Source organism: Hyaena hyaena, unplaced genomic scaffold (assembly GCF_003009895.1).
Source record: "Hyaena hyaena isolate Hyena2069 unplaced genomic scaffold, ASM300989v1 scaffold_431, whole genome shotgun sequence".
Lineage (NCBI taxonomy): Eukaryota > Metazoa > Chordata > Mammalia > Carnivora > Hyaenidae > Hyaena > Hyaena hyaena.
Genome location: NW_024081055.1, coordinates 1,167,791 through 1,239,879, shown reverse-complemented (window position 1 = coordinate 1,239,879; position 72,089 = coordinate 1,167,791). Strand labels below are relative to the sequence as shown.

The window sequence follows — 72,089 nt, the reverse complement described above, 5'->3', positions numbered from 1 at the left end:
ATTATCAACAATCAAAAACAATGATCAACTATGCTAGAGGAAAGACTAAATTATCTTTATATTCCCTCTTTAGAAGATTATAAAATTTTATCATAAGAGGAAACCAAGAGCATGCAGAAACCATGGATGTTGGGGGAAAGTCGTATAAAAAAGTATGTCACTCACATAATAAAATATACTGTTCTTTTCCAGAATTTTCTAATATTTGTGGTATTTTCCAGTTTTAAATTAATAATCTGTCATCAGCTTTTTCATTCCAAGCACTTATGTCCATACCTACTTTTGTTTCATAATTTGATCTTTTTTCTTGCAGAGGTTTCCCCACCAAAAACACCATACAATAAAACCTTGGATTATGAGTAACTTGTTCTGCGAGTGTCCACAAGACAGGCAAACATTTATAATCAATTTCAACTTGATAAATGAGCGATGTCTTGCAATAGGAGTCATACGAGATGCTGAACATCATGTGGTCACAAGTGAGCCAATGGTTCTTGAGATTCACTTTGATATGCAAGTGCTTTGGATTACAGGCATGTTTCCAGAATGAATTATGCTTGCAGACCAAGGTTTTACTGTATAAGCTTCAGGTTCAGAAGACCTGCAACCATCTGTGAATTTAGGGAGTACAAGCCAGAAGGGACTATGTTCAAGACACAGTGGGAAGAACAAGAAAAACCACAGGTATAAAAAACTCTTCACTGGTGTGTTCTCGAAGAGAAGGGGTGGAAAATTTCCATCAAAGAAGTGAGTGAGAAATGATACGAGAGAATGTTTCACATACTTGTCCGCAGACCCTTGGCCACCCCACTGGTGGAATGCTCACAGTTAGGAGCTTGGAAGATACACCAAACGCCACTGAGCCTGTACTTCCTGAGTCTCTCCTGACGCCAGCCTTCCGCTCTGGTCTTGGGTGAGCAACAGGGATAAAGGGAGGTTTATATTTCAATTACCTATTTACCTGCACACTTCTTTATGGTCTTGCACCCATTTAACAACGGTACTTGTTTTTAAACCAGAAGAGGCTGGGGCGCCTTGGTGGCTCAGTCGGTTAAACGTTCGACTATTGCTTTCGGCTCAGGTCATGATATGGTTGGTGGGATGGAGCCCAGAGTCTGGCTCTGCACTGACAACATGGAGCCTGCTTGGGATTCTCTCTCTTTCCCCCTCTCTCTCAAAATAAGATTCAAGAATAAAAATAAGTAAAAATTTTAAAAATGAAAAATAAAGTAGAAGAGTCTGTTCAGTCAAAAACGTCATCCACTGGGTGTTATATGGCAACCAACTTGACAATAAACTATTTAAGAAAGAAAAAAACATCATCAGCACACCCAATATGTCTGTCAGAGATGAAAACAAACACACCAAGGAGCTTCCGGATGTGGTGTCTAGGAAGGACTGGCTTCCTGCTTCCTCAACAGCCACGTTCTTCCTGTGTCCCCACCTGAAGGAGAGAGGGAGCTCTGGGGGGGTCTCTTCAATAAAGGAGTTACAGTCATTCATGAAGGCTCTGCCCTCATTATCTATTCACCTCCCCAAGTCCCTACCTGATCAGCTAATACCATCACAGTGGGGGTGGGGGGTGGGATTTCAACTACGAATTGCGGGGTGGGGTCCACAGTCAGTCAGTCTAGAGCAACCTCTTTCATGCATCATGCCCTCCCACCTTAATGACATCATCATTCCCCTATGATTTTAATTTCCTGCCCTTCACATGTCTTTCCCCCCTGTCCAGAGATTTTCCCAGACCTCACCTCTGCCACTGGACTCCCATGGCCCAAGACTGACTTGTTCATGGAAGGCGCTCTTCTCTGCCATGAACCCATGAGGCTGACCTCCCAGAATGCTTTATTCCTGGTGATACCCTCAGTGCTGGGCACCTGCGGCTTAGCAGGGGCAAGGCGGACAGCGGTCATGCTGCAAAGATAGAAGAGCCCTCTGAAGGCTCTGGGAAGAGGAGGGATGAAGAAAACGTAGCGTGTCTGCAGTCTGTTCATGGACTTGCGGGGCCAAATCCACGTTCCACTGCCTGTTCCATGAAGAGGGAAAGGAAGCTGTGTTTTGGCTTTGCCAGCTGGCACAGTAATAAGCTTTGTCAGTAGAGGACGTGGGAGGGGAAGAGTTTTCTTCCCTGGCTCCTTTGTGCTCCTCAGCAACCTCCCAAACTATACACACCTGCCAGGACTCCGGGGGTGGGGTGGGGGGTGGGGGGGTGGTCAGGAGGCAGGCAGCTGGCACCCAGTGGCAGTTCCTTGTGACACCCGCTTTGGCCCCAAAGCCTGATACCTCACTCTGAACAGCTTCCCTCAGCATCCTAGAAGACCTATTTCTAGCAAGTTCCACCAATGTAGCAACCAATGTAGCACTTTAGAGATTTATTTCTCCACCATGGAGTGGGTCCCAGCTGCATCCTCTCCAGTGCGGTCTGGCTCTCAGCCCAGAGAACTGACAAAGGGGGTGTGGGGAGAGTCAGGGGTAGGGGTGGGGGGTGGGAAGTCTTTCAGATTCCCTCTCCCCTTAAGTGCTCTCTCAGACCTAGGGACTGCGGCTGTTTCCTAGAGTTGCTATTCCTGTATTCTTTAAACTTTTTAGTTCTTACTAGCCAAACTCCCTGGTACCTCAGTCCCTGGGGATGGTTAATACTTAATGCTTAACTTTTCCTTTTCAAATTCCCCTGTGGTTCTTGTCTCCTGGTTGGACCTGACTAATAGGACAGGTGGTCAGAGAAGGAACCATTTTTCAACACACTTGCCCTCCCTGATAACAAAACCTGGTCTGCCTTGTTTGCTGAATTCAAAAAGCTGAATCCAGTGGCGCCTGGCTGGCTCAGTCGGTTGAGCACCCAACTCTTGATTTCGGCTCAGGTCACGATCTCACAGTTCGTGTGTTTGAGCCCCACATTGGCCTCTGCCCTGAGCATGGAATCTGCTCGGGATTCTCTCTCCTCCCTCTCTCCCTCAAAATAAATAAATAAACTTAAAAAAAAATCTGAGTCCAGCATCCTGCCATTATATACAGAATTGGACACTCGCGATATTGAATACAAGGCACATAAAGAGTAATAAGAGTATCTTCCATGAAGGATAGAAGGTTCTATATCTTGGGGGCAAGATTCCCGCACTAGTCAAACACTTACCACAAATGTATAAAAAACAAAAAAACAAAAACAAAAAAACCCAAAAACCCTGTGAGTTGAAACTTGTCACTGAAATGAGCTACCACTAAAGGTGACACCATCTCCACCTTATCTTTACGTAAGATTACAGTCCCTGGAAACACCCACATTGGTTCTCTAACCCAAAAGGGCAAGTTACTGTTAATGGTAGGTTTCTATCACACCGCGTAACTATCATGAATTCTTCGGAGAACCCACAGATGAATCAAAAATCAGGCAATAACCTGACTCTTTGGTCGAAAGTATTCAACTGCGGTTTGAGCTGGGGAGTGTTCCTGGCTGGGCTACATTCTAGCACTAGAGGGCAGTATCCTCACTGAGAATCTACTTTCCACTTACACACACACACACACACACACACACACACAGAGTTGCTGCTGCTTTATTCCTCCCAATTACAACTGTCCAATTAAAGGAAAGAATCTGAAGAGTATATCCAAAAAAACAAAATGTTATTCGGAATTCATCTGGGGACTGCACAGGACCCAATCTCCAACTAGTCTGAAAACCCCCAAGGTGCCCCCACCTCCAATTTTCACACACACTGTTAGTACTTGTGATTTCCAGTGCACATGACTCTGTAAGCAAAACCCCAAAGTCCCCGTCAGCCCCAGCTGTCATTTGCTGATTGCCTAGCCAATCCAAAGAAAACTTTCTTTTTCCCCACCAGCAAATTTCACCCCGACACCATGAATTCAAAAGCAGGGAGGTAAAGTGAAATTTCTCCCAGACCTCCTTAAACAGGATCATCTGCCAGAAGAAGGAGAGAAGTCATGGAATTTGTGAATTAAGCTTCATGACAGGAGCCACAGGAAAGAGTCGACCCACTTCCCTCGTGGCTTGAGGAACATGTTCCCAGTTTTCAGAGCAGCAGGCCCTCCTTCACATCAAAAACTGCATAAAATATGGGTCACTCAGCGCCCTGCTGACCAAGGCAATGTTGCTTTTTAGGAAAGGTTTATCTTGGAAGAGTAATTATAAGGCTGATAGAAAAGGCAAAATTTGTGGTGTGGGGATCTATCCAATCCTCCATGAAAATTAACCTTATGGGGCACCTGGGTAGCTCCATTGGTTAAGTGTCCAACTTCAGCTCAGGTCATGATCTCACAGTTGTTGGCTTGAGCCCCACATCAGCCTCTGTGCTGACATCTCAGAGCCTGGAGCCTGCTTCGGATTCTGTCTCCCCCTCTCTCTCTCTTTGCCCTTCCCCTATGCTTGCTCACTCACTCTCTCTCAAAAATAAATAAACCTTAAAAAATTACTAACCTTATTTTCAGCGTTTATGTTTCTGCAAAATGTATTACCCATTTTACCAAACAGCAACCCTAAATTCCTGAAGGTCAAGGTCAAATTGAGTGAAGTGAATAGAACAGAGTATACATCAAAGCTCACATGTTCACCTCTACATTAGGCTCGCATCCAGATATCATAAGAGGCAGACAATGTTGGAAGAAGGGCTTTTAAGGGCATCATCATCCAGTCCAGGGAAATCCTGTCTTCAAATGAATTCTCCTAGACAATTTTGTATTTTAGAAACAGTTAGAAGGTATTTCGCTGGATGAAGTGAGGGAGGGACAGGCATGCAGCATGGCCGCTGGCCTCGTCACATCATGTCCTGCTAACTAAAGCACTTGGTTCTCACCTAGCAAGGTACATGAACATAGTTCCAGTTCAACTCCCATCTTATTTTATTTTTTTTTAATGTTTTATTTATTTCTGAGAGAAAGACAGTGTGAGCGGGGAGGGTCAGAGAGAGAGGGAGATACAGAATCTGAAACCTGCTCCAGGCTCTGAGCTGGCAGTCAGCACAGAACCTGATGCGGAGCTCGAACCCATGAACTGTGAGATCATGACCTGAGCCGAAGTTGGACGCTCAACCGACTGAGCCACCCAGGCGCCCCTCAACTCCCATTTTAAAGATGAGGAAACAGACGCAGAGAATTACTATTCACATCTTCCATATCCCGCTCAGAGACCAGAGCCACGGATCTGAAGGGGCCCAATACATCGCTCTCTCCAATAAAACTGTATTTTATTTTTTTATTTTTTAACAAATTTTTTATTTATTATTGAGAAACAGAGACAGAACGTGACAGTGTCCCTAAAACTGTATTTTAAAACACAAGAGGAAGGGCACCTGGCTGGCTCGGTCAGTAGAGGATGTGACTCTCTTGAAATAGGATTTTAAGTTCAAGCCCCATGTTGGGGGTATGGACTACTCAAAAAAATTTTGTTTTCATCTTTAAGAGGCACCTGGGTGGACCAGTCCATTAAGTGGCTGACTTCAACTCAGGCCATGATCTCATGGTTCCTGAATTTGAGCCCCGAATCTGGCTCTCTGGTGTCAGCTTGGAGCCCGCTTTGGATCCTCTGTCTCCCTGTCTGCCCCTCCCCTGCTTGCACACATGCACTCTATCTCTCTCCTGCTCTCAAAAATAAACAAAAAATTAATACGTTTAAAATAAAATTTTAAAGTAACATAAAACACAATAGGATTGACTGAAGAAGATTCCTCTAGGAGGCATAAGAAACTTCTCGAACTGGGACACCAAGAATCGAGCTCTATTTTCACCATGGGTGCTCAACGGATTTCTAGCCCTCAGTCCATCTTCTGAGCGGATAGGAATTTGGGGATCTGGATCATGCAGTCTCACTAAGCATTTATATATGCCAAGCACCAAGACTACAACGTTCTGCAAGTGATTTATAGAAGAGCAGCACCCAGCTCAAGGGCGTGAGGGGAGGCAGAACTCAGCCACTGAAGTGTACTTGAAATTCCATATTATTCTAGTTTTAGGTGTACGGCATTGTGATTCAACAGATATATACATGACATATTTCATTACCCACCAGGATATTCATTATGTTGCCACGTATAAAGTTGTTACAGCATTATTAACTATGTTCTCTGTGCTATACAACACATCCCCATGTCTTATTTTATGCTTAAAAGTTGGTACTTTTTAAAAAATATTTTTTAATGTTCTCATCCGGTCTCTTTTCAGTAGATTAACTTCATTTATTTTTTATTTTTTAACGTTTTTATTTATTGAGAGACAGAGAGAGACAGAGAATGAACATGGGAAGCGCAGAGAGAGAAAGGGATACATAGAATCCAAAGCAGGTTCCAGGATCTGAGCTGTCAGACGTGGGGCTCAAACTCACAATCAGCAAGATCATGACCTGAACTGAAGTCAGATGTTTAACCAACAGAGCCACCCAGGTGTCCCTAACTTAATTTTTTTTAAGTTTATTTATTTTGAGAGAGACAGAGACCATTTGTGGGGGAGGGGAGCAGAGAGAAGAGAGAGAGAACCCCAAGCAGGCTCCACACTGTCAGCACAGAGCCCAACACAGGGCTCAAACTCATCAACGGTGAGATCATGACCTGAGCCGAAACCCAAAGTGCCCCAGTTTGTAACTTCTAATCCCTCCCCCCATTTCACCCATCGCTGCTCCCCTGCCAGATGCCTTTTCCTTTTTTTTTTTTAAAGAAAGATTATTTTTTTTAATGTGATTTATTTCTGAGGGAAAAAGAGAGAGAGGAGAGGGAGACAGAAGACCCAAAGTGGGCTCTGCATCGACAACAAAGTGCCCGATGTGGGGTTTGAACTCACAAACTGTGAGATCAAAGTCAGAAGCCTAACCAACCCAGGCACCCCCTCCAGATGTATTTTCCTCATTGCTACAATGGCATCACTTGCTCACCAAGCATGTACCCCCCCAAGGCCGCGTCTGTGAAGAGGAGGGTGCCTTTTCTACCTCACCCAAAAGCATCACAAGCGGCTAGCTGAGTCCTGGCGGTCAACATTCATTACACATGGCTGATCTTGTTTAACCCCCTCATCTTCTCCAACCCTATGCAGTGGCCCCCGCGCTGCCCATTTCACAGCTGAGGAAACAGTCTACTTCTAGACTACCCTTATTACACAGCCAGTAAGGGGTCAAGGAGGAATCGAACTCAGGTCTGGGTGCCTAAGCCAGCACCAAGATGCCCTGGCTCAGACGAAAGAAGAGCTCTGTGGTTACTGGTGTCTGATCCCCCCATATTCACACACAGTTCCAGTCAGAGCAGTTCCCTTGTGACCTTCCCAAAGTCCCCACTTGTACCTTTCCTTCACCGATGCTCTGAAGTAAGTGTACAAAAACAAAACCAGGGGCACCTGGGTGGCTCAGTCAGCTAAGTGTCAGACTCTTGATCTCAGCTCGGGTCGTAATCTCACAGTTCATGGGTTCAAGCCCCACATCAGGCTCTCCTACTTGGGATTCTGTCTCTCCCTGTCTCTCTGCCCCATCGGCTGCTCATGCTCTCTCTGCCTCTCTCGCAAAATAAACTTAAAAAAAATGAAACCAAATAACTAGAAGTCTGTTACTTCAGCTATTTCACTGGGAAATGTTACATATAAGAAAGAAAGCACAGGGGCGCCGGGGTGGCTCAGTCGGTTAAGCATCTGATTCTTGATTTTTGCTCAGGGCATGACCTCACAGTTCATGGGTTCAAGCCCACTGTGGGGCTCTACGCTGACAGTGTGGAGCCTGCCTGGGATTCTCTCTCTCCTTCTCTGCCTCAAAATAAATAAATATACGGAAAGAAAGAAAAGAAAGAAGGAAAAGAAAGAAGGAAAAGAAAGAAGGAAAAGAAAGGGAAGGGAAAGGAAAGGGAAAGGAAAGGGAAAGGGAAAGGGAAAGGGAAAGGGAAAGGGAAAGGGAAAGGAAAGGAAAAGAAAGAACGAACATAAAACCAATGTATAGTTTAAGGAGTAAAAAGAGCAAATGCACATAAACCACCACCCAGGTCCAGAAGTTACTGGCCCTTCACAAGACCCCTCCCCATTCCTTCCTTCCTACTCATAACTTCTTCCCTGATCCCTACATGTAATCCTATCCTATCCTGGCTTTAAGGGTTATGGTTTCTCTTTATATTTTGACACCCACATAGATATGCCTCAACAAGTTGGTTAAGGTTATTCGATATTCACTGAGCAACTAATATTTGCCAGGCTCTCTTCCGAGCATTTGAAATACTAGTAATAAAGATTATTCCCCTCATGGGGGGATGTTCTAGTAAATTAAAAATTGTATCTGTTTTTGAACTTGATATAAAGGTCATTCAAGACATACAGTACTGTATTTCTTTTGTATAACACTGTGAGATTCGTTTGTTATATGTAGTTTTCTTCTTTTTAAAATTTTTTAATGTTTATTTATTTTTGAAAGAGACAGAGTATGAGCAGGGGAGGGGCAGAGACAGAGGGAGACATAGAATCTGAAGCAGTCTCCAAGCTCTGAGCTGTCAGCACAGAGCCTGAAGTGGGGCTCGAACTTACAAACTGTGAGGTCATGACCTGAGCAGAAGTCAGACGCTTAACCGACTGAGCCGCCCAGGCGCCCCTGTTGCCCTGTTGTATGTGGCTTTAATTTTTATTGTTTTCTGTAGTACTGCATTGTAAAAATGCTTCATTATTTATTCTATTACTGAGGTGTATCTGTGTTGTTTCCAGGTTGAAATGATAAACTTTTTTTTAAAACTGTTTATGTATTTTGACAAAAAGAGACAGAACACCAACAGAAGAGGGACAGAGGGAGAGACACACAAAATCCAAAGCAGGCTCCAGGCTCTGAGCTGTCAGCACAGAGCCCGGCGCAGGGCTCAAACCCACAAACCACAAGATCATGACCCAAGCCAAAGTCAGACACTCAATGGACTGAGCCACCCAGGCACCCCAAAGAGCTTACTTGTACATGTTTCCAGATGGACAGGAGCACAAAATCTCTAGGACATAGATGTTTGAGCAGAACTGCTAGGTCGTTGGGTATGCAAATCTTCAAATTTACTAGGCGATAAATTATCCAAAATTGCTCATACCAATTTACCCACCAGCTAGCAATGTACGAGTTCCTACCAATGCATAGCCTTGCAAATGCTTATTATTGTCAGACCTTACATTCTTAGTCTGATGAGTTAGTGACATCTCAGTGTAATCTTGTTTTCCCTATCTCCGAGCAGGTACTGGTCCTTTGGATTTCCTCTCTTATAAGGTGTCTTTTCAAGTCTTTTGCTCACTGACAACAGAGGGGTTAGGGGCACTAGTAGAAACACACATGCCACCCTGATGCTGAATATGTATCTGATACTTCTGGGGACTGCCCATCTACAAGTCATTATAATCTAGGGACACCTGAGTGACTCAGTCAGATAAGCGTCCTAATTCGGCTCAGAGCATGATCTCGCGGTCTCTGAGTTTGAGCTCTGCGTGGGGCTCTGTGCTGACAGCTCAGAGCCTGGAACCTGCTTGGGATTCTGTGTCTCTCTCTCAAGAATAAACATTAAAACTTTTTTTTTTAGCGTCATTATAATTTAGAGGTTGCTGCTGATGTGATAACAGCTGCAGCACAGTCTGATTGGATCTGGCATTTGCAGAGAACCCACTATGCCAGACACGAGAACAATCAAGCTACAGAGGCAACTCATCTCAAGAGGAAATTCCAAGGTAATTGTTCATAAAAGCAATACAGCAATCTAAGAGCAAATTTTCATCACCTAATCCCATACACTGGTCTAGCTCAAAAAATAAAATGGTTAGGGGCACCCGGCTGGCTAAACTGGTAGAGCACATAACTCTTGATCTTGGGGTCGTGAGTTAAAGCCTCATGTTGGGGGTAGAGTTTGCTTTAAAAAACAAAAAAATAAAAAAAATAAAAAAAATAAAAAAGCGGATTGTAAAAAAAGGAAATAAAAGACAAAGAAAGTAGTTAAATTATTAGGAAAAAATTCCCTTTTTTTCCTTCAAACACATTCTGTATTAGCAGCACAATTACCACCAGAGAACAGACAAAACAGAAGGAAGGGGAAAAAAATCTTATTGTCCCAATCTAACAAGATCAAAGATATGCTCATGTTATTATATAGAACCGAGATGTAAATTCCACTGGGTGACAGAACTATAAAGAAACTTCTAGAGAAATGGGGACTTGGTGAAGGTGAGAAGGAATTATTAACCTTCATTGAATACTTACACACTAGGCGTACATTACTTCAAAACCCTACAAGGCAGGTGTTTTTCCATTTTGAGATGAGGAAAGTGGCTCTGAGGGTTAGGAAACCTTGCCAAGGTCACCCCATAGGAGGGAGCAGGTCTGCCGTTTGAACTCCAGCCTCTCTCACTCTAGACCGAGTTCTTTATGTTGCCCTGGGATCCCCGGGCAGTAGATCCAAAAAGCATGCCACACAGAAATGCTGTTGGCAAAACTCCAGACAGCGACTAAGCCAGAATTTAAGTGGCATTGATCAGAGCTATGGAGAGTTTACCAGAGAACCCATCAGCCTTTATTTTATCTAGGACTTAATAGGCTTTCAGAAGGGGCATAGTGATTTGCTGACATTTTCTGGCGCATTGTGATAAGTGACTGAAGATTGGATTGAAGGTCGGAAGGACCTTCTAGATGGTCTCTGATGCACTGTTCTACCTTTTCAAAGATTAATTTTTTTTATTTAAAAATAATTTTAACACTTATTTGAGACAGAGACAGACACCGCATAAGCTGGGGAGGGGCAGAGAGAGAGAGGGAGACACAGAATCTGAAATAGGTTCCAGGCTCTGAGCTGTCAGCACAGAGCCTGATGCGAGGCTCAAACCCACGGACCTTGAGATCATGACCTGAGCCAAAGTAGGACGTCTAACTGACTGAGCCACCCAGGTGCCCCTAAAAGATTTTTAATAGCCCAAGTTTTAGTAAGAATTGCCTAGGTGGGAGAGCAAGGGTCAAGAGGCCTGGGAAATGGCACTTTATTTTTGAGGTACCACGGAGTCAGTGTCTACACCCAAATCCATGGGTTGGGGGGAAGGGGTTCCTCATACATCCAGGGAATTCTCTGGATACCAGCTGGGTGTCCTACGATTCAACTCCATTCTGTCACTACCTACCCAGAGATAGCATCATATTCTACAATTAGAGGGATTAAAACAAAACAAAACAAAACAAAACCCACAGGCCCAATATGGTGTCACTTGGATCCAAGTTCCCAAACCAGTGCTTAATACATAAATGAATTGCGGGGCACCTGGGTGGCTCAGTCGGTTAAGCTCCAACTCTTGGTATCAGCTCAGATCATGCCTTCACGGTTCATGAGATCAAGCCCCCTGCCCGGGCTCCAGGCTGACAGTGCAGAGCCTGCTTGGGATTCTCTCTTCTCTCTCTGCCTATTTCTTGCTCTCTATCAAAAATAAAGAGATGAACTTTAAAAAAAAAAAAAAAGAAGAAGAAGAAGAAGAAGTAAATACATAATTGAATTGCACTCTTGACCTCACCCAGAAGGGGGGGGCGAGGGGGAAGTCTGGAAATTTTCCAGTCAGCACCAATGAGTCTGCCACTTGGGCCCCCCTCCATCCTCCAAAGAAGGAGGAGGTCACCTGCGGGCTAAAAGCCCTTGCTATTCCTCCTAGAAAGCAGTGTCACCTAGAATAATCCTTTTCTTTCGCTAATGATCTCCTTGCCCCATACTCCTTCCATAAAAGTCTTCTGTTTTGTACAGCTCCTGAGATCTTCCTTCTGCTTGTTGGATGGGGTGCTGCTTGCTTTATCAGTCAATAAAGCTGATTAGATCTTCAAAGTTACTCCAATGAATTTTACTTAAAGACATGGGTCCTACAGGACCGCCTTCTCCCCATGTCAGATGTCAGTAGCAAGTCGTTTGTTTCCTGTGCTTCTGACCAACCGGCCATGAACCCTTGGGTTAGAAGAGTCTGCTCCAATGGCTCATAGAACTCAGAGGAACATTATACTCAGTGGATCACCAGTTCACTGTGAAAAGATGCAGCCGAGGAACAGCCCGATGGAAGAGAGGCATAAGGCAAGGGTGTAGAGCTTCCGAGCTCTCGTCACACACCAGTCTCCCCAAATTTCCATGTGTTCACCAACTCTGAAGATTTCCAAACCCCCTCCTTTTGGGTTTTTAGAAAACCTTCATTACATAGGCATGCTTGATTAAACCCCTGGCCACTGGTGATTTAACTCAATTTCCAGCTCCTCCTCACTCCGTAGAGGTGGGATGTGGCCGAGCTAAAAGTTCCAACTCTTGCTGGCTCCACCAGCAACCACCCTCGCATCCTTAGGTGCTATTTCAAAGTCATCTCCTTAGCTGAACAGAGGACATCTTTGTTGGACTCTTCACTTAAGAAGATCCAAAGTTTTGGGGCGCCTGGGTGTCTTAGTCGGTTGGGCGTCCGACTTTCGCTTAGGTCATGATCTTGCGGTTCGTGGGTTCGAGCCCCGCGTCGGGCTCTGTGCTGACTGCCAGCTCAGAGCCTGGAGCCTATTTCAGAGTCTGTGATTCCCTCTCTCTCTGATCCTCCCCTGCTCATGCTGTCTCTCTCTCTCTCTCCTAGAAATAAATAAAACATTAAAAAAAAATAAAAATAAAAAAATAAAAAAAGAAGATCCAAAGTTTTAGGAGCTCTGTGCCAAGAGGGATAAAGACCAACTATGTATTTATTATTAAACCATGATGTGACAGCATGGCCCGTTGGCAGTTGTATAAATGGGGTTGAGGCTCAGGGGTCTAGGCTGGAGATACACTGTGAAACCATGGCAAAGAGGCGGCTGCTGAAGTCATGGGCAAAGATGAGAACATCTGAGGGAGAGGGTGATATGAGGGAGAGCTCCATTATGTCGGAAATGTCAATTAACAGACTGGAATTGCAAAATCCTGAAACCCCAAAGGCAAATACAGATGGTCTAAAATTACTCAAACTTCTCTCCCAGAATGTCAGTATGATAAGAAAAAAATGCAATGATCTAGATTGTCTAACCTTTCTCTAAAGACTTGGCTCATCTGTGTGTAAGAGATCAGATGTGTGGGATGCCCGGGTGGCTCTGACGGTCAAGTGTCCAACTCCTGATTTCGGCTCAGGTCATGATCTCATGGTTTGGGGGATGGGGCCCCAATTTGGGCTCCATGCTGGACGTGGAGCCTGCTTGGGATTCTCTCTCTCCCTCCGTCCCTCCCCCACTCGTGTGTGTACTCTGTCTCCAAAAAAATAAAGGAAAGAGGTCCCATCTGTAACACATTCCCCTACCTTGGCAATCCAACCCAGGATAGGCAGCCTAATTTCAGTTACTATTTTTATAGCACATGTAAGGACCTAATGCTTCTGAGTTTGTTACTCTGGACCCACCTCTTCTATTAATTCAAGTGCAGATGCCCCCAGAGGTCTAGGTCCAAATTAATAGTCACCTGAGGGGCACCTGGGTGGCTCAGTCAGTTGAGCGTCGGACTCACGGTTTCAGCTCAGGTCATGATCTCACTGTTAGAGTTCAAACCCCGAGTGGGGCTCTGCACTGATGGCATGGAGTCTGCTTAGGATATTTTCGCTCTCCCTTTCTCTTTCTGCCCCTCTCCTGCCTCCAAATAAATAACTTAAAAAAAAATAGGGGCACCTGGGTGGCTCAGTCGGTTAAGCATCCGACTTTGGCTCAGGTCACAATCTCACATTTCGTGGGTTCGAGCCCCGCGTCTGGCTCTGTGCTCACAGCTAGATCAGAGCCTGGAGCCTGTTTCAGATTCTGTATCTCCCTCTCTCTCTCTGACCCTTCCCTACTCAGGCTGTCTGTCTGTCTGTCTCTCTCTCAGAAATAAATAAAACATTTAAAAAAATATTTAAAAAATAGCCACCTAAATGCCAAAGGTATCCTAATGTCATTTTATCACAGGGAACCTATAGAGGAAGGACCTGGAAATATCCTTAGAAAAATGGCCAGTTGAGAAAAAAGGGTCAGCCTCCTAGATCATCAAAATCTAAGTGTACTAAAGCCCATAAATTAAGTCTAGGTTAGCTACAGTCCTAGATTAAATGGGAACTGACATAATTGACTCAAATAATTGAACTTTATCTCCATCATCAAAATATTTTGGATTGGGGTGCCTAGCTGGCTTAGTCAGGAGAGCATGCAACTCTTGATCTCAGGGTTGTGAGTTCAAGCCCCATGTTGGGTATAGAGATTAGTTTACAATAAAATCTTTTTTAAAAAATTTGGAGGACAGGCGCACCTGGGTGGCTTAGATCACCATCTCACGGTTCATGAGATTAAGCCCTGCGCCTTGGGCTCTATGCTGACAGCTTAGAGCCTGCTTCAGATTCTCTGTCTTCCTCTCTCTCTGCCCTCCCCCCACTCTCTCTCAAAAATAAACAGTAAAAAAAAAAATGGGGGGGAATCATCTTCAATGTGATTTATTTCTCTACTGGCCCTGAATCAGATAGGAAGAGGTTAATATAGACTCTAAACCCTTCTAGTTTCCATAAATAACGTTTTCAAGTATCAAGTAACCTTAGTTGTCAAACTACATACGTATGAACTGTGGATAGGTTAAAACCTGGAGAGAAGTTATTGTGTCTCTTGGCTGAATCAAAATGAATGAAGCAAAATATTTTGGAGGGGGAGGAGGAGTTATCTCAAAGAGCTCAAATGAGACTACTTGAGGTAGGCGAGCTGAAGGGACTCCATTTTAAGACGGCTCCATCTCCACTGTTTTTCTGCCAAGCCCATTTGCTCACGATCCACATTTTGCCTCTGAATCATCCACAGAAGCTATGTTCCCAATTCAAGGGGGAAGCAAGAATGTTAATCATTTTGAGTTTTGTCCTAGGCCCCAAACACCTGATGACACCTCCGAAGAGCCAGATCCCGCACAGACTGCAGGACATAAGCTTCACACACCCCTTGGCTGACCCTGGCATCAAGACCTCTGCCTTTGGGGGGTGGCATCTAGGTGGCTCAGTTGGCAGAGCATCTGACTCTTGATTTTAGCTGAGGTCATGATCTCGCAGTTTGAGTTTGAGACCCACATCGGGCTCTGCGCTGACGGCGCAGAGCCTGCTTGGGATTCTGTGTGTGCGTCTCTCTCTCTCTGCCCCTGCCATCCTCATGCTGTCTCTCTCTCAAAATAAACTAAGAAAAAAAAAAAAGAGGGGGGCCCTACCTCCTACCTTTGGTAGTTATCGGAGTAACATCTATTGTCCACCTGATGCTCACCTCGGATCAGACCCCTGGATTCTTGACGGAACAGGTACCCTTAACCCTTCTCTACCATAAACCCCTAGCCCCAAGCAACAAGACCCTTCTCTCATTTCCGAGTCTCCCAGACATTCCATCTATTCTCTCTCACTCACGCTAGTCAATAAACTGTTTCCACTTTCTCTGGCTCACATTTGAGATCTATCCTGCCTGAAGCCAAGGACCCTCGCGGCTGGTCCTGTGGGAACCCTCCTCTGGGCTCTCAGACCCAGTCCACCTGCATCGTATTCACATGGGGCAATCTTTGTGAAAGAGGACTTCAACCACCTCCATTTTGACCTCAAACTTTCTAATAGATTAAGTTCTTCTTTCCAGCTCATCTCTTAACTCCGAAAGAAGACCCTGAGCGCAAAGCAGCCCCTGATGGGAAGGAAACTGCCCGCTCAGGCAATGAGGCAGCCAGCAACTCCCCTCGGGGATGGACTCCAAGACAATCATCGAAGTGACCTTCACTGCCCTCCTGATTGTACTTGACCTTTGTCCCACATTTTCCTTGTATGGACCTGGAAGTCTTTTCGGTGCCGTGGGGAAAGTCTTTCAGACACTAGTCCACGGTCTTCCCAGCGTTGGCTTCCCTGAAACAAATCCTTTCTAGTTTTACCACCCGTCGTCCCTCTGCCTTTAGATTTGTCAGCAACAAATGGCTGAACCTGGTCTGTTTGGGCCCCTGGAGCCTGGGTACACCCTGTGCTCTGGCTACATTCTCTTTGTTTCTTTTTAGGATAAGCTCTACACCCAACGTGGGGCTTGAAGTCGGAACCCCAAGATCAAGAGTCGCACGCTCTACCCACTGAGCCAGTCAGGTGCTCCCTGGCTCTAGCTTCTGAAGCAACTTACCTTTTAGGGTAAAGGGAAAACAACGAAGGTACTAGAGAATATAGATCAAGACAGATTTGGGGACATGGTCACCAAAGTACTCGCATCTCTGCTAATGACTGGACAAAATGCTACCTACAGTAGATAGAAATGTAGATCACTGAACTTCCCCTAGGTAAACTCTAATAACCCCAATCCACTTTAGAATTGATCATCTCTATCCGAAAATGGCCTGTATTTCTTACTGTTGCAGATTTTTTACCTCAATACCCAGGATCCGTTCTCGCACTTCGAAGAATGAAGAGGTGGACACAACATGGGCAGCAAGCCAAAGGTTTTGGAGTATAAGAAAGGAAGAATAGTAGGAAAGCTCTCTTTACAGAGAGGGGACATCTGAAAGTGAATTCCCACGACTATAGACAAGGGTCCTTGTTATAAAGTTCTAGTCAGGCCCCCCTTTTCCCTTCCCCTCATTTCTTCTCAGGTCCTACCCTTACTGGCTTGATGGCATTGGTGCTGGGCTGTCCATTCCTGTCATTTCCACTGTATGGGGACTGGTCTGTGGCCATATCCTTCCTTGTGGGTCAGAAGATTTATGGTCTACTACTTATTTTTAGTTAGGTCTTTACTCAAATTCCTAAGGAACCTGAAGGGGAGGAGGTGGCGTCTGTTACATTCTTAAGAGGGACCTTCGGCCGGAGGGGGTTTGCTGTGGTCAGAAGCTCCAAGCATGGTTACAAAATAGGTGTTTTTCCCCACCCAGGGACCTCAGGTTCTAACCTTTCCGTCCCTGCTACTGAATCCTATATTCTCCTCTCATATTACCACCGAAGTCCTCAACAAATCATTTGCATTACCAACTTGACCACGTTTCCTTGGAAAATAAAATAATTAGAGCGGAGTCTACTGAAAAGAGTGAAAAGACTGAGACTTTCTCGTCTTCCCAATTCACAATACATCCCTTTCAAAACTACCAGCGTGGGTGGCTCAGTTGGTAGTGCTTGTGCGGCCAACTTCAACTCATGTCGTGATCTCGCAGTCCATGAGTTCGAGCCCCACACGGGGCACGGGGCTGTCAGCACAGAGCGATCATCAGATCTTCTGTCCTCCTCTCTGCCCCTCCCCAGCTTGTGCTCTCCCAAAAATAAATATTCCAGTGGGGGGAGGGGGAAACTAGGAGCTTTGGGGCACCTGTCTGGCTCAACTGGCAGAATGTGTGACTCTTGATCTCAGGGTTGTGAGTTCAAGCCCCACATTAGGTATAGAGATTACTTTAAAGAACAAAAAAAACCCTCGTGAGCCGTGAAAAACTCAAAGGTTTCCAGAGGCGGGGCAAGTCACAATGGTGTGCAGTGACCCTGCCCAACAGCAGAAAAGCATTCAAGTTTCTGTTTTCTACAAGATTGATGTTTCCCACTTACAGACAAGGACCCAAAGCATATATAGACACATTCCTCCAAGAGAGGCCACTTTGAAATCCCTGTACCAAGAACACTCTTTGAATCATTTCTCCTAAGAGCAAAGATGAAAACACCTAACTATTCAACAGTGAAATTCTATGCGGTCATTAAAATCTTGTGTTGTAAGACTTAATGAAAAAACAGTATTTTCAAGTACCGTCATTCTCTCTGGCATACATGGCTCAATATTCAAGCGGGTTTAAAACCAAGGGTGGGTAAAACCAAGGTTCAGCATTTAGCCTTGTAAATGAATTTGGAGTTAAAATCCCAGCTCTACCCCTGAGCAGGTTACTTAATGTTTGATTCTGTTTCCTCACTTGTAAAATGGGTGAAATGTGCATTCAAAAAAAAAAAAGAAGCCACAGGTCTAAAACTGTGTCTAAAACCTACGTCCCAAGGGGCTTAATATCTTCTGTAAATACAGTATCAGCCTCCCCTAGAAAGGCCTTATGTAAGGCCAGGAATTTTTCTTTTTTAAAGACTTAAAAAAATTAATGTTTATTTATTTTTGAGAGACAGAAACAAAGTGAGAGCGGGGGAGGAGCTGAGAGAAAGGGAGACACAGAATCCAAAGCAGGCTCCAGGCTCTGAGCTGTCAGCACAGAGCCGGACATGGGGCTCAAACTCATGACCAGCAAGATCATGACCTAAGCCAAAGTCAGATACTTAACCTACTGAGCAACCCAGCCGCCCCAGGAGTTTTTTTAATCAATGGCTGTGAGTCTGACCGTTGGGGGCTCTCTCCCCACCAAAAGAAAGATGAGGTCATCTGCATGATAATCCCCCTTGTTTTAATTCTGATGGAAAAGCAGTCTTGCCAGGAAGAATCCTTTTCTTCTGCTAAGAACTTTCTTGCCCCGCCCTCCTTCTAGAAAAGCCTTCTATTTTATATCTCTCCCTCTGCTTCATCCAAGAATTGTTTGGAAAAGCCAATGATTCCCAAATGTCCTCAGTTGGATTCTGTTTTTTTAACAAATGATCCACTTTCCTCAGCAATGTTCTGAGAATTAACATAAGGTCTACACTAGGCAATTAGCATAGATTCCGGAACACAGCAGTCAACACATGGCCAATGTTTGAAATAACAAATCCTTATCTAGGCTGCTTGTGGGTTTGCAAGTGACACATTCTAGTATTATCAAGGACCACGGGTCAGGATCAAGCAAATTCTACTCAGGTTCTGAAAGATACACGTTGAGATGGGTTGGTTTGCTTTAAATGGCCGAAAACGCCCACGTTATTTTGGAAGCCTAAACTCCTATACCATATGACGCGGTATCTGGGGAATTTCAATTAAATGGTTGCCCACAGACCCAAGCTGCTTCAAAACTGTACTGAAAGAAAATTTGGGCCTTACCTGTACATCTCATGAGGTCTACCTCTCACTCCAGTTGAGCTTGCTTCATTTTCACGGCAGACTCATTGTGCTCTGGTGCCTTCTATCCCAGATTCCGTCCGGTTTGCTGAAGCCCAGCTAACGCCTACTGTGAGCCCACGATCACCAGCATTGGCTTCACCTGGAGCTGGTTAGCAATGCAGACGTTTCAGTCCCCACTCAGCCCTGCTCAATTAAAATCTGCATTTTAACAAGATCCCCAGGTGAGCTGCGTGTATTTAACACTCGCCTCGCTTAATTAACCAGTCCATCTGCAGGCTTCTGGAGCGTGGGAGAAATCCATGCTGAACTTAGTTTCCTGGAGAAGGTGATACTTGACACCAAGTCCTTTTCCTCCTCTTCACAGCGCTCACTCATTGTTATATAATAACAAAGAAACACCTGGGTCATGTTGTCTCTCAAAATCTAGATTTAATTCTTGTCTGTTTGAACTGTACCTCAAGTTATTCATGTACCTTTTCTGTCAGGCTCTGGGTATTATAAGCAAATAATAGCAGTTGAATACACTAGTACAACTCTGTACCTAAAAGATATTCTCATCATTCATAAAAGTTTTCTATAGAGTTAAATACTATTTTCAGAAAGGCTATTGAAGGGGCACCTAGGTGGCTCAGTCGTTTAAGCATCTAACTCTTGATCTCAGCTCAGCTCATGATCTCACAGTGAGTCTGAGTCCAGAGTGGAGCTCTGGGCTGACGGGGCGGAGCCTGCTTGGGATTCTGTCTGTCCTTCTCTCTGCCCCTCCCCTGCTTGTGCTTGCTCTCTCTCATTCTCTCTCTCTCAAACTAAATAAACCCTTTTTTTTTTTTTTTAAATGCTGTTAAAAAGCAGAATGTGTCTGTGAAGCCCCGATATCGTGGGTACTTGCTATACACCAGACCCTGTGTTAAATATTTTGTACACATGATCTGAATCACCTGACATATGTACCAGTAGAGATATTTTCCAGATAAGAGGAAGCTCACCATTAATCACTTGTCTCAAATCCCACAGCTATAAATGACAAACCTCAGGAATCCAAAGCAAAAACCCACACGAACCACTACTACTCTGTCCATGTGTTCCATAGAACCAAACAATTAGTAAAAACTGTGGGAATCACAACATACATTTTTAAAATGTTTTGAGGTTTCCCTATCAATAATTTTAGGGTATGTCAGGTCCACTTAAGAAGAATGCTGGGGGTGTCTGGGTGGCTCAGTTGGTTAAGCATCTGACTTCAGCTCAGGTCATGATCTCATGGTTTGTGGGTTCGAGCCCCGAGTCGGGCTCTGTGCTTACAGCTCAGAGCCTGGAGCCTGTTTCAGATTGTGTCTCCCTCTCTCTGCCCCTCCCATGCTCATGCTGTCTCACTCTCTCTCTCTCTCTCAGAAATAAATAAAACATTAAAAAATAAGAACAATTCTGATGTCACACGTTAGGGGCACTCGGTGTCTCAGTAGGAACAGACTCTTGATCTCAGGGTTGTGAGTTCAAGCCCCACGTTGGGTGCAGGGATCACTAAAAAAATAAAATCTTAAAACAAAACAAAACAAAACCAAAAAACAAACGTGACAGGTTAACGTTATGAGCAGAACTAGCAACCCAAGAAATTATACCACAAAAACCATTTCTGGGATACAAATATTGCCATATAGTCAGATGAGTTTTGTTTAAAAATGGGGAGGATCATTTAGGGCAAAAAGAGTCAAAAGGGGGGGAACAAATTAAGGTGTTACAAAGCCCCTTAAAACTCTCAAATTTTATCAAATATTGAATCCACTTGGCGTATACAATAAAAGTTCAACTTATAGGTGATTTTGCAAGAAAGTATCTTCTGCAAAGAATAAGGTACATATATGTACACATTATAACTCCATCATTAAAGTAAAAAACTTGTTTTGCTTAAGCGTCAAGGTGTTATAAAATGAAGAGCTGCCAAAGATACTAATTTTTATGGACACATCATTCCAAAAATAATAATTTTTCTAATTTCAAGTTGGCCAAGTCCTATCTGCCTCTTCCTCTTAAAACTATCCCCCCAAAAAGAAAATCACCCCAAAACAAAAATACACGGAAACGGAAAAGCCAACTCCAATTTCATTGCAATCAGGACACGTGTGTATACAGTTAACTATCATGACATGAGAGCAAATAAGGGAATGGCAAATAAATGACTCCGCAGAGAAGGTCAAATTTGAAAGCTTGCAGGGGAGAAGCCTGTGACCTGCGAGCCTAGTCGTCCACACAGATCCCCAGACGGGCTCTGGCACTGCAGACAGGTGCATGAGGCCTGAGAGAGTCATTGGGCTGGAAACCAGGGGATTTTCAAGGTGCTGGGATCCAGCAGTGATAAAAACTGGATACAGGGGTGCCTGGGTGGCTCAGTCGGTTAAGCGTCCTACTTCAGCTCAGGTCATGATCTCACAGTTCCTGAGTTCGAGCCCCACATCCGGCTCTGTGCTGACAGCTTGGAGCCTGCTTTGGATTCTGTGTCTCCCTCTCTCTGTGCCCCTACCCCACTCGCGTTCTGTCTTTCTGTCTCTCTCTCTCTCAAAATATATATTAAAAAAATTAAAGAGCTGTTAGGGTGACATTTGAAGAGACAGAGGTGAAGGACTGTGTGGATGTGTCTGGAACAGGCAAGAATTGGCCAAAAGCTCACGCTTATTTTGTAACTGAGAAAAAGTAACAATGGAAGGGCTGAGCTAGACATTATTAGCGCCTGCCCTAATCTGCTGGTTGCCCCGCCTGGGCACTTGGAGAAAACAATTCTCTCCCTCCAGTGACTGCTGGTTAGCACCACGCGCTTTGTTTTGCCTAATGAAACATGAACGCAAACGATGGGCTGGGGACATTGGTAGCTTTGGGGACTTTCCGGGCTCTTTTTCTAGAAACTGTATAAACTAGCAATGTTAGAAGCAATGGGTAGCAAGGTGGCATCATAAAGCACAGGGATCCCCGTCCCTCTACTGCTGGGGGAGGAAAGCCACTGCTGATGTACAAGATATTGTGGAAGAGCCAAAAGTGAATTTGGGTTAGCTACGGGGGTCCCAGGGTTTCTTAGAACTTAGCATCCGACTCATATGCGGCTGAAAAGGGAGGCCCGACAGGCAGTTATTATAGTGATCAGGTGGCGATGGGGGGGAGGGGGAGGAGGTGGGAAAAAGTGGACTATGGATAGATTCTCAAAGTTGGGCCGAAGGGAGTGTTTGAAGATTCGTGTAGGGAATAGTTCACCACCACCACCGCCCCCACCCACTTCCAGAAATGGGGGTGGAGCTTCTGAAGAAAACTGGAGAAGTAACGCAGGGACAGGAAGTACGTGGAGGAGACGTCCCAGGTACATGGCTTTCTAAGTTTTCATTTTTGTGTGTTTTATTATCCCAGAACAGTATAAATACCCTTACTTAAGTAATCGGCACAATGGCCAGTAGACTTTTTCTGCCCCAAATACACCCGGTTCCCTCCCATTTGCACCAGCTGCTCTCTATTTGAGTCACCCCCAGAACCACCACCTGTGGTCAATAGGCAGCACCAACAGAGCCAATGATGGGTATTTCTGACTCCCTCCCTGTCCTGGCGCCACGTCTCAGGGATCACTTCCCTGCCATGGGGAGCCCAACTCCCACCAAGCAACCCTTCCTTAATGTCTCACTCTCCCTGACATCTAGGAACATGATTTCCCATTGCCCTCCTTCCTTGCTCTGGAAGCAGTAATGGCTTCCGGCTGTCCCTCCCTAGTCTTCCCCGAGTCTCACCATTGCTTATTTCTTCAAGGTCACTCACATCTCTAAGTATCCCTCCCATTAACTTTCCAACTGAGCCATCTAGGGTGAATGCTGTTTTCTGCCAAATCTCTGAGGCAGGTCATTATCTCAAAGCCTTCTGTTGCTCCCTGTCCTCTCTACCTGGCATGCACTTCACTCAGTTCTTTGTACTTTGAGCTCCTTAGTAGTCAGGTGGCCATCTTCTGCTGACTCCTCCGAGGGGCTTCCCTGAACACCGAGTCTAGCAGAGCTTCCTCCTCAAAACTCTGGAGCTCCTTCCATTTTTATCAACTCCCCCTCCTGCAAACAGAGCTCCTAAGAGGAGGAACCTGGCTGGCTGGTCTTGTTCGCCTGAGACCCAGAACACAGCACGATATCTCAGAAACAACACAACTCAGGGTGCCGGGCGGCTCAGTGTGTTGAGCGTCTGACTTGGGCCCAGGTCATGATCTCATGGTTCCTGAGTTCAAGACCCACGTCCAACTCTGCAGACAGCTCAGAGCCTGAAGCCTGCTTCAGATTCTGTGTCTACCTCTCTCTCTCTCTGCCCTTCCTCTGCTCATGCTCTGTCTCTCAAAAATAAATAAACATTAAAAAAATAAAACACAACAACTTCTTGCCAATAAATAAAGTGGGTTCCAAATAAACTTACCCTTCAGGTGAAAATCTTCTAAACTGAATGCACATCTGGGGCACCTAGGTGGCTCAGTTTGTTGAGTGTCCAACACTTGATTTTGGCTCAGGTCATTATCTCAGGTTTTGTGAGTTCAAGCCCTGCATTGGGCTCTGCACTGGCATTGCAGAGCCTGCTTGGGATTCTCTCTCTCCTCTCTCTCTCTCTCCCTCCCTCCCCAGCCTGCTCTCTTGCAAAATAAATAAACTTTAAAAAAACTAAAAATGAAATGAAGACACATCCATCTGGTAGAAAATAATTTCTTAAAAGTATTCTTCGCTAGAACACTTAGTTCTCCATTTTCTGTAGCAACAGCACGATTGATTATATTCCCACACGGGACACACTCCCGGTGTCTGGTCAGATGATGGGCGGTGGCAAAAATTTCACAGACCCAGACTGTATTCAATGTCCAGGAGAGAGCACCGACTCCTACTACTTTCCCCAGAAGCAACGGTGAATATAAGACTAAGTTATGCAGTATCATGGCATAACCCGAAATTGACTTTTAAAAAATTAAGACCCATGAAGCACAAATAACAATTCACTGTGATGCATGACTGCCACAGCTGAGTGTGTGAATGGGAACGGAAAGAACACACTATTACAGATCATAAGAGGAACATGAGACAATATGACCAGTTTCCTGAAGAAAACTAGTTTCACATTCAATTTTTCTATGGATCACTTTCCTCAGGAATTAGGCTAGAAGTACATGCCCAAAATAACTTCATGTAAAACCTCAGGTCTAAAGCTAAGATACGCGGCCACACATGTCTTCGTGAACGGGCTGTTTCCATTTTCCACAGAAATATAACTGAGAATTCCCAGAATGCAGCTCAATAGTTACGCTTTTCATTTTTATTAAAAATGAAAGAAGTCCAGGAGAATGATTTCTATACAACTATACAATGTTTTAAGTGGCTTCCTTGTTCCTATTAAAGCTTTATATTTAAAATGTCGACATGATATGTGCTCACACAGGCGTGAGACTCGAACTTTACCACACACGTGACTCCAGCGGTATTACTGCACAGAGATCCACATAACACTGCGCATGCGTTTAGTTGAGCCTATATCATAAAGTGCTATTCATCGGAGGGAAGGTACAAGCCTACGAAACAATGAACTTCTCCGTGATATTTCCTACTGGGGGAGGGAGGGGCAATTTGATGCTACCAGCCTGAATAAGAGATTTCCACTTAAAAATATATCTTAAAAACAAACAAGGAAAGCAAATCAGGCCTCAGATTCTGGTGAGTCTAGTGGGAGGTCAAAAGCACTGCAAAATTATTAGCGCTACAATATAGAACAGTGCAGTTTCTGAACATTCTGACTTCTGAAAAATAAGCAGTTTAAATAAAAGCCCTTTCAGTAAAAGGCATCTTTCAAAAATGAATGTAACATTTCAATTAAAGTATTCATTCTTCAAATGAGAAGAACTTGTAAAAGGGTATGTGCATTCATTCTGAGTTTCATTATGATTCCTAAATAACTAGATTTCTATGTTTACTTACTTTTACAAATGCTTATTACCAAACAATGGGCCATAGAAAATATCACCCACTGACCAGTAAGTTACTCCACATTTTAGAACATATTTAATGACATTAAAAATATTTCATGAACCTGCCAAACATTGTAAACATAAACCAGGGCAATCTGATCTATATATAATATGGGTGCCAAAAAACGCAAATCACAGGACACAATAAGAGGGCAGGGAACAAATATGTCAAACATCAGTGTATCTTCTCTAATATTTGTGAAAAATAAGTTATTCAATAAAAACTCAGATCTTTTCAGAGTAAGAAAAACTGAAGACAAATTTTCTAAAAAAAAATTATATGAAGTGAAAGTTGCTTGTGCCAGCCAAGGACTTTGTGTTTCCTGCAAAAACAAAACAAAATAAAACAAAACAAAAAAACAAAAAAAAACAAGAAAACCCAGAAAACAAAAACAAACATGTTTTACTACACAACAGCTAAGGGAACTCTTAAAATTATCCTTAAAAATACAATTTGTAGTCTTAAAAGAAAAAAAAATGGTATTCATTTTCCAGGGAATATACTCTGAGTATTAGTTACACACCTCAAAATACATAATTTTCCATTTAAATACACTACCATTTCTCTGGCCTTTATATCTATCTATCTATACCTTTGTTTTCCTATGAAAAACATATGCAAGACACAATGCTACGTACTAATTTCTATCCATAAGGCATCTAAAAAATTGCTTCCCCTAAGACAAACGTGATACAAAATGAAAAACCAAACACAAAGGAAACATAATAATAAATACTTGTGCATCCCTTCCCCCTCAAAAAAGTGTATCAGCAACACTGACATAAATAAATTAGATTTCCTATTCATAAAAAAAAAAAAAAAAAAGACAATCCAGTTACAGAGTTTAACCACTTCAGAGTTAATCAGGAGAGAGTGCCTTCACTCCCAGGGTCTGTGAAAGGCAGGACGAAGACACCAGAGAGGCAAGACTGTTTAGGTTTTCCAACTTAAGAAGAAACACACACAAAGTACAAGTGTGGCCACAGACTACTAGATGATATGTAATTAGTTACGAAGGTTAACACCAAGGCATTATTTTGCTCCCCTTTTTCACCCTGAGTCACATCAGGTGCTTACACTACACATCCTCTTGGTATTCTAGATATTTTGCCGTGACAGGTTCCTCAAGTTGAATTCCTCCACTGCCCATTAATGCAAACGCTGGGTACATCGTGTGCGAACAGTCCACTTGGCGCTCATAAAGGCATTTCATGTGATCCATGTCATAGAAAGCCACTCTGCCTTTGTCGTGGTCAAGGAAAATCCCTATGCTGGTGGGCATCGGAAGAACTCTGTTCTCAGGTTCATTGGCAGAAGTGGCTGACTTGGGGATGAAAAACTTCTTCATGCCTATGGTGACTAACGTGAAGGGCTGGGAAGAATCAAAGCAGGCGTCCTCACTTCCGCTGTCATGGCCGCTGTCTTGCTCGTATCTAGAACACAGCACACAAACAGTCTTAGCTGTGGTGCCATCCACAGGCCAACTGTCCTCAAAATCTTTTCACGAGATATATGTTGCTTTATTTTTTTTTAGGTTCATATATTTTAAGATAGAGGCAGAGAGAGAGCACGAGCAGCAGAGGGGCAGAGAGGGAGAGAGAATCCTAAGCAGGCTCCGCACATAAGTGTAGTGTGGAGCCTGTCACAGGGCTTGAACTCACAAACCAAGAGATCACGACCTGGGCTGAAATCAAGAGTTGGACGCTTAACCGACTGAGCCACCCAAATGCCCCAATGTATACTGCTTTAAAATGAAGTTATATGGGGCACCTGGGCGGTTCAGTGGGTTAAGTGTCTGACCCTTGCTTTCAGCTCAAGTCATGATTTCACCATTTGTGGACTGAACCTCTCGTCAGGCTCTATGCTGACAGTGAGGAGCTTGCTTGGGATTCTTTCTCTCCCTCTCTGCACCACCCCCGCCACTCGCTCTCAGTCACTCTCTCTCAAAACAAATAAGCATTTAAAATGAAAATTAAAACATATGGGGAGCCTGGGTGGCTCAATCAGTTAAGTGTCTGACTTTGGTTCAGGTCATTATCTCACTGCTTATGAGTTCGAGCCCTACATCGGGCTCTGTGCTGAGAGCTCAGAACCTGGAGCCTGCTTTGGATTTTGTGTTTCCCTCTCTCTCTGGCCCTCCCCTGCTCATACTCTGTCTCTCCGTCTCTCAAAAATAAACATCAGAAATAAAAACTTACAAAAACAAATGAAATTGTATGTCAAAAGCTTTCTATTAAAATACAATCCATTAAACATGACGGCTACACACTGCCATTTAGAATTATACCAGAGACTTAGCCCCAAATTTGTCATGAAATATCATAAAACATCTATGTATATACACAGATGAGAAAAATAATAAAAAACTAAAAAATAGATCGGGACTTTGGCCCATCAAAAAAGAAGTGGGGGAGGGACCCCTGGCTGGCACGTGTGGATCTTGATCTCGGGGTTGTGAGTTTGAGCCCCATGCTGGGTGTAGACTTTACTTTAAAAAATAATAGTAATAAATAATAATAAGGTGGAGAAAGAAAACTGAAGGGACCTGCCACTGATTAAATTAAGTATTCACAGCTCACAATCCTATGTTAAAAAAAAAATATATAAAACCAATATGTGCGCCCTAACTCAAGGACTTACTAAAGTAAAACAGCAGGCACTGCGAAACCATGTGGGAGCCAAAGTTCACATCTCGTGGTCCTAAGAAACCCATCTGCAGATTGGGATTTGTATGCACATCTATGACGTAAGGAAGCATGAAGGTTTCTCCCCTCTAGTATAAAACAGCGGCTTGTATACATTTTTGATACAAAGGTCCTTCCTTTTTCTTCTGACACATGGTTCACTTTTTATAGATTTGTGATCATACTGTATTTGTTGCTTTTAATCAGGTCTTCTCACTGACATTTCTGATGCTACAAACCTTTTAAACATTATTAGTATCAATCTTCTATCGAGTGGACATGGCACCCTGTTTAATGAACCATTTCCCGAGTATGATGGTGACTGTTTTGGCAATTTCTCACCCTCGTGCGAAAAGCTTTGCCTACCACTCAGGTTATTAATTTGGGGTTCTGTTCACACAAGGGGTCATAAATTATTTACGTGGGCTAGTATACCTTCTGCCACATAAAACGACAAAACCACACAGCCCCCATTAAATAACCAATCTCCTTAGAAACTGGAATTCTTTGGTGTGGAAACCCGTTTACCAGGACCCAGGTTTGTAAAGTGCTTCCAGGCGAGTTTAAAGAAATTACGTCCCATTATAAATAGACCAACTTCATATCAACTCTAAAGTATGGCAGTTAGAAGCCTTTCACTATATGTGTGAGTGATTTTTATCACAAAATTGAGGAAATGGGTAAGAAAGACGTCCAAAATTTAAAACTGTGGGGCTCTTGGGTGGCTCAGTCAGTTGAACTTCTGACTCTTGATTTCGGATCAGTCATATCTCACCGTCGTGAGACCGAGCCCCCAGTCAGGCACTGTGCTGATAGTGTGGAGCCTGCTTGGGATTCCCCCGCCCCCTCTCTATACCTCTTCCACCCCTCCCGGCCCCACCACTCTCTCTCTAGTAGTAAAAAAGGTTTAAGAAAATTTTTAAATTAAAAAAAAAATTCTTTTAATGTTTGTTTATTTTTGAGAGAGAGACAGAGCGTGAGCGTGGGAGGGGCAGAGACACAGAATCTGAAGCAAGCTCCAGGCTCTGAGCTAGCTGTCAGCACAGAGCCTGACGTGGGGCTCAAACCCACAAGCCATGAGATCATGACCCGAGCCAAAGCTGAATGCTTAACCAACTGAGTCACCCAAGTGCCCCCCAAAATTTTTTCTACTTGCAAAGCTCCAGCACAGTCGAGAAGTATCCAAAACAGGCCTATTTCCAGCTTAGGGCAAGACCTCCTGACTCCTTTATGTAGCCAGCACACCTGAATCTAAGGAATGTACTCCAGATGGAATAGGCAAACCCAAGTCCATTTCCGGGCTGACCTGGCCACACAACGATGTTTACTTTTAAGAGGAGTATCAAGTTTAGATCGATAAAAAGAGCCTACCTTGGACTAACTGCATCCCGGGGAGAACGGAGCCATTCTTGTAGTTTATCACTGGAAGCGACTCCCACTTTCACCAGGTATGAATACGGTTCCACACGGAAGGCCCAGAAGTGCTTCCCCTTGGTAATTCCAACGTCTCCAATGATGTAGTCTAAGCTGGTGTAATAACCCACTTGGATCCGCTCCGCAGCAAGCAGAAGGTTAAACCCAGCTCGACTCTCGACTCGGTCTCTCTTCAAGTTCAGCAAGAGGCGTTCGTTATTATAGCCACATTTTTCATCGAAGAGGAAGTTGAAAACTGTAAAGAGAGCTTAAAATTAGTCTGATCATTATCGGTGAGTGTGTCTATCACTGACAGTCAAATACGATCCATTCTTGAACTAGAGATTAGTGAATACAGTCGTGAAGGGGAATGTTCCACACTACCCTAGACAAACTATTACAAACCACATCCCCAACCGGGAAATCACTTCCAGTAGATTCTCTATGCCTGAAAATCTCTAGAAATGTCAAATGGCAGAAAAAATTATTTCAAGGGTATGAGAGAAGTTAATGAACATGGTTCCTGGGCAAGAAATACAGCAGACCTCTTCTATTTTACACTATGGGATCTGTCCCTTTTCCTTTAAAAATAAGGGGATGTACATTTTCATAAGTATCTGTACAGTTTTCTACATATTTATTCTAAATATTAGCAATTTTAGTAGGGCCTTTTCCTTATCAATCAACATGGCAGACAGGAGAAACTGTACAGTAGTTAAAAAAAAAAAAAAGAAAAAAAGTAAAGGTTTTGGGTTTAGAGAGGCCAGAGTTTTAATACCTGCTGAGGCCTTTTTTATGTTTATTTTTGAGAGAGAGAGAGAGAAGGAGAGAGAGAGAACGTGCACGCATGCATTCATGGGAGGGACAGAGAGAGAGAGGGAGACACAGAATCCAAAGCAGGCTCCAGGATCTGAGCTGTCAGCACAGAGCCTGATGCGGGGCTCAAACCCATGAACTGCCAGATCATGTCCTGAGCCGAAATGGATGCTTAACCAACTGAGCCACCCAGGCATCCCGGCATTTATTTATTTTCTTAATGGTTTATTTATTGCAGGGGAGGGGCAGAGAGAGAAGAGGAAAGGGGATCTGAAGCGGACTCAGTGTTGGCAGCAGAGAGCCCAATGCAGGGCTTGGCTTGAACTCATGAACTCACAAACTCAGGAACCAAACCATGAGATCATGACCTGACCCTTAACCTACTGAGCCACCCAGGCGCCCTCATGCTGAGTCATTTAAATGGAGTTTAACTTAACCTTTGATTTCCTGACTACGGAATGGACAGACTACCACTCTCCTAAGTCTCTATCAACTCAGATGCATTAAGCAGAACATTGGCTGTAGCCCAACAGCAGAAAAGACCCAAATGGTCATCAACAGATGCATGGATAGAGAAAATGTGATCTCTCTATACAGTGGAATATCATTCACCCTAAATAAGCAAGGAAATTCTGGTACATGCTACATCATGGATGAAACCCCAAATGAGCCAGGCACAGGGTTATATACATCCACTTATATGAGGTACAGGCAATTCACAGGGGCAGAACGTAGAATCAAGTTTCCCAGGCTCTGTGGGGAGAGGGAGTTCGTGTTTAATGGGCACAGAGTTTCAGTCTGGAGACAATGAAAATGTTCTAGAAATGTGAGTGGTGGTGGTGGCACAACAACAGGAATGTACTTAATGCCACTGACCACTGATGAGTACACTTCAAAGTGGTTAACGTGGTAATTTTTTTTTTTAACGTTTTTTATTTATTTCTAGGAGAGAGAGAGAGAGACAGCGTGAGCAGGGGAGGGTCAGAGAGAGAGCGAGTCACAGACTCTGAAACAGGCTCCAGGCTCTGAGCTGGCAGTCAGCACAGAGCCCGACGCGGGGCTCAAACCCACAAACCGCGAGATCACGACCCAAGCGAAAGTCGGACGCTTAACCGACTAAGCCACCCAGGTGCCCCATAACGTGGTAATTTTTAACTATATGCCATGATTAAGAAGAAATTGCGTACGAGTGAGCTAAAGCCACTCTCCATATGCAGGCGGGCCATCCTTCCTGGTAAATCATCCTGGCATATCATCTTCCTGTCGATCTCAAAAGTCTCCCCGTTTGCAAAACAAAAACTTTAATGGTCATCCTGGTCCCCTTATTCCCAGAGAAAAGAAAGACAACTCTGGGGGCGCTTGGCTGGCCCAGTCGGTAGAGCGCACAACTCTTCATCTTGGGGCTGGGAGTTCAAGCCCCACATTGGGTGTACAGATTACTTAAAAATAAAATCTTAAAAAAAGAAAGTAAGAAAGTGTCCTTTCTTCCTTCCCCTTCCACCAAGTCACTGAAAACCCAGAAGCTACTTCCAGGTTTCTTTTTAATTCCACTTTCAGTCAGACAAGAAAAGAAAGGGGAAACTGCATAAAATGTACAAATATTTATTTCATACTTGCAAATCCATCTAAAACTATCGGATTTTATTCAAATTCAAGAAAACCAATTTTCGCCAGCCCTACTTATTTGTATTCTGATTTTCTTTTTTTCAAATCAGCCACAACGTGCATGAAAAACAAGTAGAGGATAGTACACTCTGGACAAAAAGGGAAGGAAGGGCAGAGTGCACAAAACGTGGGCACACAAGCCACCAAAAACCGGCAGGGACTGCAGGGTCTAAAAACCAACTGGAGACACCTCAAAGGCCATCAGCAAGCAGGACGAACACGGCGCTGGCTGTGAGCGGCCGGGTGTACGGGACATTGCAGGGAAACAGCCCACCTGCAGATGACTCTTATTCTACAGAAATCTACAGGTACCTTGTCAGTAGCAGCAGTGGTTTTGGATGGGGGGGTGGGGGGTGGGGGGTGGCTGGGCAAGAGGAGCTTTTAATATTGAGGGGGGAGGGGCAGCAATCCATGTGCCAGGAATCCCCGAGTTTGAGAGAACATCCAGACAGGTGAAAATGAGGTTACTCAAGATATTTCATATTACGTCAGTAATTTACATAATTCATATTTCATATTATACCAATAGTTTCATATTTCATATGCAATAGGAATATTTCATATTATACCATACTTCAGAATAAAAATATTTCATGGTATACCAATGATTTTTTAAACCTCCCTAAATACATGTTCTAGATATTTCTACAAACCTAACAAAAATACAGATTTATACCATTTACAAATTGTAAGGGAGCATTCACGCTATTTTTCATTTCATATTAACAGCCCTGCTCCCTCAGATGTCTTCACGGTTTTCTCCCTCTGCTGTCAGTCCACACTCTAATCCTGTCCCCAGCCCACATGGGCGAACCTCAAGGATTCCGTCTCTTTCCAAAACCTAGCTGGGGATGGAATCTATTTTCTAGAATTTTTTCTTTTAATCAATGAAAGCTGCTTTCAATGCTGATCTATACAAAAACGGTGCCTAATTTATTATTTTTTAAAGATTTTCTTTTATTTTGAGAGAGCGTGTAAAAGAGCAGGGGAGGGACAGAGAGGGGGAGAGAAGGAGAGAGACAGAGAGAGAGAGAGAGAGAGAGAGAGAGAGAGTGAGAACGCCAAGCAGAGGGCTCCACATGGTCAGCACAGAGCCCCACTTGGGGCTCGAACTCCTGAACAGTGAGGTCATGACCTGAGCCGAAATCAAGAGCCTGGCCCTTGACCGACTGAGCCACCCCGGCCGCCCCTAGTTTGTTTTTTACCGGGGTCTCTTCCAAGCCTACGGTTGCTTCATTCCCAGCCTTCCCAGTACCTGGAGCTGGAGGCGTATGAAGAATCAGCTCCCTGCTGCAAGGACTGCAGATAGAGCCCTTGTAGGCCCTCACTCTGAAAGCATAGTTACAATTGCTTTCCAGATCGGAGACGACTTTACTTGTGCCGCACACTTCTATCTCGTTCCAAGGCAGCATCTCTTCATCTCTGTTAACCTTCCGATACTCAAGGACGTAGCTATCAGCTTTGTCCTTTTCTGGATGGTGCCAGTTGATCAGAGCATTGTTATAAACTTTGCTCTGCTCCTCGTTGATCTCTGGCACATCTATGCCTAAGAGAATGAAGAAACCACACAGTGTTAAAATACTGTTTTTCCAGAACCTATACATTCCTCGATAAAAATCATGTACTGATAATACTTAAATTACTTCTAATTTTTTTTAGCACTTAGTCAGTTTTGAGAGAGAGACAGCATGAGCAGGGGAAGGGCAGAGAGAGAGGGAGACACAGAATCTGAAGCAGCCTCCAGGCTCAGAATGGTCAGCAGACAGCCTGATGCAGGGCCCGAACCCACGAACCGTGAGATCATGACCTGAGCTGAAGTCGGACACTTAGCTGAATAAGCCACCCAGGTGCCCCTTAAATCATTTCTGTACTGTCTAAGAGCTTTCTAAATTTGTAACACTACATATAAGAGAAAGAATAACTCCTATTAATAGACAACAACGTGGGTGGACCCTGTGGACATGCAAACTGAAATAAACCAGACACAGAAAGACAAATACTGATGCCAGATTCCACTTATGTGAGGAATCTAGGAAAGTCAAATTCACAGAATCAAAGACTGGAATTCCAGTTCCAGGGGCTGGGGGAGGGGACCCATGAGCAGTTATTAATCAAGAAGCATAAAGTATCAGTCACCTAAAGTATCAGTTAAGCAAGACGTATAAGCTCTAAAGACCTCAGTACAACCCTGTACCCAGAGGCAACACACTATTTCCATCCACACTCAGAATTTGTTAGAAGAACAGATCTCAAGGTAAGTGCTCTCACCACAAAACTTAAAATGAGAATGAGTAAGCTATGAAGACTTTCAAAGGTATATTTAGGTTTATAACTGAAAGGGAGAAGAAGAACAAAAAATAAGACACCAAAAAAAAAAAAAAGACTCAATTTTAGCCTTACATCCATATTAATTCTGAAACACTATAAATTAAAGTTTTGAACAGTATGCCTTTCAACTTCCACCTACTAAGTAACAATGCTGGGCTCAAAATATTTAATGTGTCCTCCTGTAATTATTTTAATAAATATTTGAAAATCCCAGGCGCCTGGGTGGCTCAGTTGGTTGAGTGTCCGACTCTTGATTTTGGCTCAGGTCATGAAATCGAGCCCCACGATCTTAAGCGTGCAGCCTTCTTAAGAGTCTCCCTCTCTCCTCACCCCCACCGCCTCTCTCCCCAACTCATGCTCAATTTTCTTTCATATTTTCTTTCACAGAGTTGAAAGGCAATTTAAATGAATTTTTCTTGGTATAAACATGATACCTGATATTTTCTGTAGAAAATCAGAAACTATACAAAACACACTTCAAGCAACTCAAAGATAATCACTACAGCATTTTGTTATAAATCCTGTAGTATTTTTCTCCCACTGGCATTTGACTACATGGCCATGTCAAAATTTAACTGTTGTCAGAAACAGGCTTCCAGATTCTCTTGAAAAATATAATACAAAAGTATCTCAGATAAATCTCTATGCATACACATAATCCTTTCCATAGGAGAAACTCCAATAAGCTTAAGTGCTTGGGGGTAAGCTATACAAGTCACACACACATAACACATTTACCAGAGAAGTATATGAATGGAAAATATAAGTCTCCCTCTTGTCCTTCCCCTCAGGAATACATAAGCAAAGTGTAAGCATGTCGTGTACAGTTATTTACACAACTGTATGTTCTACAGCCATAATGAGATATGGAAAGACATTTAAAATATATTGGGGGGGGGTGCTTGCGTGGCTGAGTCGGTTAAGTGTCTGACTTTGGCTCAGGTCATGATCTCATGGTTTGTGAGTTTGAGCCCTGCGTCGGGCTCTGTGCTGACAGCTCAGAGCCTGAAGCCTGCTTCGGATTCTGTGTCTCCCTCTCTCTTTCTGCCCCTCCTCTGCTCCTGCTCTCTCTCTCTGTCTCTCTCTCTCTCAAAAATAAATAAATATGAAAAGAAATTTAAAAAAAAATATATATATATTTGGGGGAGAAAAAAAGCTAGTTACAAAATACTATGACTAGTATACTCCACCCCTAACCCCCCTCTTTTCTTTTTTTAAGCCTGCGTGCAAGAAAAAATGAGGCCGTCCATCCACCAGGGGCTGGATAACTACTTTCCATTCTCACCCATCTGCTACACTGGTTCTTGAAGACACTGGTATAACCCAAGGTTACCAACTTTCAACCTTCTTTCCAAGGGCTATTTTGGGACCCCGCAGGGAAGAGAGGACCTTGTTCTCTGAACTAGCATGCATACGAAAAACAATACAAGTACACCTTTTAGGAAAAGGGGGGAGTATAGTTCATGAAGTAGAATCAGCATCTGAAACACAACAAACACAATCTGGAAAAAGAAGATCAACCTAATAAAGAAGATAAGCACATATCTAAAAGGAGATTCAGAGATAGATATGAAAGAAAGGAGGCTGCAGTAATAATCCTTCAGAGTAATTATTATTTAAAAAAATTTTTAATGTTTTCATTTATTTTTGAGAGAGAGAGAGAGAGAGAGAGAGCCGGGGAGTCACACAGAGAGAAAGGGAGACACAGAATCTGAAGCAGGCTCCAGGCTCCGAGCTGTCAGCACAGAGCCTGAGACGGGGCTTGAACCTGTGAACCGCAAGATCATGACCTGGGCCGAAGTCAGATGCTTAACTGACTGAGTCACCCAGGCACCCCCAAGGTAACTTTTAATAAGATCGATTTCCTCTGGATGAATGGACAAATCCACCCATCTGTACCTGTATGGTCATTAAACTGTAAGGACACCGTCCTATGGACTGTAAGTGTTCACCGACTAGAAGACAAATCGGAGAGAGATCTGAACAAGGTGTGAAGGGAAAAAGGAAGAGAAGATCCCTCCCCCATGGGGAAGCAGCAAAACACAACCTAAGCGGGTGTTATGGCCCCAGAATTCATACGCTGGAGCTCAAAGCCCCAGTACCTCAGAATGTGACTTTATTTGGAGAGTCTTTAAAGAGGTAATTAAGTTAAAATGAAGTCCTTAGGACGGCCCTGATCCAATATGACTAATAGGACTGATGTTCTTACTATGACGAAATTAAGATACAGACATGGGCAGAGGGAAGACACGGGAAGGTGGACATCTGGAAGCCAAGGAGAGAGGCCTCCGAAGAAGAAACTAACTCTGTCAACACCTTGATCTTGGACTTTTAGCCTCCGGGATTGTAAGAAAATACACTTGTGTTGTTTAAGGCGTGTAGTCTGTGGTATTTAGTCTCAGCAGTCCTGACAAACTAATTAATCCAGCAAAGCAAACCCTACAACATCTTGGGGTCAGCTGTAGCCTGGAGACCCCCCCTTCTGCCCTACACAAACTCACACGTGTGCACGAAGCACACTGATGAAGGCGTGCAACGCAGCACTGTCTACAGCGAGGGAAAAACAGAAACAAGTTGTCTCTCAGTAGGGAAATGATTTCTACAATGAAATACTATAAGCAGTTAAAATAGCTTTTTTAAAAAATGCTTATTTCTTGTGAGAGAGAGAGTGAGAGAGCGAGCAGGGGAGGGGCAGAGAGAGAGGGAGACAGAGAACCTCAAGCAGGCTCTACACTGCTAGCACGAAGTCTGACGTGGGGCTTGAACTCACGAACCAGGAGATTATAGCCCGAATTGAAATCAAGATTCAGACACTTAACTGACTGAGCCACCCAGGTGCCCCTAAAATACAGCTTTAACCCAGAACTTTGTGTAGTAACAAATCTCTTAAATTTCATTTTTTAATTTTTTAAATTTTTAAAAAAATTTTAATGTTTGTTTTTGAGAGAGAGACAGACAGAGCACAAGTGAGGGAGGGGCAGAGAGAGAGAGGGAGACACAGAATCTGAAGAAGGCTCCAGGCTCTGAGCTGTCAGCACAGAGCCCGACGCGGGGCTTGAACCCACGAACTGTGAGATCATGCCCTGAGCCGAAGTCAGATGCTTAACTGACTGGGCCACCCAGGTGCCCCATTAAATTTCATTTTTTTAAAACAGCAATTTACAAAAGATACATATACAATGTAATCCCATTTCTACAATGTTTAATTTTTCTTAATGTTTAGTTTTGAGTGAGAGAGAGAGAGAGAGAGAGACACCGAGTGGGAGTGGGGGAGGGGCGGCTAGAGAGGGAGACCCAGAATCCCAAGCAAGCTCTAAGGTCTGAACTATCAGTGCAGAGCCCCATGTGGGGCTTGATCTTATGAACGGTGAGATCATGACCTGAGCCGAAGTCGGACACTAATCTGAATGAGCCACCCAGACGCCCCTATTTATGTGTTTAAAAAACACACAAACCAGAGCACCTGGGTGGCTTGGTCGGTTGAGCGTCTGACTTCGTTCGGCTCATGTCATGATCTCACAGATGGTGGGTCTGAGCCCCACACAAGGCTCACTGCTGTCAGCGCGGAGCCTGCTTCGGATCCTCTGTCCCCCCACCCCTCTGCCCCTCTCTTGCTCACGCTGTCTCAAAAATGGATAAACATTTTTTTAAATCTTTATAAATAAATAAGCAAATAAACAAACAAAAACCACACAAACCAACAGAACATAAAAACAGACTTTTCACAACGGGAAACGAAGTATGTGTCTTTCCCATACCACGCTAATTCCCACTCCAAGAGTAATAAGGCTTTGCCGTCACTAAAACTTACCACTAGAGAAAAAGGACAATTCTCCAAGAAGTTCTGTTTGTTTAGTTGTATTAACAACATAGTCTTCAAAAGAAGTCTGAGCCGCGGGTCGAAAACTCTTCAAAGATTCCGTAGCTTTCTGTATTCTGTGGGCAGATGTTATTTTATGTAAAAACAGTTCTTTAAAAGGCCAATCAGGCTACATACCTGCCGCATGATTAAAAAGGAAAAACCTCCCCTCAACTTTCAGGGGAAGCATGTAGCAGCACGCTGCATAGAACACAGCACCAGAAAAGACTCGGAGCTCAAATTGAAAGGCACTGCTAAGGAGATTCTTTTTTTTTTTTTTTTAATGTTTTATTTATTTCTAGGAGAGAGAGAGAGACAGCGTGAGCAGGGGAGGGTCAGAGAGAGAGGGAGTTACAGACTCTGAAACAGGCTCCAGGCTCTGGGCTGGCAGTCAGCACAGAGCCCGACGCAGGGATCAAACCCACGAACCGCGAGATTACCCAAGCGCAAGTCGGACGCTTAACAGACTAAGCCACCAGGTGCCCCAAGGAGATTCTAAACTCAGAGCAACCTACCTGAGGTGGAGCTGTTTCGCCGTCTGTACAAAACAAGACTGATCCGTCTCCTTCAGCACTTCTTGGGCATAGCCCACGAGCCCATTGTTCTCTAGAAGCCCCTGGTATTCCTCCACTTGGCTCTGAAATTTGTCTAATCGTAGCTTCTTAGAAGTGTCAATTGCTTTCAAAACAGATGACTTCCTCTCTTCTAGAATGTCATAGAGCTTTTCAAAATGTGTGATTGCTTCCTCCTTAGCTCTCTCTCCATTACACTATTATAAAACAAGCAGAGCGTTACCTCATCTGCTAAATCCAAATGTCTTTTCTCAAAATAACCGAAATTCAATTTTGTCTGATGCTGACATTTTCAGAATAATAATCTGGCACTGCATACACTCAGCAAGGAATGATCGCCAACTTTTATGTAGATGTACTTTGTCATTTTATAATTCTGTGCTTTCCTTAAACTTCAATCTCCAAAGCTCAGGAATAAACAATAAAATAGGGAAACAACCTTCAACTTATATACAAAGGAACTGGGGGCAGAAATTAACTGATTCAAACCAAGGACACAGGATAATATAATCCTGGAACTATTTAAAAACATTTTTTTATTATTTATTTTTGAGAGAGAGAGAGAGAGATAGAGCCAGAGCATGAGGGAGGGTGAGGGGCAGAGAGAGGGAGACAAAGAATCCGAAGCAGGCTCCAGGCTCTGAGCTGTCAGTAAGAGCCTGACGCAGGGCTCAAACCCACAAACCACGAGATCGTGACCTGAGCCGAAGTTGGATGGTTAACCAACTGAGCCACCCAGGTGCCCCATTTTTTAAAAATAATTTTAATGTTTATTTATTTTTGAGAGAGACAGAGAGAGCATGATGGGGGAGGGTGGGGCAAGGTACAATCCTGTAGCTTTTGATTCATTTCAAATCTAGGCAACTTTTGACCCTTCTTATCCTATTCTAATTTTTTATGAGATATTAAACCACACCATGAAACTCAGGAAAGTGATGTCCTTTACTAAGACATTAGAATATAACTCTTCTCTTCAAATTAATATAATTTAATTAGAATGAAATCTTGTGTGACTTTATGCAAATTACTTAACTTCTGAACCCCTGTTTTTCTCTTCTGAAAACTGGGGATAGGAGAAACAATTTGGATTTTTTGAAGATGGAAAAAGATTATTTATATAAAATGGCCCCCCCACAATGGTACACAGTCTGTGCACACAGAGATGATGGTCCCTATACATGCAGCTCTTCTTCTACCTGGCCATAAAATGATCCTCTGTAGTGCTTACTGAACATTTCGAACGTCTGTAAGATCAGAGACAAATTGATTTTGAAAATAAGACCAGCAGAGCACAGGTATGCAGCCATCATTATAAACCCATAAGCAGCTGCCAAAAGAAAAAAATGTCTTCAAACACATTCTTAAAAGCTGACGATGTATGGAAGAAGCACATTGTGATTTCCCAGGGGCCTCTGGCAAACATTTCTAATGAAAGGAATTTTTTTCCAGATTCCCTTGTTTCCTAAACCCAATAGGCAACAATTTTTTTTTCAAGGATAGGCAGGAGGGAAGGAAGGAAAGGGGGACAGAGGGTAGTGACATTTTGGTAGTAGTTCAATGATACATCACAAGATTAAACTCAAAAGATCAATACACACAGGTAAAAAGGGGGATTTTTTTCCCCAGGTGTTAATTATAGAAAAAAAGACCATGTCACAATCTTCACTGAGTAAAAGTCAAGAATGCAGCCAAATTCTCCAATGGAGAAGACTTAAAAAAATTTTTTTTTAATGTTTGTTTATTTTTGAGAGAGAAAGACAAAATGCAAGCAGGGGAGGGGGAGAGAGGAAGACACAGAATCTGAAGCAGGTTCCAGGCTCTGAGCTGTCAGCACAGAGCCTGAGGTGGGGCTTGAACCAATGAACCACGAAATCATGACCTGAGCTGAAGTCAGGCGCTCAACCATCTGAGCCACCCAGGCACCCCTCCAACAGAGAAGACTGAGCTGACCAATGTAGCTTAGATCAAAGGTATAAGCAGCTAAGTAATTTCTCCAGGATCCCAAGGAATCAGCATCTGCATGAACAGCTGATGTGAGAGTTCCTCTATTTTCAGCCTAATGAATCACAAACTCAGCAATGGGTCCTGGGTCTCCCTTATTCCAGAATTAAGGGCCGGGGCGTGTGGGTGGCTCAGTCAGTTAAAGTGTCTGCCTGTTGGTTTCAGGTCAGGTCATGACCTCATGGTTCGTAGGATGAGGCCCCACGGCAGGCTCTGCGCTGACAACACAGAGCCTGCTTGAGATTCTCTCTCTCTCCGTCTCTTTCTGCTCTTCCTTCCCAAATGCGCATGCACTCTCTCTCAAAATAAATAAACATTGGAAAAAAAGAAGGGCAGCATGACTGAGGACCAGTAATACAACAAACCTCAAGTGACCAAAGGCATAATCCCTGAAGCAACCTACCAGGTAGCTGATAATTTAAGAGTTGGGGGATGATACAAAATGCAGAGAATGTGTCAAAATGCCAAAAAGAGAAGCAAAGATCACACTTTTCAAGTGCCTGGAAATCAGTTGAAAAAAATCACACTTTTCAACTTACTTATTAGGGTGGTGAATGCAATCAGTGAGTATCAGAAAAAATATATATATTAAAAACAAAGGCAGTGCTGGCGATAATGGTGTTAGTTTGCATAATTTCTCAGGTTTTTAGCCCATTTTGGAAAATGAAGTCTCAAGAAGTAACAGTCTCACACTAGCCAAGACACTGTTCTATTTAATCATAACTTCTACAGTGATCAGTATACTGATCAGATTGGCACTTCAGTTTACTTCAAATACAGAAAAGAAACACACATCAAGATCAGTGAATATTTGGAATTTTAAAACAACCCAGTGCTATATTAATTTTTTAAATGCTACCCATTTTCTTCTTTTTTTTTTTTTTTTTACTGATGTACATACAAAGAGAAAAGGGTTTATGTAAGCATGTGCAAACACGTCCACATAGCCCAGATGAAGAAACATTACCGGATCCCAGATAACATTCCTATAGCCTTTCCAGACACCCATCCTTCCCCTCCCCACCCTTGAGCAAGCCTATCCTGAATTCTAACAAGAGAATCCAGCTTCACCTCTGTAGGTGCTTTTTACACACGGAATCAGGGAGTGTGTCCTCCTTCCGTCGTCTGGCATCTTCCTTTCGATACTATTGCAAGATTCAACTACACTGTTGCACATAGCTGTAGATACTCATTCTACTGCTGTTTAAATTCCACTGTTGATGGATGTGTGGGCAGTTTCCACTTTGTGACTGTTACATACGAGGCGGTGATGGAATATTCTGGGACGCACCTTTTGGTGAACATATGTCAGGTATATACTTCGGGATGGCCTGCATTTTAAATCAACCTGGTCCCAAGCACACACAGCATGTATTTCAGATGCATTCTGTTCACTGTGTAAAATACCGGTAACTGGCAAAGCGATCAGTACCTCACGCAACTACCTCTGCCCTGTGCTTCACTATAATTTAATCACTGCCACTATCAGGCATGGATCACACATTAAAACTTCATTCTTAGACGTGTTTTCCTAATCCCAGAAAAGCAGGGGTGAAATCCAACAAGACCTTGTATGCCCAGCTCATCCGCCACCCTCATGGTTCTGTGAAGAAATACATTCTCTAGATGGGCACATAAAAACATGCAGACTGGCTTAGCACTTACCTCAGTTTCTTTCATTAACAAGTTGAGTTCAGAAATTTGACTCTTCACCTGGCTCTCCTTGCCGATAAGATAATCAATGTCCTTGGAAAGCTTCTCCTGTTAGAGCATATCAGACACACAAACAGGAACAGAAGTTTAACAAAGGCCACACAGGTTTTTCCTTTATTTTATACACGACACCCATCTTCGTTAGCCTATGTTGACACCTGGAGATGGTCGTTATTAATTCGGGGTAAACAGTTACAGGCCTTGAGCCCTGAGGCCCAAGGACATAGGAGAGATTAGAAGCAGGCTAGGTAAGAGAAGAAGGCAGTGATGCTCGGATTAGTCAAAAACCTGGAATATATAAATAATACATTTCTGTTGTCTCCTCCTCACTCCCAAAAGGTCTTCCTCCTCAGGCTTCTGAGTAAATGGAAGAATGGGAGTGTCTCCCATCAATGTTATCATTCATTCATTCATTCATTCATTCATTCATTCATTCTCTCTCTCCCTCCCTCTCTCTCTCTCTCTGCCCCTCCCCTTCAGCACGACAAAGAACTACCTGGTTAAAAACACTAACAACATATTATGAGAATATCACTGAGAGACCCTGTCCATTGTTAACTCATTTCAGTTGAACAAAACCACACGGCAAGCCATGATTTTATGAAGACAAAGTTAAAGGCGCAAAGTAAAACAAAGGCATAAAGACTCAGAACTGAGCTCCAAAGCGGCACAAATCCTACCTTTAAGGTCTTGTAGGCGCTGCTCATGGTGGTTACCCGGTGATTGGAATGATTACCGCCCAGCTTACAGAGGTGACAAACTGGCCTTCGACACAACTCACAGTACATGTTTATTCTCTCGGTTTCATGTTCTGGGCACATTAAAATCTAGTGAGTAAAGAATAAAAGTGCCATGAAGGGTCAGCACAGCTTGCAGGACACTCAAAGTCCCTGAGGTACAAAGATATGCTTTATTTACAAAATCACCAAATAAAGCCAAGGAAATACATACAAGTGTGTAAAAAGCAGCAGCGTAAGAGCATTTGGTATATCGTGTGAAAATTCTCTGTATTAGAATGACTACTTTTCTGTTTGAGAGTTCAAACGGTCACCTAAATATATAGATGTTATCGCCCTTAAACTTCGTGGTAAGAAGGTGACAATTCCATTCCTATCAGACTTACAGGCTTAACCAGGCCAGAAAGGCTCTCTGGCCACACTGACTAGGCAATTCTTAAGGACCATGACCCACAGTTTTGTAAGGTCCCATAGCAAATAACGGATGGGAACTCATGGCTTCACCATCCTCATAAGAAATCTGCCTGGCTGACTCAGTTGGCAGAGCAGGTGACTCCTGACCTCGGGGTTGTGGGTTCAAGCCCCACACTGGGTGTAAAGATTATATAAAAACAAAATTTAAAAAAAAAAGAAAGAAAGAAAGGTTACTAAGGAGTCTTGAACACTTTACGAGAAGAGCTTCCAGATATCTGCTTTTACATATTAATCATGCACACAACGACCGAACTTAGAACTCGTTTTCTTTTGTGTTTTAAGAACTGTGATTTTTCTGATTTAAGCTCCTACTTTCTTTACTCTGAAAACTATCATCATCAGCATGTTTGAAATTGCACATGAAGGAGATGCCTGTAAACTAGTGTGTCAGTGATATCAAATGTTATCCGTGGCCCTGATGGTTCACGTTTTGTGCCACTATAACTGGTTTGCTAACACTGACACAAAAAGAAAATGTCCAATGTGAAAATTGTTAGTTCCAATGTGCAGGTCCAGGAGAAAAATAGCTGAAAAAAAAAAAATCAAATTCTTCAGCAGGTCTGAGTGCCTACATTCTCAAAGCCATTACATGTATTTATTTATTCATTATCTTAATTTCAGCATAGCTAATATACAGCGTCATATTACTTTCCAGGGCCATTAAGCTTATTATTTTTATATTTTAAAGATTTTTCCAATTTGGAGCACCTGGGTGGCTCAGTCAGTTAGGCATCCGACTTCGGCTCAGGTCATGATCTTGCAGTTCATGGGTCCAAGCCCCGTGTCAGGCTCTGTGCCTCCCTCTCTCTCTGTGCCTCTCCTGCTTGCACTCTATCTGTCTCTCTCTCTCAAAAATAAACAAACATTAAAAAAATTTAAAATATTTTTTCAGTTTAATTTTAAGTAATCTCTATACCCAACGTGGGGCTCGAACCTACAACCCCAAGATCAAGAGTTACATGCTCTACCGTCTGAGCCAGCCAGGCCCCCCAAAAGCCATCATCTTTAAGGTATAAAATGTGACTTTCTCCAAGGAATGACGACAAGAAAAAGTTATTGGCAAGTATTCTACAAGGGACACCTTTGTAAAATTTCACGATTATGAGGAACAGTAACGACTTGAAGGGAAATAGTATCTTCCTCAATATATAACCTACTATTTCTTCAGCTCCTTCTCACCAAGCTTTCATTATATTTGTAAACAGAATTAAGTCTGCAACTTAGACTCTGAAAATGTTACTCAAGATTTCATGAATTCCTTACTCCTAAAAACATAAGCCTAATATAATTCAATTAATAATCACAGGTTATTTCATAATGGAACAGTATTAATCAATTTAATTAATCTTCTAAAACAGATACTGAAACATGAAGCTTACGGCACATTTATGTATTTATTAAGTAGGCTCCATGCCCAACATAGGGCTTGAACTCATGACCCCAAGATCCAGAGTTGTGTGCTCTACCAACTGAGCCACCAGGTGCCCATGAAGGAATAAATTTTTCTAAAAGTCTACAACCTGGAGCATTTAAAATGAGAGAAGGAACACAATAGGGGGTTAAAAATTCTTTGATAAATCTATTGCCACACTGACATAGTTGGAAAAAAAAGCACGGAAGTTTATAAAGCATGAAAGCACACTGTTTTTGCTGTAATCTACCAGTCCTGCACCACTTAACAGGATGTAAGGGGGGTGCCCAGCTGGCTCAGTCAGTAGAGCATGTGACTCAGGATCTCAGGGTCATTAGTTCAAGCCCCACACTGGGTATAGAGCTTACTTTAAAAAAAAAAAAAAAAAAAAAGACAAAATGATGGGGGCGCCTGGGTGGCTCTGACAGTTAAGCTAGTCTGACTTTGGCTCAGGTCATAATCTCGTGGTTCATGGGTTCAAGCCCCACATCAGGTTCTCCACTGTCAGAAGAGCCTACTTCGGACCCTCTGCCTCTGCTTGCATGCACACGCTCTTTCTCGCTCTCTCAAAAATAAATAAACATTTTTAAAAAACGATATAACAAATACTCAGCTCATAGTTTCAAGATAACTTTTGGGATTTTTTTTTCCATTTTTCGATTACAAATTAAAGAGAAAAGTTTTGAGCTCAAGATTGTAAATAGATTTTCGTACACAAGTGACTAAGTTGTAATCTGAGTAAGAACTCTAACCAAAGAATCAACTAGTTTTGTCATATCTATATAAATCAGAAAGCAGTATTAGTGAAGATATCCAAACATTCTGCCTGTCAGTCACAAAGCAGGGCAAAGAACTACCCAGCATGTGAATCCCACTTCAGATATTATATAAACATACCACAAAGTTCAAACTTTGAGGCTGTACTTATTCTTACTTACTTAGAGTACAACTGTAGCTAACTAAAAATGTCAGAAAACTGTTCCCCAATCAAATCTTTTAGACAACTGTGAGCCTAACACATTAAAGCACAAAAGCTTTTTAATGTTTTTTTTTTTAATTATTTTTTTAATAGTCATTTCAGCCTTGGAGAGAACTCAACCTTTCCCCTATTTGCACAGGTCGCCTTACGAAACTTCGCGAAGCTTCGCGTATTGTGTTGCGTTACCCTGTTGTAACACAGTGAACCAGAATATTGCCTTTAGGCTGTGGGGAGGTTTAGCAACAGACTAGTTTAGTCTTTGGAGTTAATTTAACTCCAAATACCAGGCCCTGATTTCTTGTACAGGCTTTTTTTTTTTTTTTAATGTTCTTAAACATCCACGTTTCTATGTGCATAGGCACCATCCATTTTATCTATGTATTTATTTTTAAACAAGCTCTATGCCCAACGTGTGGCTTGAACTCTAGACCCCGAGATCAGGAGTCATACACTCCACTGACTGAGCCAGCCAGGTGTCCCTCCTGTAAAGGCTTTTCAAGTTATTTCCATTCTTGTTGTCAAGTTCTTTTTTTTTTTTTTAACCTTTATTTATTTTGAGAGAAAGAAAGAGAAAGTACAAGCAGGGCAGGTGCAGAGAGAGGGAGAGAATCCAAGCAGGCTCTGCACTGTCAGCGCAGAGTTGGACGCGGGGCTCGAACTCATGAACCATGAGATCATAACCTGAGCCGAGATCAAGAGTCAGCCACTCAATTGACTGAGCCACCCAGGCACGCCTTGCTATCAAGTTCTAGTCTCATTATTAATTCCTTTTGTAGGGGCACCTGGGTGGCTCAGTTGGTTAATCGTCTGACTTTGGCTCAGGTCATGATCTCACCATTCATGGGTTCAAGCCCCGCATCGGGCTCTGTGCTGACAGCTCAGAGCCTGGAGCCTGCTTCGGATTCTGTATCTCTCTCTCTCTCTGACCCTCCTCCCCTGCTCACGCTGTCTCTCTCTCTCAGAAATAAATAAAAAACATTAAAAAAATAATTCCTTTTGTAATACTGATGCTTTCCCTAAATCAAAGCTTCTCTTACCTTGGGTCTGAAATTCGTGGTCGGGCCCACATACTCGTGCTGGGCTTTCACCGTACCCCATGGGTGGTAAATTTTGAAGCACTCGTTGCAATAGCTCGCGCTACAGTCCATGCAACTTTTTGTGGACTCCTGGGGTGGGGGCTTGCAAAGGTCACACATAATGGCGGTGGCTGCCCTGGCTGCCTGCCGGTACCTCTCGACAATGGTCTCCAAGGTGAAATTGCGAAACAGACCATTGATTCCTCGTTCTCCAAGATCCACATCATGCTCACAGCCCGGGCAAGGAAAAGTGGTGGTCCTAGGGGTCAGTGAGCTGCGCTTCCATCCTGTGTAATTGGAAGTCCTTGTTTAGTTATGTCAGTAGGAAAACAAACAGAAAGGAGAGAAAAAGGAGAGGTATTTTGGAAAGAGAGAGATCTACAGATATATCTCCACCCCCGAAATAATACTCAAAGCGGCTCCACTTGAACCAGTCTGTATTCTGAAAATGCTTCATGCTTGCTTTTCCTCAGGATGCAAAAGACAAGCCGAAATTACTAAATAGGTACTAAATCAAAGCGGAAAGGAAAATCCTCTAGAGTACACCCCACACAAAACCACATCAAATCAAACAGATATATGGAAAAAACATGTAATACAATACTACACAGGGCCAGGATTTTTTTGATATTATGAATTATATATAATTATTTCTATATATCATATCGGAAGTAATTTGGTTTTGATTTAAAAGAAGACACTCTTGGCAGAGGAATGGGAAATGAGTTCAGACATAAATGAACAGGAGTCGATAACCGGTGCTCCATGGATAGGCTCCAGAAAGCTCCAAATCATTGGGCTAACTCTTTGAAATTATATGCCAGATTTTGATACCTTTTGCTTATTTTCTGGTTCAACAATCCATAGCCATGATTGGATTCTCAAAGAAATACACAGCCACAAAACGGTTAAGGACCATTACAAGAGAGTTTCCCATGGTAGTATTGTTTTAGCTGGGTAGGCAAAATCATCAGTTAATTGAGTGCAATCTATAAAAGAGTGAAAAGCTCATCCATAGACCTAGAATCTAGTGACTTTAAGAGGGACCAACCATTTAGAATCTTCTTATGACCTGAAAAAAAGAATCATTAAAATTACTTAATTCAGTAGGCTGAAAGCTACCCCAAAAGTATTACAAATGATTTTCCAATCTATACATAATACACTGAATGACCTTAAATAGCACACTTTGGTTCAATATTATCCGGCTTTTAATAGATCAAGAAACCAAGACATGACCGTCCTTACCCACAGGTTCACGAGAATGCGGGGTTGTCTCTTTAACAAAGGCGTGTGCATACCATTAATTCCCCGCTCTCATTTATAAATCTGCCCATAGAGTATATAATCTTGGTTGCCCACAAAATCACCTAAATATAAACACAAACTTCTTAACCGGCAGGCTTCCTTCACTTTGCTGTGTATCCAGTATGGAAATGAATGATTAAACTCAGTAGATCTCATTTAGAAAAGGACTTTCTACAGCTACATTAATAATGCCTTGGCATATTACTATCATCAATGAAAAGACTGTCTTCAAATATGTCTGCCATAGTATCACTAAGTAAAATTTAGCCAGCAGCCCACAATACTCTCCATCGGAAGTGACTTTATAGCATGCTCAGAGTGCACTGGGTCCCCAAAACTACTTACGTAACAAACATGCAGAGTATTTGTATTCTCTTCATATAAGGATATTTTAACCTTTACACTTCTAAACACACACAAAGAACACATACTAGAAAAAAAAAGCTTCCCATTCCAATTTGAAAATTCTTAATATTATAATAATGTTCAAAACATGCAAGACAGTCCAAGATATTTCACAACACAGCAGCCATAGAACAAAATAAGCAGCAAAGCCACTTTTAAGACACATGCCAATGAAAATTTCAGTCAGTGACACAAAACAAGCCAAATCATTTTGGAAGTGATCTAGTGCAGTGGTCAAGTTGAAAGGAATGGAAAGTCACATTTAACTGCATGCTTCCACATGTGAACCAGGTGATAGAAATTAAAATGGAGACTCCCAACAGACGATGTTTAAAAGAAAATGGGTTATCCCTGGTTTTAGGAATTGAAGGTTGCGATCAGTTTAAGGCACAGGATCAAACCAAATTAAATCACGACCACAAAGTCATGCTTTAACCTGTATACTGGTGACACCCAGATTGTGGCCTTCATGTTCAGAAATTTCAAAAAAGATGTTGTGTCCCTTTTCTGTAAACCTCTTTTAAGTTTTTTTTTTAACAGTAAGGTGTCAAGCATCATACTAACTTTCATAAATCAGACAAAATATTGAGTCAATAAATCTTAGCTGTTTTCCTAAATAAATCTTTAAAAACTTCTCATACTTTTTGGCAAATGCTAAAGCATTTATATTTTATTTCACCTGTCTTGGACTTCTACCACTGTTTTCAAAAACAAACAACAGAACATAGGTTCAGGGAAATAAGGAAACAGATCTAAAGATATTCTGGGAAGTAAATCTATTGAAAAAGAAATCAAGACAGGGGAACTAAGAATAAAATGTAATAGAGTCAAATCTCTATTACATTTTTTTCCTCTCTAAAATTGTGCTGTCTACCATACTAACCATTTAACCAAACATCACTATTTAAATTTAAATCAAAGATTCAGTTCCTAGGGTATCTGGGTGGCTCAGTCTGAAACGTCTGACTTCAGCTCAGGCCATGATCTCACAGTTTGTGGGTTCAAGCCCCACATTGGCTCTGTGCTGACAGTTTAGAGCCTGGAGGCTGCTTCAGATTCTGTGTCTCCCTCTCTCTCTGGCCCTCCCCTGCTCACGCTGTCTCTCTCTCTCTCTCTCTCTCTAAAATAAATAAACATTAAACAAAAGAAAGGATTCAGTTCCTCGGGTATACTATCCACATTTCAAATTCTCAAGAGCCACATGTGACCACTGGCCCCCATACTGTTCAGTGCTGGGTCAAATGTACGTTCCCACGAACATAGAATGTTCCATTGGATAATACTCCTCAACAGCATGACATAATGAAAAAGAAAAAGTAATGATGGCTTTGAAAGGTACGAAAGCAATGCAGGCCAAGCAATGCAATTATATATGTCGAACTGTATTTATGGGGCCAATTGTATATGGGATTATCTGAACATGGTCACTTTGCAGAATCCATTCTTTCCCCCATATACCTTTCTTCAAAGACAGATTAAACAAGTATGAATCATGACACAGTTTTAAAATGAAGATTCAAAAAAAATCTTCAAATTGGCTTAGAGCAAATCTTCCCCCCAAATCAGCTTCCGGTAGTTAGGATTTATCATTTAAATATCAAAGAGAAAATGAAGTATTTCAAAACCGAGTCGATTCATTACAGGTTCAAAACGTCTGCTCGCTGCGTCCTGTCCCATATATTCTGGCTACAGACAACTTCCCCACTGTGACCTCCTAGCCTCCCACTAGGCTGGACATTCCTGCTGGGCTTCTAGATGCTTGGCAGCGGGCTGACGGACTGTAGTGCCCCCTTAATGTTTCTCGTTGCACATTCTGACCGTCTGATGCCCGCGCGGTACCATTACCCTTTGAGTATTAAGGGCATTTCAACCTGGAAAATCTTTTTTTCAATGGCTGCCTGAGTAAAAAACAGGAAATAAAGTGAACTTTTTTTTTTTAAGCCAACTGCTCCTGCCTTTCCTCCTATTTACTAAATCTCAGCACTTAAAACTCTCAGGGACTCACTAAAGCCTGTAAGAGAAAAGATTACATGTGGCTTTTAGAAGTAACTAGAAGGTCTGTAAATGGAAGCATGCAGACAGGAAGGAAAGGAAGACAGAAAAGGGATAACATTCCAGGTGTTTGTTTTCTCCAATAAAATATATGGTATCACCAGCATTCTGTTAGAAAAGTAGCCAATTTTACTTTAAAGGTCAACTGGAGTAAAAACACACGTCTTTTAATAAAGTGGGTTGGCCCGCCATTCATACGGAGTCAGATGCTCCGGAAAGCCTGAAACAGTAGTTTATGGGATTTACCCACAAATGGGTAAGACCTCAACAGTCAAACTCAAATACGTTGAAACATGAATAAAGGAAAGGCACCCTTTGCATAAAGGAAGCTAAGCCTGTATAATTAACTACAAAAAAATTACCCACACCTTTCCGGCAAATGTTTGAATACGAAAGGCAGCGCTGGCTGATTTAAGGTCCTCCCGGTGGTAACAAGGCCGGGAATGCGAGCTTTGTTCCATGAAATAAACCGAATGGAAAGGATTTTTAACGTGATCCATGAGGGCAGGTCATTTCCTTCCAAAGCATCTTGTCACACGGGCCGACAAAACCGAAGCGCCAAGAATCAGCGCTCTCTTTAAAAACACCAGACCTGGTGTGGAAATTTAGTCCTGTTGACCTTTAAGTCACTCAGCCCCAATTTGTTCACGTTCTACCCGATTTTGAGCACTTGACCACTGATGCTTAAAAACTTGACGTATACACGGTTACTCGATTTGAGTCTAACACTATACTGCCTGCGGCCACACAAGCAAGAAAAGCATTTTCTACCTCTCCACCCCAAAGATCTCCGTTGTGATGCTGTGAACAATGAACAGAAAGCTGGATTTAGGATTTAATTTCAAAGAGAAGATTCACAACTTGTCAACAAGAGATAAAGCAGCAACTGTGTCCCGCACATAACACAATTCTTGAGTTAGCAGTAAGAAAATGTGTTTCTCCTTGGCACACGTGGTATTTGTGAAATCATCATTGTACAAACATTCAGCAGAATTAAATCATTGTTGGTGCAACGCTTCAGAGGCCTGAACTTGATCTTACAGATTGGCGTTTTTAAGCAATCATATTTCTCGTAGCTGTTGAAAATACATAGCAATATCAAGCATCTTTTGTTTGATTTTTTTTAACTGATGTATTATCAACACTGCATATAAACATTGCTAAAGCTGATTTCATCTTCCTGACAAAAGGAAATACAAAAGGCAGGGAAAGCCTTGCATACATGTGACCCAAGATGTAGAGTAAAATTGCTATTTTTACATCGCTGAATGTGTTACTGTGTTATACACACAAACCTTACTCTCTTTTCAGGGCACTCTTTTATTTTAAAAAATCTGTCCAATCTCCAATGCAATGATATCCAAAAGGGGCATGTGAGCCCAAAAGCATCAGCCACATATGCCATTTAAAATTTTCTAGTGGCCAGGGGCTCCTGGGTGGCTCAGTCAGTTAAGCATCCGACTTCAGCTCAGGTCATGATCTCGTGGTTCGTGGGTTTAAGCCCCGCTCTGTGCTGACAGCTCAGAGCCTGGAGCCCGCTTCGGATTCTGTGTCTCCCTCTCTCTCTCTGCCCCTTCCCTACTCGCGCTGTCTCTCTCTCTGTCTCTCAAAAATAAATCATTCAAAAAAAAATTTTAATTTTCTGGTGGCCAGGGTCATTAAAAGGAAACAAGAGAAATTAATTTTAAGAACACATGTTATTTATTTCACCCAATATATCCCAAATACTATCTCAAAATGCAGAGATAAAAATCATTAGAGACATTTTGTACTTTTTCATTCTAAAGGTTTGACATTCAGAGTATATTTTGTACTTCTAGCACTCCTCAGTTCCGACAGGCACATTTCAAGCGCTCGACAGCCACATGTGGCTCGTGGCTACTGTACAGGACAGTCCTGGTCTAATCAATCCCTTTGTTAAACCAAGAGCAAAGCTAATTTTTAGAAATCTACTCCTCCCACACCAATTGCTCAGAATAGGATTTCCTCCCCGAGTATCTCTAAATGATGAAAAAATTTCTAAAACCCTGCCAGAAGGGAACAGGGGGGGAGGGGTACATTACTTTCCTATGAATTTCTCTTTCGGTCTCTCCCAAGAGAAATTAGAGGCAAAGGCCCCATAAATGGAGGGTAGCATTATATTTGTAATAGAGTGACTTCTATTCATTTAAAACCGGTATCATGAAAGGGGGGGCAATCCTAAAATCTGCATTCATTTGAGGAATGATTACTACGCTCGGACCTCCCCACCCTCTGAGTGCTCCATCTGTATTTCTTAATTCGCTTTGTATGCTCTTTGTGATGGAGGGCTGTGTTCTAACCATGAAGCTCTGTACGATGCTGGACTATCTGCTTCTTAAGGAGGAGGGACGGATCTATCTTGTTCATGTCTCTTCAGCATTTGGCCATGTCTGGCAACCAGCAGGTAAATTAAGTACTTGTTGACGGAATGAATGAAATGCAGAAGTTCTCTGCCTTGCCTTGACATACAACTGGCTGCTGATGTATGAAACTGGCTCGATCCACCACCCAAGGCAGAAACCGCCTCTACGGTACGTACACATGGTGGTCACTCATCCAGTGTTGAAAACAAAGACTCCAAGCACTGATAGCCCACACGCTGGATGGGTCACGGTCAAAGATGTGTGTTGGCTGCCCTATCCTGTTGAGTTGGCATGGTTTTTAACTGAACTAACTGCTAACACGTAAAAGATAGATCACACGTCACACCCACTATCGGGCTCTTGTACGGGGGGTGGGGTGAGGGGACCACTAGTGCCAAGCGACTACCGCCCCGTTAGACAAGGCGTCCATTCTAGTCTACAGTCCCAAACCACATGCCACTGTCTCTAGCAGGGGAGGCCTGGAAGACCGCTGGCTCCGCTTACCTAGGCTGCTGGATTTCTTACGGTAGCCAAGGGAACAGGAAAATGAAATCTTGACTATCTCCGCATCAAGTAAAACGAAAGAGGTTCCTGTATTTATGATGCCCGGGGCCTGCCTCGCTAATGTGTTTACTGGGCTGCCACAGCATCTAAATCTGACCCCTCATTTGAACACTTCAGTGACAGGGTTGTGACAACCTCATCTCTGGGAAAGCCTGCAGTGGGTGTTTTCAAGCGCCCTGAGCAGAAATCTGCACTCCTATTTCACCGCTCACTGATGGGGAACCTGTGTGCGAAGACACCCAGGTTACTATTCTCTTCCGCAAGATCATCATATCCTGTGGTCTCTCCCTCCGAGTTAAATCCTCTGATTTCCAGGAACTGCTTTCCACAGAAGGGTTTTCTCGCTTCCTCCCTCCACTCCCTCCCTGAGACATGATCCAACCTTTAGGTTCTCCCTAAAGAGGGAGGAACATCTCATTAAGTCTATTTCTCATCTGGACAGTATCAAGTATGGTGGAATGGGTATCTTGTTCTGGGAGAAAAATGCCACTATTACTGAATAAAAGCCATAATGGCATGCTTTGTAGAAATCCTTCAGCAGAGAAGTCTGTCATTCGACAGCCAGTCTACAAGTATACTAAACATCCACCAAGTACTCTGTCAGGTGAGCTCCTAAAAACAATTAGCCATTTCTCATCTAGTTACATACTTCATCTGTACTTCATTCATTCTCCGTATGAATCACCTATAAAAAGCCACCAAGTGTTCACATGAAAAGCCCACAGAAGGGGCGCCTGGGTGGCTCAGTTGGTTAAGCGTCTGACTTTGGCACAGGTCATGATCTCACGGTCTGTGGGTTCGAGCCCTGCGTCAGGCTCTGTGCTGACAGCTCAGAACCTGGAGCCTGCTTCGGATTCTGCGTCTCCCTCTCTCTCTCTCTCTGCCTCTCCCAGCTCGTGTTCTGTCTCTCTCTCTCGCAAAAATAAATAAACATTAAAATTTTTTTTTAAATAATAAAAAAGTAAAATTAAACAAAAGCCCGAAGATGCAGGATTGTGTAAACTATTTACGTTAGCTCAATCTAATTAGAGAAATATTAGTACATGACTAAAATTCCTTTGAATGGCATCTGCTAAATATTAATGTACAAAAAGTGAATTTCCCTTGGTCAGTCAGTCAGGGATCCCTAATGAGCCAATGAGGATCTACCAACAGAATATCTCCATTTTATCTGGTGGGTAATTTCAAGCTGCTGAAATCTGTCTCTCCTCCCTCCTCCGTGTGACAGCAGGGAGGGCAACACAAGTGATGACTTCACAATAGGCATTACCCTCTCTGACCTCATACTCTCTGCGTTCCCACTTACTTACTGCTCCTTGTTTCATATAGGCTTCTAATTTTTTTATATGTGCAAAACAATCTTCCAAGGAATTTGAGATTACCATTTAAAGCAAAATACATGTTTTAAAAACAGCCTTATATGACTCTTAGAACAGACAGCATTCGCTAAATGCAAAACAGGAGGAGATTGTCTTCTGATATTTTTTTTATGTATATGTAAGATTAAAAAATTATTTCTACACTACAAGAGGGAGAAATAAACACCGTGGCCTAAAGGATCAAAGTTCAAACCTCAAAGCCCAAATTGGGCAGAACTGCAGCCAACAGTCTGAAGCCCACTGCCACTCAAGGACTCTCCTCTAAAGAAAGGGCGAGGGGCGTCGGGGTGGCTCAGTCGGTTAAGCATCCGACTTTGGCTCAGGTCACGATCTCACGAGCCCCCTGTAGGGCTCTGTGCTGACAGCTAGCTCAGAGCCTGGAGCCTCCTTCAGATTCTGGGTCTCCCTCTCTCTCTGATCCTGCCCTGCTCACACTGTCTGTCTCTCTCTCTCAGAAATAAACAAAACATTAAAAAAATTAAAAAAAAAAAAAAAAAAGAAAGGGCAAGCCCAATGTGACACTGCAGTATTTCTACCTGAAGCTCTGCCTCCCCTCGGTCTTTACTCACTGCCAATTTTGGCCCTGAAATTCTCAGTGGCCCTGTTCCCAGGGATTTCAAATTAATTTTAATCTACCTGAATCCTTCAACGGATGTCCAGAAGAAAGAAACATCATCCCAACAGGAAACGATTTACACTCTGGCGGTATAAGGGCTCTGGAGCTATAGATGTGCCACACATCTAGATCTACTTCTATCGTTACTACAGAATTCCGCCACTATTTGGCTGATATTCAATATCCTTCTTTTAAAAATATGGATTCAAAATGGCTGAAGAAGAGAGAACCCTCAGGTAGAACAAAACGATATCAAATAATCCATCTAAAAATCCTTTTAGGAGTGGTCATTAAGGAGTCTCATCCCTTTATGTGGCATATTTATTTACACATTACCAGACACAGATGTTTCCCTAGTAAGCACCCCTGTGGTCCATTACTCCATCTCTCATATAAAGGACACCACAGGGTGAGAACATGCCTTAAAATGCAGTTAATAAGGGTTCTAACACAACCCGACTTTCAGTGCGTACCAGGACAGAGAGGAGTTCCTGTTGACATCTTCAAAGCAGGAAGGGTTCCTTTGCAACTAGTTTTAATTTATTCACCCTGGAAAGATCAACCCTCAAAGTGGCAAAAACAACTTCCCTTCGACAGACACAGAGCAAACTCCCGGCCCCCAAGCTTCCGCCACGTACCTGGTCGACTAATTCTGTCAATTTTGTCCATGCTAGGAGAGGGGAGCCGGAGTCGAGGACTGCTCTGATTAGAGTTGTCCGATCCCACATCATTGAAGGAATCATCAAGCGTCAGCAGGAGCTCTTTCACACACTTATGACAGATACTGTGTTGGCAAGGGAGAATCAACGGGTGGGTAAACAGCTCCTTGCATGCGGGGCAAATGAGCTCTCTTTCGATATTCTTAATGGTAACCTTGAGTTGGGGAAAAGAAATCAGAATCAAGGTAAGTACGTGTGTTTACCCTTCCAAAAGGATTAAGGATTCAGGTTTTCAATCTGAAGCTCCTTTTTGGCAACGGCATTCCATACCATCAACCCCACCCGACCCCCAACACCCATAGCCTAGAACAGAAGGGGCAATGACATGGTTAAAACCAAAGTATGAGAAAAATCAGCACAAAAAGTGAGGGGACCATAATACTCCAGTTTTACAAATCATCACGAATTCACTGATGGGGGGGCCTGAGAAATCCTACACGTAGATCTCTACAGTAAAAGGGAAGAACACGGTACACTGAGAATGAAACCGTGTTCCTGACCGAGCACGGCTAACTCTGCAAATAATGGGGGCCGGCAAAAGCTGGGTTCGCCAGCAATGTTTGTGGAAGCTTCCTCGAAGTCTATTTACAAACTGAACCATCAGCAATTTTCTACATTAAATGTGACCAATTTTCACAGGCTGTAACTATAATGTAGCTAAAATGCTTCATCTCCTGGTGCTGGGTATCCAAGTGGTCCACTTAAAAGCACTTTATGAATATCGAAAGGGTGGGGAGAACTAGAAAGCACCATTATTAAGTGCTGGCCATACTACGGGCATGCGTTATCTTCCATGAGAAACAGTCTCTTGATCACAGCTAGAAGGGTTAGATGACCTCATGTCAGTTTTCCCAACCCTCTATATGTAGTTCCCGCGTGTGCACATGCGCGCGCGCGCGCGCGCGCGCGCACACACACACACACACACACACTTCCCAAACTGCAGGTGCTATGAATGTATATCCAGCCTCCCTGCCATTTTACAGTCAAATCTGAAAGTATTCCTAGACCTTGTACAATCATTTCAACCACTGCAAACACACAGAACATCAACATCGAGTTAACTCACTTATTTTCACCAAATACAAATGTACTCCCCCCACACAAAGTGACACTGAGGGCTTTAACAGTCCGTGACAACAGCACTACATCCAACTGGCTTTATCACGGTGGGTGATGGGTCTTTGAAGTGTTTCTTGCTGCATCATTCAATAAATATTTAATACAAGCCCACATCATGTCACGATTTTCTCAAATTTGGAAGACAGTCGCACTTCACTGCAAAGAAACAGAATATCCACATCCGATTTCATTTCCCCAAGAACGTGACACTCAACTCAAAGGAAAATACTGTTCTGAGTGTCCAAAATAGATTCAAAGGGAAATATTATTCTGAGTGTCCAAAATAGATCCCATTTGATGGGAGGGGTACCTCCCAGCGGAAGGTCTAAAATCATTTCCACCTTTCTTGTCCATAAAGCGGCACATAAGCTTTTCACCCACGACAGATATAAAGTAATTCTCACCAAAAGAAAAAAATGAGTTTTTCGTTTTTACATCCATTGAGGGAGACGACCCGATTAAGAGAAATGGGATGTGGCGGCTCCCACAATGAAGCTGTCTGAAAATCAATGGGGGTGGGGGGGCTCGACGGGAAACTAACAAGTTGCAAAGAACTGCCGATCCGACCCTTTCAAACAAAAACACTTTGCACCCCGACAGCTGCCAGGGCGAGCCCGCCTCCCGCGCGCGAGCCGGCGGAGCCGGGGAGGAGCCTCCCCTCTCTCGGCGCCCGCGGGCCTGGTGGGCCGCGCCCGCGGGGGTCCGAGCCCCGGCGCCGCGACGCTCCGGGACAAAGGGCGGCCGGACACGCGCGGGGCACGCGACTCCTGGAGGCGAATCAAGCCTACAGCCAGGACCCCATTAAAGAGCCCCGCCCGGATCCCCCGAGGTGCTCAGGTGGGCGATGGCCCCACCCGAGCGGCGCCCCCTCGCGGGCCCAGAAGACCCGGGGTCCAACCCTCCAAGATGTAGGAGGGGGGCGCCTCGGATTGCGGAACTGGGGCGCGGAAGGCGAAGAGGAAGCGGGGCCACCACACGCCCGCCCTCGCTCCTCGTGAGGAGAGGCTCCCTCCGGCTCAGGGCGGAGGAGACTGACCCGGAGGTCCCGACGAGCCGGCAGGGAAGCATGGGGCGGCGGCCCCCGTCACCCACTCACCAGCGTTTCGGAACCATCCCCTTCCATAGTAGCCTTCTGCCAGGTGTCATCAACGGCAGGGTCCAAAGAGGCACAGGCGGCCCCGGCACGGTCTGGTGGGCGGGTCCCTGCGGCGGCCCTGGAGCTTGGGTTCGGAGCCAGAGGGCGAGCTGGTGAGCCGGACCCGGCCAGCGGACCGACGCGGCGAGGAGCGGGGCGGGCGAAAGCACAGGCGCGGAGAGCCGAGCTGCGCTCCCTGCGACGGCCCCGGAATCCCGCCCCGCGGCCGGCTGCGGCGGCGGCTCCTGCGGACTGCGGCTGGGCGGGCGGCCGCGCGGAGAACCCGGCGCGGACGCCGCCGAGGGGCGGGGCCGGGGCGGGGCGGCGCCGTCGCCCGGGCAACAGCGCCCACCGCACAAAGGGGGCGGGACCGCGGGCGGCAGGGGGTCGGGGGGGCGGCGCGCGCCGGGGTGCGGGCTCCCGCAGCCGTCGCCACCGCCCGGGCCCTGTCCCCTCGGCCGCTAGCCCCCTCCCGGGCGGCCGCCGCCGTCGCCGCCAGCCGCGGTAGGAAGCCTCGGAGGGGCGGAAGTGAGGGGCGAGGGAGGCGGAGGGAGGCGCCGGGGCGGGGCCGGGGTGGAGTGTCTGCCGAGTCGCGACGGACTGCAGCGCTGGCGGCTGGCCGGGCACGGTCCCCTCCGCCCTTCATATTCCTTTCCCTGCGCTTTGGTGAAGCGCGGTGTGAGGCATCACCTACAAGCCGCGTGTCCCGACTCTGGACGGCCGGCGGGGGCGAGGGCGGGCCCGGGCCGCCGAAGAGAGCGCCGGGGGAGATGACCGCAGCGAGACCCTCCCGCCCCACCCCTTCTCGGGCCCGGGGTTCCCCTAGCTGCTCCCCATCCCCACCCAGCTTTTCCTCCTTCTCTTCCGGCCCAATTCGTCGGGTGAACTTCACATCCCCTAACTGGTCACGAACCACTCATATTCTCCTTCTGCTTTGGCACCCCAAGGGCGCAGCGCTGGCACGCACAACACGTGTCTCCAAGTGGCGCGGGGTAGGGGTCCAGAGCCGGCGACGCGGGAGCGCCCCTCCCCCGTCGGGACAGCCGCCCTGCGGCTCCCCCTTGGGGACGGAGGGCGCGGGGCAAGGGGAGTCGCAGGTCCTGGGCCGCTCCGGCACCTGCGCGCCCTCGCGGTGCTTCGCCTGCTCAGGGACCAGCAGTGTAGGATTCACCTGCCTCGGCTCTCAAGGGCGTTTCTTCCGTCTCGTTTCACCGCGAACGAAAAACAGATTAATCTACGATGGTTGGAAGCCGTGTTGCTGGATCAATCACGCCACCGCCTTCCCAGCTGGCTATTTCCATCCTTACGTAGAAACAGGGGAAACGGGCGCTCTAAACAGCTGGGTGAAGGGACCTCAGAGCTGCAACAGAGGAATCCCGTTTAGGTTTTGAAATGCTTCCCACTTGTATTTTCTATTTGGGAGAAGTCTCTCCGTGTGAAAAGTTCCTCCGTCTTCCCACAGGACGATCAGCAGCGTAGTCTCTTCTCTAACCCGGAGATTAAATACCGGCGTAGCTGTGTAGACTTAGGAACAGCAAGGGACCATAGCAATTGTATTTAATGGAAAACCCTCAGGTCACAGATGAGGAGGTGTAGAGAGGATGAATGCCTTGCCAAGCAGTGCCTGGACTAGTCTGATCCGGGTTAATGCCTGCTCTGTGGCCCCACGTGCTGGAGTTGAGGCTGCTTCTTTCCCCCAGGTTCTGCAGCGTCCTAATCAGGAGGGAAATGAGGAAAATAACAAATACCCGCACAATTTGGTTACCCATATCATGTACCACACCATGTACCCATATACTTTTAAAAGACGCAGCCATTAAAAAGCATAAATCCGTGTTTGTTTTTCATACTGTTCTTTGGGTTAAATTATTCCCCTCTGGCTGTAAACTCACATCAGCCCACTTGAATAGCACTTTGGTCCAAAATGAACTAGTTAACTGAGTAAAAGAGATTAGAAGACTTCATTAACATGAGCTATGGATTAAACTTGTATAGACAATACTTGGCCGAAAATAAATTTGAAAGCCGCCCTTCCATTATGCAAAATCAGACTTCAATGTGATAGCATTTTCCACCTGATTCTCAAAGTTCAAATACAATCTTAATACACTTGGCAAGAATGTGGGGAACTAGGCACATTCAAGTTTTTTTTGTGATGCTGTAGATTGGGATGGCGTATTGGAAGGGAAATATTGCAAATCCTATCAAAAATGTTAAATGTGTATACCTTTGACTAAGCAATTCCACTTTTAAGAATTTTCCTATGGTGGAGGGGGTTGCCTGGGTGGCTCAGCCAATTGAACATTCAGCTCTTGGACTCTTGATTTCGGCTCAGGTTATGATCTGAAGGTTGATGGGATTGAGCCGGAGTCTCAGGCACACAACCTGCTTGGGATTCTCTCTCTCCCTCTCTCTTTCTGTCCCTCCCCCAGTTGTGCATGCTCTCTCTCTCTCTCAAAATAAACTTAAAAAAAATTCCTACTGAAAGACTTGCAGGTGTGCACAAAAACATGTACAAAGTCCTTGTTCAGACCTTATTTAAAGAAATATCTATATTATCTGTCATCCATGATGTACAACCATACCATGTGCAGCAGTTGAAATGACCGTACTGATGAGGAAGGATTCCTAAAACATTGTATTAAAAAAGTAAAAAGCCCAGGGTCTGGGTGGCTCAGTTGGTGGCTCAGTTGAAGTCATCCGACTTTGGCTCGGTTCATGATCTCACGGTTCATGGGTTCGAGCCCAGCTTCTGGCTCTGTGCTGACAGCTCAGAGCCTGAAGCCTGCTTTGGTTTCTGTCTCCCTCACACTCTCTGCCCGTCCCTGTTCATGCTCTCTCTCTCTCAAAAATAAACATTTAAAAAATTTGTTTTAAAACGTAAAAGCCGGGGTGCCTGGGTGGGTTAGTCAGTTTAGCGTCCGACTTTTGCTTAGGTCATGATCTCGCGGTTTGTGGGTTCGAGCCCCACGTCGGGCTCTGTGCTGACTGCCAGCTCAGAGCCTGGAGCCTGTTTCAGTCTGTGACTCCCACTCTCTCTGACCCTTCCCTGCTCACGCTGTCTCTCTCTCTCCCCTAGAAATAAATAAAACATTAAAAAAAATAAAACGTAAAAGCCATATGAGTTCTGTACGTTACCACTTTAGCCAAAAAAGATGAGACAAGGCTTATAAGCTTACATAGGTAAAGAAATAGGTCTCTGAAATAGAGCACAAAAAATAGCAAAAGGATTGTGGAGACGTAAGGGGATGGAGTCAGGTGTAGAGGACACTTTTCTCTCACATTGTATTTTATTGTTTGCACTTTATAGTGTGCATGTTTTACTTCCGGAAACTTTTTTAAATGTTTATTTATTTTTGAGAGAGAGACAGAGTGTGAGCAGGGTAGGGGCAGAGAGAGAGGGAGACACAGGATCTGTAGCAGGCTCCAAGCTCTGAGCTCTCAGCACAGAACCTGACGCGGGGCTCGAACCCACGAGCTGTGAGCTCATGACCTGAGCCAAAGTCAGATGCCCAACCGACTGAGCCACCCAGGCTCCCTTAGTTCTGGAAACTTTTTAATGCAGTTTACATAATCCATAGAGGTTTTAATCCATATTCATTTAAACCATTAACCCATAAATTTTGAAAAGCTTAAAGGGGGAAGGGGTAGGAGGATAGCCAAATATGAAACCACCATTCTAAACCATTCTGCCCACGTTTCTAGTCATTTGTACCCTCCTCCCCCTCCCCGGCCTTGGTCCATACATTCTAGCTTCCCGGTTACCAAACATACCAAGATCCCTCCCAGTTCCTCAAGTGAAAATCCTGTGGGTGGGTTTGTTTGTTGTTGTTGTTGTTGTTTAAGTCTCCTCCGTCCTTCTCCTGTACCTCTGGTCAGCTTTCAAATCTTCTTGTTTCTTCTCAGATCCTGTCCTTTCTCATCCTTACAGTCAAATTCCCCTGCCCACCCTGAGCCTCTGTTCCCAGTGCCTAGAATACAGACTGAGCCTATCAATTAAGTATTTGCAGATGACTTTTCATAAGGGTCTCTCTGTCCTTATACCTCCATTTGCGACAGGGAGAGTAAAGCTGTGGTCCTAGACCACAAGGATGTAGTGTGGAACCACAACTGGGGGTGGGGGGGGGGATATGTGCATGTGAATGGATTTGAATGTTGTGTGTTGGGGGCCAAGGGTTACGGGCTGGCAAACTTGTGATAATACATAAGGAGTCTAGTATAGCTGGAATGCCATGCTTCTTTTCTGCAGACTTCAGGAAGCTTTTGAAGGCTTTTAGGTGGGACTGACATGAGTGATCTGTATTGTTTGGTTTTTTTTAATCATTATTCTCCCAATCTACGTCGCGCATGCCATCCCTTGGGTATCTACCGCTTCCTAGCTTGGAGTACCCTAGCACCTCCTTTTCGAATACTTCCTTTTATTATCTTTTTAAATTAATGTATTTATTTTTGAGAGAGAATATGAGTGTAGGAGAGGCCAAGGGCTAGGGTTGGAGAGAGAATCCCAAGCAGGCTCCACTCAGTCAGCACAGAGCCCAGTGCAGGGCTTAAACTCACGAACTAGTGAGATCGTGACCTGAGCTGAAACAAAGAGTCAGGAACTCAACACCTCCAATACTTTCTTTTAAAATACAGGTCAGGGGTGCCTGGGTGTCTCAGTCTGTTAAGCAACCGACTCCAGGTTTCTTGTCAGGTCAGGATCCCACAGTTGGTGGGATGGAGCCCCTCCTTGGGCTCAGCACTGACAGCGCAGAGCCTGCTTGGGATTCTCTCTTTCCCTCTCTCTCTCTGTCTCTCCTCCAACTCTCTCTCTCTCTCTCTCAAAGTAAATAAACGTTAAAATAAAAGAAAATAAAATGCAGGTCAAAGTTCAACACAAGGAAGCCTACTCCACACCTATCCCCGCCTCCACCAAGTCCACAGACCTTCGGCACTCTCACCTACATTATCTCATCTGCTGTTACTTAATAGCTCTTGTTTCACAGAGGCATGAGCCATCTTGCATCTATATATTTCATCACGCCCAAAAGGTCAGGGAAGGATGTTGTCAATTTTCCCCTAGTTCACCTACCAATAATTGCCACTCCCCAAACACACACACATACCACCACCACCACCATTCAGGTTTGGTAAAGGAGGGAGGCTCAGTAAGTGTTTAGTTCCTGACATTTAAAATGTAAACCTGTTACCATTTAGGCTATCCACTCTACTCGCTACACTTGACCTGGTTGGTCTCTTTCCATACCGATGCCTGATACCCAACAGGAGATTAAGTTCCTGGCAGAGTCGGGTCCTAATGACCATGGTGCATATTTCAGTCAGTGCCGTGCAACACCACCGGCTTTTAATCTATTTGGTCTGAGATCAAACAGCTAGGGTGCCATTCCATTAGCGTGTCCGGAACAAGCGGCAACATGGCGATAGGGCCACATCCTCCTATACTGTTGCCCCCTGTTGGGGACTCTGAAGTCAATGGACAGCCTGTGTACAAAGTGAAGAGAGCCCTGGGAACAAGAGAGCAATGAAATAAATCACAGGGGTCCCAGGAGGCTGGCCCATGCGCGGTCTACACCGCTGGGCACCAAGAGGTTGCAGGTAAAGGACAATGAATGGCAGTCATCAATTATTGACCCAAGCCCGTGACAGGCCAAGCTTACCTGTCATAAAGTGTCTCTATGGGAACAACCTCAGGGGAGAGGAGCCAGGGAGGCCGGAAGTTCAGATGTCCTTTGCCTAGCCAACTCCTACTCATCTTTCAGGCTGCAGATCTAGAGCCTTCTCCCTCATTGGTCTCGTTTTCATTGATCAGCTCCCCTGACTCTGAACTCCTTTGGCACTTACAGTCTTTCCGCTCAGTTTAACACGATTACATACTCTCATTTCGTACATGAATGTTTGATGTCTTGGAAGCCTATTCTTCCCAAACTTTTAAGCTTTTGTTTGTTTGTTTGAGAGAAAATCCGACAGACATTTCCCTACTAACCAGGAGCACCAGCCCAGTAATTTGAAATTTGATGAGAAGGGCACAGCATTGTTCTTGCAGACATTTTTCCGTGAATGGCAGGAGTGAACTGGCTGGTCCCTCTTGGCCAACTTGAGGTGAGCAACAATATTTGGATGTTGTTAGCAGGTCCCCTTTGAGTTACATGTTATTCCTACACTTGGGGTTGCTAGGTTTAGCAAAAACACAGGGCACCCAGATAAGTTTGAACTTCAGACACTCAATGAACTTTTTTTTAGTATAAATATGCCCCCATATACTGCAAGAGACCTACTTCTATTAAAACAATCATTTGTTAGGGTGCCTGGGTGGCTCAGTCGGTTAAGCATCTGACTTTGGCTCAGGTCATGATCTCACAGGATGAGGGTTCGAGCCCCACGCGGGGCTCTGTGCTGACAGCGTGGAGCCTGCCTCAGGTTCTATATCTGCCTCTCTCTCTGCCCCTCCCCTGCTTATACTCTGTCTCTCTCAAAAATAAATAAACATTAAAAAATTTTTTTAAAACAATCATTTGTTGCTTCTCGGCAATTCAAATGTGATTCTACATGCTGTATTTTTTCTGACTGGCAACTTCCTATCTCCACTTGTTAGTAATCACAGTTTGGATAAAGGTGTTTGAAAACCCAACTCTGTTGTCATGGTAGCTAGACTATGTAACAACTTTCACTTAAGGGCCTACTGTGTGCCAAGATCAGTATTAGGAACTTTGCATAAAATATTCATTTAATCTTGGCAATAACACTGTGAACAGGGATGATTCCCTTTAGACAGTCAGGGCTCTTCACCTCCAACCGGAGATTAAGGAATACCATCCAAGTCACATGACCAGATACCAAGGAGCCTCGAGATTCAAACCTGGGTCTCCCTCCAGCATCCCTATCACACTGCCCACAGATAAATACACAACATGTAATTCACAGTTGTATAAAAAATATGATGTAAGCATTATTTGACTAAGTAGTTTAAGATCCTTTTTTTTTCAAAGTATCTTTTGAAGAATATAGTAAAAAAAAGAGGAAAATTATATTTATGAAATTGGCTAGTTTCAAATGATATGGCTAAAGTCTGAATCTTCCGTTTGCCTTTCCTACCCCCCACAACGCACACATTTCACCCAATCCCAAGATAAAAAAAATATTTTAAAGAATACTTTGCAGTGGACCCAACCTTAGCATTATCACCCAGTTTAAATTTCAGTTGCGTGAGCAAGTACCTATTGAGCCTTCTGAAACGGATCATTTGGTGGTATTTTTGTTTTGGTCCCGGGAGAGAGGTTTGAAGACTTTCCATTAGTCTAGATTTGAGGATTTTCTAAACCTAATTCTTTCCGAGTGCAAGTACCTTCTGGTTTCACACTAAATTTTGTGTTTATGAAGCTTCCTGCAACTTTTATGCCTCGGAGATGTTCAGAGTTAAAAGTAATAATTCACCAGATAATGGAATTATCACTTGTTGTTCTACCAAAGTTAAGTAGTAAGTTTTCCAAAGCTGCTTTTATTTTGCTCAAACTATCATACTCCTTGGAGGCGTCTGAACAGGAACCACTGAACTATGGGGAAAACAAGTAGTACTTTCTGGCTATTTACACATGAATATAAATATGTTGAATTGTCTAACCGTAAAGACATACACGGAACATAAATTCTTCCCTTTGTATGGACAATTCTTCCATTGTCATCAAATCTTCATGATAGGATTCCAGAGTGTGCAATGGGAAAACGTGAATGAAGATGATAAAAAAAATTAATAAGCCAAACCCTTCTAGAGCCCAAAAGTTTTGAAAATACGGCTTTGAGTAATCCTAAACATGGACCACAGATTTGGAAAGGTCTATTTTAGTCCAAAGAGATGAGATACAGAAGAGATTTAAAAAAACAGCCAACCAGCCAACAAGCATCTCCCAGAAATGGCACAAATGTTTCTGCGGGTGAAATATAAGGCAGTCCATGGATGTTGATTTTTAAACCTCTTGAGAATTACCCCAGGCATTAGCTATACTTCCAGGGCATCATGTGCTGAGCGGAAAGACCAGAATGGTAGAGACTCCTGTGTGCTTTAACTATTAAAGCCATCATCACAAGAGAGAGAAATAAGCTGATCAAAATAGGTTGATCAAGTTTGTGATGCAGGTTTTAGGTTATTCTTGGATGAATGTGGGCTCACCTCCCCACCTTCAGAGAACGTACAAAAAGCTAATTATTTGGAAATAGACACACAAGAAACTGCTACCCCGGGAGAATGCAGGGTTCTTGAGGGAGGAGTGAAATGCCATTTTTCACTCTGTAAAACCTCATGTAAAGTCTGTTACACGCAAACAAGCATGTGTTAATTTCGTAAAGCTGTAAAGCCATGGGAGAAAAGTGAAAGAAATTAGGATGATGGTCAAGCCATTCCTCTTACGTTTCAAGGAAAGGAAGGGAAGAGAAATGGGGGGAGGGGAGGGCAGAGAAGGAGAGTGAAGGGGATGGGTGGAAGGGGGCAGGAAGATAATGGGCCTCTGCTCTCCTTTAACTCAGGGGACTTGGTGTCATTAGAGCCATTTCACAGTATTCTTTACCTTATAAACCTGAACGCCACAGTGGAATCTAACTTCTCAAAGGAAAATAAAGCAAGTCAGTCTCAAGGGTCTGCTATTCATTGGCTTATGCTCAGAGAGGTATTCAGTGATGAAAACCTATGTAATCACATACATAAGGAGGATTTTAAAGGGAGTGGGGGTGGGAAGGTTAAGAGTGGGGAATAAGCTTGATGGGAAATGGATAGGAGGCTACTCCTAATCCCCCACCCCCACCCCATCAAAAAAAAAAAAAAAGGGGCGCCTGGGTGGCTTAGTCGGTTAAGCGTCCGACTTTCGCTTAGGTCATGATCTCGCGGTTCGTGGGTTCGAGCCCCGCGTCGGGCTCTGTGCTGACTGCCAGCTCAGAGCCTGGAGCCTGTTTCAGTCTGTGACTCCCTCTCTCTCTGACCCTCCCCTGCTCACGCTGTCTCTCTCTCTCTCTCCTAGAAATAAAAAAAAAAAAAAAAAAAAAAAAGGCCCAGGGAAGAGGAACTGTCCTCAGTTCTTACAGCAAGAGCCTGCTTTCCAACCTCAGAGATTTCAGAGGGACACCCATTTCTCTAACCTTGGAAGTCAGTGGAGAATGCTCGTTTGTTTGCTGCAGGTGCTTGGCAGGGAAACCTAGTGTAGAGGGTCCGCCTAGCAAGTGGGTGGGTGGCTATTGAGCGAGGCACATTCAGTGGATGAAGCCAGGTTACTTTGCTCTCGCCGTTTCATTTCAGTAAGAACTCGTGAACACATTGCTAACGCCAAGCGGTGTGTTTTTGGTTTTATTATAAGTGTTAAGGGTTCACTAATGGCGCTGCCCTACTTGCCCATTCGGTGTTTATGGGAAGTTCATCCGTCTGCTTCATAATCACCTGGGGTGTCGACGTGCAGATCGCCGGGTCTCACCCCAGAGCTATTCTCTCAGGAGTTGCAAGTTTGGGCCTGTGCTGAAGGAAAGCATTAGCCAATAAATACACTTCTGACTCCCTTTGAAGAACTGGCCTCTCTATCACCCCATTCCTCCGCATCAAGAGTGGTTCATTTATTTTGTAATCAGCAAAAGGCATCCTCTTTCCTCCCCAACCCCCGGTCCCCAAAGGTCGCGTGGACAGCCTGGATCCTGCTGTGCGCTTAAGAAAGCTGGGTTCTGACCCTCTGGCTGCAAGCCTCCTCCTTTGGGCCAGCACTTCCTTCTTTCTGGCCCTCTCCTTTCCCAAGGGTGGGACCTCCATAGAAGCTTGGGTATGGTGGCCCTGGTGTTCCCACGCACGCGCCTGAAGCCCCTTTCAGCTGCGGTCTAGAACCCAGGGTAGAAAGAAAAGTGGAAAGAGGGTCCTCCACGTGTACTCCTGGGCCCCGGGTGTCAATGGTGGGGGGCGGGGGCCGAAGCACGGCTTCTATCTTCGAGATGTTAATCAGCATTCTATTTCGGATGAGTGTATTCCGTGTTTGCAGAAAAGGAGAGAGCAGGGGCGCCTGGGTGGCTCAGTCGGTTAAGCGTCCGACTTCGGCTCAGGTCATGATCTCACGGTTTGCGGGTTAGAACCCCGCGTCGGGCTCTGTGCTGACAGCTCAGAGCCTGGAGCCTGTTTCAGATTCTGTGTCTCCCTCTCTCTCTGACCCTCCCTTGCTCACGCTGTCTCTCTCTCTCAGAAATAAAGTTCTTTTAAAAAAAGAAAAGAGAAGAGAAGAGAAGAGAAGAGAAGAGAAGAGAAGAGAAAAGAAAAGAAAAGAAAAGAAAAGAAAAGAAAAGAAAAGAAAAGAAAAGAAAAGAAAAAAGAAAAGGAGAGAGCATCCCGGGAGGCGCAAGGTTCTCCGGGGGCGCTTTCACCTGGGAGTGCGGGGAGCCGCGGGACTGTCTGCCCTCAAAGCTAAAGCCTAGCGGAGTTGGGGCTGGTGCGGTGTGAGCCCGAAGTTTCAGACGCTCACGGCAGGGCTGCGGAATCCTCTCCTTCCCGAAGACCGCGCGCAGGAAGCCTCTTTCTCCCCTGTGCCAGCACCTAGCTGGAAACTCCAGGTGCAGAGGGCAAAGGCCGGAGCCGGTTCTCGCTCTCCTCGGGCTGCGAACCCTGGCTGCGCGCGCCGGGCTCGGCTTTGCCATTTCCCGACACGGCCGGCCGGCGAACCGCTCAGGAGCCTCCCTGGGCAGTGGCTCGGACGCGGCGCGGAGGCCGGCCTCCCGCCGGGCTTCCTGTCCAGGCTCGGCGCCACCGCGGCCGGCCGAGGGCGTGGTCGCGAGGCGCCACCGACGGCGCCTGCCAGGGTTTCGAGCCGGCTCCGGGACAGGTGCCTGCCCGAAATCCCGGTCCTTGGCATCCCCCTAGCCTCCCGTGCAAAAGCAGGCCGCTTGACATGTTCTCGGCCTCGGGCAGTGGCTAGGGGCCCGGAAAGAGGGCTCACAATGCCAAGGGCCTGCGAACTGGGGTTCTGCCTCTGTTTACCCGCCACACGGTCGCACTGCTCGCTGAACCCGATCCCGCCTCCGACCCTCCGCTCCGCGCTGCGCGCCTGGAAGCTCGAGGTCACCCGCGCGAAGTCACCACGCCTGGGCAGCCCTGGGGGCGTCGTTGTCCCCAAGGCCAACGCCCCACCCTCTTTCCATCGCCCGGAGCTGAGTCGCGCCCCTCGCCGACCCGTGAGACCCCGCCGTCGCCCAGCTGCCCAGGTCCCCGTCGCTCATTTCAGAGACGCGGCGCGATAAAGAAAAGGCAGCTACTTTGCATTCTGCGGCTGTTTGGGACGCCCTGGATGGGAGCGCGGACCCGGGTTTCCGGCCCCCGCCCTCCGCGGGGACTGGAAGGGACCCGGACGCCCACAGGGACGGGCCAGGTGGTGTCCGGGGAGGGGGCCCAGGCCGCGACACCGCGTGCCCCAGCACTTACCTTGCCTCTGGCTAGCAATTCCATGATGTAGCCAAACTCACTTATCTCCCCCGACTCGGACATGGTTACGACCCCTCACAAACTCTGGAGGACCCAGGCGGGTGCATCGAATTTGTTCTTTTTTTTTTTTTTTTCTTTTTTCTTTTCCTTTCGCCTCTCGCTCTTTTTAGTCTGAGTTTTGCCAAGCGCCGCTCCAGGATGCGGTTAACAAGGGAAAGTGAGCAAGCGCGGGGAACAGCCCAAAGCCGGGTTGGGTGGGATGGAGCCGGAGAGGGCTCCCGGGCGGCCGCGTCCGGAGTCCCGGGCTCTGGGTGCAGCGGTAGGGACAGGGCTGAGGATCTGAACAAACCAGGGCGGCGGCGGCGGCCTTGGCAGTGAAATGCACACCAGGCGGAGCCCCGCGCCGAGGCCCCGCCTCCTCGGGGGTCGCGGCCCGCGCGCCTCCCTCCGGGGTCTGGCGGCTGCAGAGACAAACTGCGACACAAAAGCGCGTCCGCTCCCAGCTTGAAACGGTCCCAGCCCAACGACAGCCCCCGGGATGGTTAGAGCGGTCCCTCTTCGGATGCCGGGGAAGGTGGTCGAGGACTGGGGTTAGAAAAACCCATCACACTGTCTGGAGGTGCGAGGGCAGAGAGAATGAATGCAGAGGCAACAACAAAGGATCGGGCTGCCGGCGCCCAGGGGTGGGGGAGATTAGAGAGGGCCCAGGAAATGGCAACGCCGCATCTCAAGTCAGCCTTCCTGAAACCCAATAGGTAACAAAGACCAAGCCCAGCGCTTCTGAGATGAGAACAAATACAAGGATTGTATTTTAAACACTCTAAGTGTGTAAGGGCGATTGTATCTCTATATCCTCCTGATATTCGACTTTCCCTTAATTAAAAAAAAAAAAGCGTCATTTCTGCCAGTACTGCCCCAACGCGGTCACCCTTAGTGAGGACTGACTGACTTTTTCAACAATTCGTTTCATTAATTGAGTTAATCATTCAGGGCGTGTTTCTCACATTGTGTACTTCTTTTTTAAATAGCAGCTCTCCCAGGGATGGGAGGCCGAAATGGCCTCTCGGTCTCCTCCCTGCTTCATTCATACCTGACAATCTTTGCTTCCCTTGAAACAGAAAACTTGGCTTAACAAGTCTGCCCTGGTCTATTACTCCACTCCACTGAGGGCTATCATCTTATCTTCCCCGAAAAGGAGGAAAGCAATAAGAGCTTGAGCTTTCCCCCCAAAAACAAAATCTGCCAGGGGTTACTGGATTAGACACAAAAACAAGAGTTACTGCAGGAGCGAAGCCACTTTCCTTAGGCAGCTGTGCAGAGGTCTGTGCTTAGGCTCAGCACGGATGGGCAGGGTGGTGTATGGAAAGGGCCCATTTTGCAGGCACACAGCAGCTTTGAAGGCTTGATAACACACCGGGGGCTTTCCTCTTTGTTTCATCTGTTGGTCCTGTTCTGATTTCTCTCCTCTGGCCCAGAAAGCTATATTTCTTCCTTCTCCCACCTTCCCCCCTCCCCACCCCAGCTCTCCTTAAAGCCTCAATAATGTTGCTTGCTCCTTAACTGTTCCTCTAATCATAACTTTCCTACTTCTTGGACGTATTCCTTTCCTCTATGAGCTGATGCTGATACCCGCTTCTAGCAGAGCAGCAAAAGATAAGGCACTGGGTGTTTGCAGTTGGGGCTGAGTGGGAGGTCAGACACCATCATAATACTTCTTGCTTGGAGGCTTCTTGTCCTCAAGCTCTGGAGAAGCTCCTGTGTTCTCATTGCTTCTATAAGAAGACTAGCAGAATTCTTTTTTATATATTTTTATTTTTTTAATGTTTTCTTTATTTCTGAGAGAGAGACAACATGAGCAGGGGAGGGTCAGAGAGAGAGGGAGACACAGAATCTGAAGCAGGCTCCTGGCTCTGAGCTAGTTGTCAGCACAGAGCCCGATGTAAGGCTCGAACCCATGAACCGTGAGATCATGACCTGAGCCCAAGTCAGACGCTTAACCAACTGAGCCACCCAGGTGCCCCCAAATACTACCAGAATTCTAATATGTCCTGTAGCATTTATGAACAGATTCTTTCCTAATAGTAGCAATAGCCAACAGATTACCAGAAAGAGTGCTGCTCTAACAGGGAAAGTTTTTCACGTCCCAGAATGGATTCTGGCACATGATACAAACCACAGTGTTAGAACTGAACAACTAATCTTCCGTCTGCGCTACAAGCAAGAGGGAGGAAAGTTGAGACAAAGGGACATACAAGCCAAAGGGTTCATCTTAAAAAGCTTCCCCCCAAACCCCATCCAAGACTTCTGCTTACATATCCCATGTGAGAACTGGGTCATACG

General features: G+C 44.7%; 1 protein-coding gene and 1 pseudogene across 1 annotated transcript; both read right to left on the bottom strand.

Annotated features, from left to right (window-relative positions):
• Positions 1–25,884: 25,884 nt before the first annotated feature.
• Positions 25,885–58,547, bottom strand: LOC120245514 (E3 ubiquitin-protein ligase TRIM36). The gene is made up of 10 exons (XM_039252602.1): positions 58,283–58,547; positions 55,984–56,218; positions 46,599–46,924; positions 42,641–42,787; positions 41,913–42,008; positions 38,190–38,443; positions 37,627–37,751; positions 32,743–33,033; positions 28,965–29,262; positions 25,885–26,342 (listed from the first exon to the last, which is right to left on the bottom strand). Exons 1-10 carry the CDS (start codon positions 58,307–58,309, stop codon positions 25,988–25,990), a joined length of 2,154 nt encoding a protein of 717 aa, XP_039108533.1. The 5' UTR covers positions 58,310–58,547; the 3' UTR covers positions 25,885–25,987.
• A 586-nt stretch (positions 58,548–59,133) lies between these two features.
• Positions 59,134–70,560, bottom strand: LOC120245515 (annotated as a pseudogene).
• Positions 70,561–72,089: the final 1,529 nt, after the last annotated feature.

What these genes read in the sequence shown, in the direction of transcription:
- LOC120245514 (XM_039252602.1), bottom strand. Translation starts at nt 58,309, where the DNA reads ATGGAAGGGGATGGTTCCGAAACGCTG. An exon ending in GGGATGGTTCCGAAACGCTG is followed by an intron (nt 56,219 to 58,282) that starts GTGAGTGGGTGA and finishes CCCCAACTCAAG; the next exon opens with GTTACCATTAAGAATATCGA. An exon ending in CGGGATGCAGTTAGTCCAAG is followed by an intron (nt 26,343 to 28,964) that starts GTAGGCTCTTTT and finishes GCTGTGTTCTAG; the next exon opens with ATACGAGCAAGACAGCGGCC.